The 64,767-nt window shown below is 38.2% G+C and overlaps 1 protein-coding gene across 1 annotated transcript; it reads left to right on the top strand.

Annotated features, from left to right (window-relative positions):
* Positions 1–9,843: 9,843 nt before the first annotated feature.
* mocos (molybdenum cofactor sulfurase) lies at positions 9,844–55,735 on the top strand. The gene is made up of 15 exons (XM_033980262.2): positions 9,844–10,348; positions 10,520–10,609; positions 12,975–13,041; positions 15,454–16,080; positions 21,747–21,823; positions 22,303–22,502; positions 24,619–24,735; positions 26,627–26,998; positions 29,129–29,291; positions 29,757–29,832; positions 30,766–30,908; positions 50,193–50,286; positions 51,248–51,392; positions 53,070–53,177; positions 55,414–55,735. Exons 1-15 carry the CDS (start codon positions 10,237–10,239, stop codon positions 55,516–55,518), a joined length of 2,496 nt encoding a protein of 831 aa, XP_033836153.1. The 5' UTR covers positions 9,844–10,236; the 3' UTR covers positions 55,519–55,735.
* Positions 55,736–64,767: the final 9,032 nt, after the last annotated feature.

Below are 64,767 nucleotides of genomic sequence, written 5' to 3'. Positions count from 1 at the left end.
CAGTGTTTGTCAGGACTTACTGGGAAATTGAATTGTTTTTTTAATTGTAATATCTTGAAGTATATTGCAAGTATTTGTGATTTTTGCCAGTATCTCTTGCCTTTTTATGATTGGCCACACAGGAGGTACTGTTTGTGGCCTTGTGGGTCATGACAGATGTTTTTGAACAGAGTCAAATGGAGCGTTTCTCTGCTGTGACCCTGAAGCCACCTGTGTCTGAGTGGGTGGGACCTCTGCTGCTCTCGTCCAATCAGGAATCTCTGTTTCACCCTGGACTTTAGACAGAAAACAGAGGAGAGGCCACTAGAACATCATTTCTACTGTTTGCTTTGAGTTGTAATAACCTCTCCGGAAAACTATTCTCTAAAGTATAAGAATCTATTTCTTGGAAAGTATTATGTTAGTAGGAAGTTCTAGTGATCTAAAGTGTAGCTATTTTGATCAGTAAATATAATTTTTACTTTTACTTCACTACATTTGAGAGATATCTGTACTTTCTACTCCACTACTTTTTTAAAGTAAAAGTCTGAGACCTGTTGAAAAGACTGAGGGGTTTATTTTGAATATGTTCATAGTTTGACCAAAAAAAAAAATAAATTAAAAAAAAAAAAAAAAATATATATATATATATATATATATATATATATATATATATATATATATATATATATATATGTATATGTATATATATATATATATATATATATATACACACACATATATATATATGTATATATATATATGTATATATGTATATATATATATATATACATATATATATATATATATATATATACATACATATATATATATATATATATATATATATATATATATATATATATATATATATATATATATATATACACAAATGAAAACAAATCAGCACAAATCTATAAAAAAAAAAAACGCAACATTGTAGCTTTTAGGTCTGAAAATGTGTGTGAAATACTTTTTTATAATGTGCTTTTATGAGCTTAAACCATGTTATAACAGTGTTCGTTCATTATTATCTTACTGTGAGCTGCATGTATGGGTTCACACAGGTTTGAGTCATCCTCAATGTAATAATGATTAATATGTTTCAGGCTAAAGATTCCTTCCTGATTTGAAGGATTTGGCAACCGTGGTTAGCAATGACACGACTCAAATCCAGTGGTGGAACGTAACAAAGTAAAAGTAGTAAAGTACTGCACTTAAGTATACATTTTAAATTTCTGTACTTTACTTATGTACATTTTTAAGTGGATTCTTTTTACTTTTACTGCACTACATTTGAGAGCAGGTATCTGTACTTTCTGCTCCACTACATTTTTTAACAGGACTGAAAAGTAAAAGCATTTTTTATTATTGTTTGAGATCAGATGAAAAGTACGGAGGGTTATTTCAATACGGTCATAATTTTAGCAAACAAAAACATACAAATAAAAACAGCTAAAAAAAAATCCAAATGATTCAATTGTTTCTGTTGAACAAAATTCAGCACAAATTTTTATCAAAATAATTACATCTGAAGCCTTATAAGACCTCAAAATTAGCACGAAATACTTTTGCTTACTTACATTTTTAAACAGGTACTCTAGTACTTTTACTTAGATTTTTTTAATGTGATACTTTTACTTCAGTATATTTTAGTTCTGGTATTTTTACTTTTACTTCTTCCACCATTGTTCAAATCTAAACATTACTTCTTTTGATTGGAGAAAAGTGCTAACAAAATCCTTCAAATCAGAAGGAAATAATTAATCTGAAACCAATGAATAGACTGAATTAAAAAAAATAAAATTGGTTTAATTAAGAAGAGGATGAAGGTATTAAGCTAAAAATTGCTAGTGACAAATTTGTCCTTTCACAAAAAAAATAAAAATAAAATAAACGTTACTAAATGTTACTAAATTGGAGGCCGGTTAAATTAAAAACAACACTGCTAATGGTAATGGGCACGTCTCACATTGATGACATCATTCTAAAGGGGACCACGACAACAATAGGATTATTAAAGGTCAATCCAACACGATTTAGCATGTAGCATATTGTCGCGTATTATTTGGTCGCTACTTAACACCAAGTCTTAACCAAAATCCATTTTCATGCCTTGAGCAAACTCCACAGTGGTCCTTATTCAGACAAGTCCTCTGTCCTCTGTCCTCTGCTGGTTTCTATTGTAAAGCTACGATGGATCCACAGAACCGCGGCATCGCAGTGTAATCCTATGAGAAGGATTTGTGTAATGCCTAAGACTCTTTTGACCTATTTCTGTCACCTCTCATGTCAGTGGCCACTCAAGACAAAACACAACAAGAATAGCACATCTGACACAACAGACAATGAATAAACACAAGAAATTAACAATATGAGAGTGGACCTAATCTGTGGAGGAAACAAGTAGCACATAACGTAATCTGCTATTTGAGTTCAATGTCTATAGCCCTGCTGAACAATCTTGGTGAAATATTGTGATTCATTTGCAATTATAATTCATGTATTTATGTGAGGTTTTAGCCGTGTTAGAATGCCTTTGAAATGTGGTATTTGTCCATAGTCTATTCAGTTCTAGAGCAAAGTTAAAGGCTAAATGCTAAATTTGTAAAATGCTAAATCTAGACTATGACCTGCCACAGACTTTCACCAACCAACACTATAGGCCTATCCCACCAATGCTGTGATAAAGTTGCTAGAGACTTTTAAGTGCAGCAAAAGTATTTAAATACTTGAAATTAAATTAATACTAGTACTTTTAAATTAAAGGTCCTATACTGTATCACATTAAATGGCCTCTTATGAGCTTTAAGCCATGTTATAATGTTGTTTCCTCATCAAAAACATACTTGGAGTTGTGTTTTGTTTTGTTCACACATGTTGGAGTAACCTTTTTTTTTTTTTTTATTAATCTGTCTACATCTCCAAAGCTCAAAATGCTCTGTTCCACCTTGTGAAGTCATGAAGTGGTCGTTTTCACATTAACAGCTCCTTTTACCTTTAGTTCAGTAGAGATTGTGAATTCCAGGGCTGAAATCATCCAAATGATTGTGGTGAAGGTGTATGGAGTTTAAAAACACAGTAGAACACATCCTATATTGCCACATGGCATCACAATGTGGAACAGAGTGTTTTCTGTTTGAGAGAAGAACTCAGCCTAAATATGTAGGGTTTTGTGTGTTAAACGTCTGAATGAAACAAAACACAACTCCAGGTCTGTTTGTGATGAGGAAACAACATTATAACAACAATCAAAATTGATTGTAATTGTCTCTAGTCTATTCAACTCTAAAGCAAAGTTAGACGCTATGCTATATTTGAATGAAATGACTGTCCAACACTATAGGCCTGTCTCACCTATGACAAGGTAAATTTGTTAGATGTTTTTAAAGGGCCCATATTACGCAATTTTCTGGTCTACGTCATAATGTTTCCTCATCGAAAACATACCTGGAGTTGTGTTTTGTTTCCTGCACATTTAGGCTGAGTTCTTCTCTCAAACAGAAAACACTGTTCCACCTTGTGATGTCATGTGTTAATACAGGAAGTGCTTTACTGTGTTTTAAACTCCACACACCTTCACTGGAATAAATTGGATGACTTCAGCCTTGGAATTGACAATTTGTACTGAACTAAATGTAAAATGTAGCTGTTGACTTGAAAACTACCACTACATGACATCACAAGGTGGAACAGAGCATTTTAAGCTTGTATTATTAGTCTGCAAACATTTGTCAATAAAACAAACAAAACTCCCAAGTATGTTTTTGAGGCAGTAACAGCATTACAACATGACTTAAAGCTCACAAGAGTCAATTTTTCGTAATACAGGATCTTTTAGTGCAGCAAAAGTATTGAAAAACTCATAATTAAACAAAAATAAAAGCATAAGCAGTCAGGCATGCTTTACTTGCTCATAGCAGCATTCACAATGTACTAGAAGCATGAAGTAGCCTCCATGATTTGAGCAAGTAGCACACATTATCTTTAAACAAATTCCTAGTTTGTTTTGCCTAACGTGACTTGGTAAATGAAACGTACAGAAATAGCTCAGGCTGAAAGGGCATCTCAAATTGAGTTAAGTCGATCTAATGGAAGTCATAAGAGATGAAAACTACTGGTCTGAGGACACTTTGTGAAGTCGATTCAACCAACTGCAAATTGTGAAAGTGAACAGTAGATATAGCTCTTTATATTTATACAGTTATTTTAAAGTGGGTTTCTTACTGTAATGATCAGATATTTTGTGTTTAGTTCACAAAGTATCACATACAACCGCTTTTGTACGTGATACGTGGTTGCTATGCCGACGAGTTGATGTCAGGTCCTTTTTCGTCATTTACCGGTCAGTTTTAGAGACTAGTGAGTCGAGACTGCTGTTGTTTTGTTCTTGTTTGGGCGTGGGTTACGGCCTACAGGAGCCCTTGTGTTGAGAAAATAAACAACCAGAAGAAATTTGGCGCATTTCCTTACACCACAACGCTACATTATTATAAACTGCTAAGAAGTTGCGGACAATAGGCTATATCAAACAGACAATACTGTGTTTAAAAAAGGCCTTCAGTAGCAAAACATAGATTGCTCATTTCAGTTGTCAGTTTTGTTGCACTATACCAAATCAGACAACATCTAGCTATCATTTTGCTATATAAAATGTGAAATATTTGTGCTAAAAGTTGACATATACAAGTTGTCTGTATCACACTGTACTTTTTAGCAGAATTCAAATTAGTCCAGCGAGCTAACTATACACTTCCACTTCAGTAATGTGAATTTGTGCGGTTGTTGGTATCGTATCTATATGCTGTAATCTTCTTTTTGTCATCGCCTGTCATCAGCCAAATTGTCTCACTATTTCTCCACATGTCAACAAATGCAGGCCGAGATTACAAATTGGTTTCAAAACAGTACAAGATTTTATCCAAATCCATTACAAATTCCATATACACATTAAATATAGTGTAATTTTAAATTGTTTTGTAAAGCAATACCTGCATACATGCTCTTCTGTCCTTAACCAAACATGACTACAACATTTGAAAGTCCCCTATAATTCAAACATAATGCAAACTCTGTGTAGTTTACTCATAACATCAACCTATAGTTTCAAAAATACAACAATACATACCAAGAGATACTAACTTATACTTGTTTTTAGCATGTTTTAGGTGCAGAAAGTTCAAAACAATCTGTCAATGTGCTAAGAAAAGTTTTAAGCTTAAGTTCAAGTTTCAGTTAATTAAACCAATATTCCTGCTTGCAATTCTACTATTTTTACAGTACATAGACATTCATTTTCTGTAGTGCTCTTACCGTATATAATTACAACTTGATATTTGTTTTTCTTCTTAAAATATCTCCAGTGAAGTCGTGCTCCTCGTGTCCAGTCTTTTGTTGTCTGTGCTAAGAGCTCTTAACAGATGGCTCCGCAGTCTCTCAGCTTAGCCCAGATAAGCTCATCGACGTGGGGCAAGCGAACCTGCATCTCTGGCCCCTACGGTAAATCCAACTGACCACAACCACCAATACCATCAAAAAGAGGCGTTCCTTTTAGCTCATCCACACATTTGAAGGGGCAGGATAATGTAGCAGACTAGATTTAAGCTTTAAAAATGACTATCCGTTGTGTTTTCCGGTCTTCGAAACACTGAGTAATAACTGGATTTGACCCTAACTAACTAACTAACGAACCAACTGCAAATTGGTTTAGCGCTGCTTCTAGTCTAGAGTCAGTTAGAGTTCTGTGCTGAAAAGAAAACTCCAAGCTGACGATAGGAGTAAAACAATTAGTAGTTTTTCTAAACTTTGAAACATGAAATAGTAGCTTTGTGTGACCATACGACTACCTGACCAGTTCAGTGTTGCTTCTAATTTGCTGAAGGTTGGGTTTCTACTCTAAAACAACAACTACAAGCGGATAATAGAAGTAAGCTATAAAAAATGTAGTTTTTCAGGCTTCAAAGCACAAAATAATAGCTTTGTTTTGCCCTATACAACTAACAAACCAGTTCTAACCAGATTAATACCGCTTCTAGCTTGTATTAGGTTAGATTTTTGTGCTAAAGCTGACTGTAGAAGTAAGCTTAAAAAAATACTCAATGTGTAGTTATTTCCCCTCTTCAAAACACTGAATAATATCTCGGTTTGATCCAACAACTATTGAACCAGTTCAAATTGGTTTACCGCTGCTTCTAGTTTGCTTTAGGGTTGGTTTCCGCTCCAAAACGACAACTGGAAGGTTTGTAGTCATGACAAGTTGAACGCTCTGAAGAACAATGGGGCGTAGTGAAGTTGTTAGTGAACTTAAATACATTGTCTTCTCAGAGTTCATGACATAAGCTCCCCTCCCGTCACACGCTGCCCTTATAATGAGGCCAAAGTGGATACAATACATGCTTTTTTCTTTTTGTGCGTGTGTGTGTGTATATGTGGGTAAAAATGTATTCATTCAGGCCCCGGACTGGTGAAGGAAATGGGTCGCTCAAGCAGAAGTGGCATATTCAATTATGATTCACTGCGTTGCACCAGGACAATGATGACCGCTGTGGGCTGCTGCAGGGGGACAGCTGAAAAACAGAGACAAAACCAGTAACTTAAAGTGTGTATGACAGTATGCAGCGGTGGATGAAGTACTCAAGTGTGTTCCTTAAGTAAAAGTACAGCTACAGAGGTAAAAAGTTATTCAAGTGTCACATGAAAGAATCTGCTGAAGTAAAAGTATTTAAGTACCAGTTTAAAAATGTACTTTGAGAGTTAAAAGTAAAAGTATTTCATTCAAGTGTTGTTGATTTGTTAAAGTGTTAAATGTAGCGATATTGATTAAAAAATGATACATAATTTTGTTTGACAGTTTAAATATTAATCAATTTCTTAATTTTTCTTATTAATTTTGTGTATTTCTTTTTGTTTGATCAAAGCCAAAGCCTGAACTCTTTCAAAGAAAATAACCCCAAAATCATATGAAAAGTACCTTTTACTTTTCAGTCCAGTTCAAACATGTAGTGGAGAAGAAAGTACAGATACCTGCTCTCAAATGTACTGAAGTAAAACTAAAAAGTATCCACTGTAAAATGTACTTAAGTAAAGTACAGATACCTAAAACTGACAGCATGACATTAATATATTTTTCTAATTCTGACTTGGTTTGGTGGGGTAGTACTAAGGGTAAAATTATGTTGTTATACATCTCAAAATTATTCAAAACGTTACATAATTAGCAGGTCATTACTGTTCAAAAGTATTGAAGACTCATATTTCTCTCCAAAAAAAATTGGCCGTCCTGCCGTTTTCTGATCCATCAATTCAAGTTGCATAGAAACTCCATTAGCCCAATAGTACTGTATTTTCTCACTCAGGCATGACATTTGGAGCTAATGTAATTCCTTAATAAGTTTGATAAAGTTGTTTGTGTGTGGGGGCATTCGAGGGCGTGATGCGTGTGAGAGCTGACAGCCATTTTGTCCCTGATCATGTGACCTGGAGGGGGATTTCACGGCCAATCAGATGCGCCCCCTCTGCGGTGAAGGGATTACAACGCTTCATAATGGGATTACTCTGATCACAGTAACAGGTCTGATTAAATACAGAGAAAGAAATAAAAAAATGTTGCTCTTTTCCATTTTCTCCTTTAATTACACTGACACCCCCATCTGGTCACAAATGTTTTAAGTCTAGTATTTGTGAAAGACAGATCACAAATAGAGAACAAAAGAGAACAAAAATCACATCGGAGGGAGCTGTGCAAAAAACAAATGCTCAAATCATTTCATACTGTCAACATAAAGCTTTTGTCACTTTTAGATTTACTCACAGTGGAAAGAGTAACCACAATTTTTACTCAAGTAAGAGTACTGTTACATGGTACAAGGGTGAAAGTATGGTGTCCAAAAAACAGCAGTGGAATGTAATTTAAGTACATTTTAAAGTGTATTTTTTACTTTCACTTCACTACATTTGAGAGTATCTGTACTTTCTACTCCACTATATTTTTGAACAGGACTGAAAAGTTAAAGTATTTTTTATTATTGTCTGAGACCTGATGAAAATACTAAGGGTTTTCTTTTTAACACATTCATGATTTGAGCAACAACAAATGAACAAATAAAAATGTGATACTTGAGTATTTTTTGCTCCAGTATCTGTACTTTTACTTAAGTAACAAAATTGAGTTCTTCCACCACTGCAGAAAACTAGTAAATATAACTGAGTACCCAACTCTTTGTTTCCCAAAACACACAATATTTAGCTCCACCACCTTTACCTTAATGCCATTACAAAATACAGGATAGGACAAAGGAACAAATATGTTTTTTTTTACTTACACAGAAGTATACATTGTTGAATCAACATATCTTAAAATTAATTATATATTGTATTATTATAATTTTAGTTATGATTGAGTTAAAGGTTATTTCATATTGTGCAGAAAATCCTAAATAATGTAAATTGTTGCTTGTTGTGCCTGATAATTGTTATAATAATTATAATTACTAACTGGGATCAAAATTGGTAATGAGCATTCTACATTTTCCTTAGTGTTGAAATCAAGTTTAAAATTGTAATATCACTACAAATCATAGTATAGTACAGTAGTATAGTATTGTTTGTTTAATGTTTAGTAAAATAATCACAGATTTATATTTTTGTATTTTGGTGGCTACTTTAGAGTGAGACTATAGTTATTTTAATAGATCCATCTCTCTATAGCACATATGTCAAAATCAAGGCCCGGGGGCCAAATGTGGCCCTCCACATCATTTCTTGTGGCCCTTGACAAGATAAACTAAAAGGTATGATGGTCTTAAAATGTAATTTTATCAGGAGATAAGCAGTTACACAGCCACATTTTTACATCTAGGCAAATGCATATGTAATATTTGTAACTTGAACAAGTAATAAATATAGAAACAGTTAATTAACAAGTTAAAAAAGTAGTTAGATTTATTATATCCGGCCCTTTGAAGGCAGCTATTTTGCTAATGTGGCCCCCACGGTGAAAATATGTTTGACACCCCTGCTCTATAGCCTGCCATGTCATTATTATTCAATACACAGAAATAATGATCTGCAGTCAATACTAGTTAGATTTACATGGCACCCTCATGACTAACTGCCTCACAAGGGACAATTATTTGACACATTATAGATTTCAGATGCAGGAAGCATTTTCAGCAGCCAGTTCTTCTATCTACCGGTAGATCTGTATGCCTATAAGATTATAAGGGAGTTAACGCTTTAGGCTCACAGTTTACTCTGGGTGTGGTCCTGTTACAATGCCTCTTTTGTTTATTTGAAAGGGCGACATCCAGTGGTGGGGTAAGATATTTGTCTTTTCCTTCTTTAATATTCTGTAGACCAGCAATTACTACATTATATACATCAATTCATATGCCCTTTTATATTTTATACGCAGCATTTCTATCTAACACTAAGGCTATTGTTTCAATGCATTTTTATTTTTATTATTTCATATTTATTTATTTTTATTTTACCAGTTAGTTTATTTGACTAGGCTATTATTATTCATTATTTTGTGTTACTAGTTTGCGAATTTTGTTCACTGAAAGGACAATAGAGGTATAACTTATTCGGATGAAAATGCAATGTAATTAATATTCTGCAATCTGAAATTACCAATATAATTTTCATCACTTAAAATTAAGGCCAATACTTACATAATAGACCCATTCATGTCTAATTTTAATTATTTTATTATTTTGTATTTTAATGATAAATTCTTTATTCAAATTAAATTACCAAATAAGATTATCTTTATTACTTTATATAATTATATAATATACAACGTAAGGTCACTCCCCCCTCCCTCTCTTTTAAGTTAGCTTAGCTGCAGCCCAAATGCTAGCTACAAAAAAGTTTGGTTAGCACTTCTCACAGTCTGCAAAAGTGTCATACGCAATGGCTGCTGTTTCTACAAAGTTAAAAAGTCCGTTATTATGCGTTAGCTATTATTTTTATCTATTTCTGCTTAGTTTTTTTCTTATTTCGCTTCAAACTTACCCGTGTTTTGAGGTGAGCTGTGATGCTAGCGCCGCAGTGTTGTGGTAGTTACAGATTAGCCACAGTGTGACGGATCCACTATAGACAAACCAGCTGCCTGTCACCGGACTTAGACCTGGGAGATGTAAATGGAAGCATTCAGAGCACACAACCAGTCAGACAGAGGCAGTGTGTGCGCAAAAACCCGCAAAAACCACCCTACAACCCGCTTTTTCTCAGCGCGTCTTCCCACTCCAATCCATGGATTTTCACCAACTTTGTACTTTGGACTTTTTTGCACAAGTCTCGGATCATTATGGCTACGGGGGGGACTTCGAGGAGGTCGTGAAGAGAGAGTTCAGGCGCTCTAAAGGTAATGATTTGGGTCAGCCGTGAGAGGACCGGTCTCACGGGGGCTGCTCGGGTCGCGGTGCCCGGTGGAGTGCGCTCTTGACGCGGCGTGGATGTGTCCGTACTCTGGCTGTCTTTCCTCTCTCATTCACGGCTCTGTGCTCTCTATCTCACCTCTCTGTGTTGTAAACAGGAGTCACGTATTTGGATCACGCTGCTACCACGCTGTACCCGGAGTCTGCGGTCCAAAACTACTGCCAGGACATCAGCACTAATCTGTATGGTGAGGTTAAAACACTGTTATTATGACTGAACATGACACTAAACCTGGACAAGAATAGAAGAAAACCAAGTCTATTGTTGGTTTTCAGACTCTAGACTGTGAGGATGTCATGCGCCCAGGTGGGGACAAGAGCCAGGTTCATTCTGTATTAAGTGTATTTATTTTTTACCTTTGTTTAACCAGGAAAGTCCCATTAAAATGACTCATTTCTTTTTCAAGGGAGTCCTGGACAAGACACAGTTCACCAACATACATGTAGACAAAGTATTTTGTCAGCTAAAGATCACAAACCATATACGTAATTTCCAAAACTTTCATCATTCAGATAAACTGACTTATTGGAACCAGTTCTTTTAGTATCCAGTCATTTTGTAAATGACTCAGTTTCAGAATACTGAGATGCAGAAAGTTTGATTTCATAAAATTATTCACACATTGTTGAGAAATATTTGTCATTCACAAAGTGAATGACAGAAAATTAAGGATTTGCCTGTTGTTCAGGTTATCATTGTGAATTATTAGAGTGTGGTGTTTATTTTCTCAAAAAAACGTAACACTAAAATTTGGTATTAAGTTTATACGTTTTCTTTAACAAACTAAATGAACTCCAGTATGGTTACTCAAGCACATCCAAGTCGCCGATAGCCTCTTTCAAAAGTATAACTGTGTCACACACAAGCATGTGAATGATAAGTTACTTTTCTTGTGTCTGTGCTAGGCAGGAATGGATAACAGTATTTGGGCTGGGCAACATAGTAAAAAATCGTGTTTTTACCTCAAATTGATTCAGTACAGTTTTTTTCAACGCAATTTTTTTTATTTTTGTAAAACATAAATGTTTTTCAATATTGATTTAATCAAGATAAACCAGCTTTTACTGACAGAGGACCTCTCCATTAAAAAGACCCAAGCTGAGCATTGGCCATTAGAAATGAGTTTTGTTTTGATTGAAAGGCAATTAGTTGCACAGCCCTACGTCAAATAGTCTACACTGAAAACGGTGATGTCAGAAAGTTGCAGATGAAACACACATTAACCAATATAAATCTAACTTATTACAACAACAACAAAAAAAAACATTTTGACAAATAGTTAATTTACAAAGTAAATGCTTCATAATTTAGAAGATTAATACCGGACATTCATCTTCACGTTAATAAATTAAAGTATTTACAGCAAAGATAGAATTTGTTTTGGAACTAAACAAAAAAATCTATTAAGGATGCTGGTGTAACCAATACACACTATACCAGATCTAATAAAGCTACAACCGGCATTAAATAATGGCCAAAGTAGTCTTATCAAGCACCTGTCCAAAAGAAGCAGTAAAACATACAAAACTATATTATATATAGGGTCACTTAAATTAAAAAAATTATGCGGGCGCTACGAGAATAAAGTCGTAGCATTTCGACATTAAAGTCATAATTTTACGAGAAGAAAGTCGAAGCCTGAAAAAGTCGTAATATTACAAGACAAAAGTCGGAATATTACGAGAAAAAAGTCATATTTTTATGAGAGTATAGGCTGCTGTGCGTGAATGAGTGACCAATGCGTTATGGAGAATTTGGAGCATTTTGTTCAGATAAACTTTCAACTGGGGTTTACGCATGATGAAATACTGTGTCTTTTAGCCCACCATCACCACACTATCATCACTATAAGTACTTTGAAGGGACACTTCAAGTATTTGAGTTTGTTTAGTTGGAGGAACCATACAGATTTGGAAGAAATTGCTATATCTGAACAAAATGCTCCAAATTCTTCATAACGCACTGGTCACTCATTCATGCACAGCAGCCTATATTCTCATAAAAATACGACTTTATTCTCGTAATATTACGGCTTTATTTCTCGTAATATTACGACTTTTTTTTTCATAATATTACGACTTTTTTCTCGTAATATTGCAACTTTTTTCTCGTAAATTACGACTTTAATGTTGAAATGCTATGACTTTATTCTCGTAGCGCCTGCATAATTTATTTTATTTAAGTGACCGTTATACTCCGTCGTAATGGTAGAAGTTTACCCTGTAAGTAACATATTTTAACAAAACTCAGTAAGTAAGCACACAAAAGGCACTAGTAGTGAATACATTATTGTTCTATGTTGACAATATAGGAGCGTAGTTTAGCCCATAGCTTAGCCCTTGTCTTTACACAGTGACAGCTATACTCTCTAATATCTTCTCATAGGACCACTTGGCCTTTGAATACACATCGTTTACCGCAGTCTTTTTGGCGTTTTATCTATAATTGAACCAAATGCTCTTTCCACAGTTGAGGGAGCGACATAAAAACAGACATTACTTTGATTTGGGATCCATTGCTGCCATTTAAAATGTGTTGTATTTGTCCCATAGGAAACCCACACAGCCACAGCCTCAGCAGCAAACTGACACATGACACCATGGAGAGGGTCAGATACAGGTAACGCACTTTTAGACCATCACAAGCACTTTAACAGAGCCTCATAACTTCCTTTGGACCTTTGCAGTGAATGTGACAACTGAACCAGGATGTAAACTGGTCTAAAGTAAACAAGGACTAAACTAGGGATTAACTGGGTAAGGTGCAAACAACTACAACCAATTTAGGTCATTTTCACATATGTTAGTGTACTTTGTAGACCAACCTCAGTTCTGTTGACTTTACTTTTGGGGTGGCCTTGTTCTCATACGCCACGCATCGTTCACTCCAAACACGCACCATGAGCCACGTGAGAGTCCATCAGCTGATCAAGGAACTTATTTCTATGACCATGTACTTTAAGGGTGCTTTCCCTATACGCATGCGTGATCTTTTCTTTCACCTGTGGCTAAATGCACATGCATGGTGGCGTAAGAGAAAAAGCTTTTGGAACGACACACAGACAGACCCAGGGTTACCTGCACAGACAGAGGCAGGAGGAGACTAATCTCCTTCTGGAGACTGATATTAAGTTGATCCAAATTGCCTTGTCAGACAAACGTGTCAAACAGCAGCTCTGCAGCACCCATTCATGGGTGACCCAAAAAATGTATGTGATCCAAGCGCTTTTTTTGCCCAATTCCAAGTGCTTTTATTGTCATATCAGACTGCTTAGATCAGCCTGAGGTCAGCTGCATTCACACCGCATTCGCTGCGCTCTAGAGTGTGAGTGGAGCTGCTCAGAAAACTTGTGTTTCAAGTGTTTACTGTGGTCCAGAGTGTGACTGTCGCGTTCACACCAGCCCAAGCGCACCGCTCTCGGAGCAAATGCCCTTTTATGTCGACCTAACTAGTGGCAGTGTGAAAAGGACCCAAAACAGATCTAAACAAAGAATAAAGTAAAACCAAGTTGGGAGTCTACTCAAATTAAACCATGTCTAAACCAGGACTAAACTAAAACTAAGCTAGACCTTACTAGAAAGTCGAGTCCAGGACTAATCCCAGTCTAAACCAGGACTAAGCTGAAATAAAAAAAAAAAATGCAAGCAGTGATACAGGGCCCTTGAAACCTCTGCAACCTCAGAAGGATGCACTTCAGTGGGAGGGCTTGACATATGATTAAAAATTGCCATTGTCACATTGGAGATAAATGTTTCGGCCCAATTTTAATTTTGCAAGGGGTGCTGGAGAGAAGTTTAAATTACGTCTCTTTATGTCCAGGTCATCAAAATGCGCAAATGCCACATTGGGCCTGTTTAAATAAATCTGACAGTGTTTGCAAAAGTTACAAGGATTTTTATTCTTTCAGAATAGCCACTTTGTTAAAAGCTCGATATGATCACACCCTCAGACTTACGAAAATTATTTTAACAACTTTTGTTGACAGATATGCCCTGATGATGCCAGTTCAGTTTGGAGTCTGTTTGATCAAAACCCTAGAAATACTAATAACCTTTTTTTCCTTCAATTTTGTATGCTCAGTTGATAAAAGCTACAATGATGTGACTGTGTCACATTGTTCCCCTTCATGAACAGCCTCTCTATAAACTCTTTAACAAGTCTGCAGCAAACAGATTGACTTTTATAACTAAGTAAAATTTGAAGGGGACGCTAGAGAGACATCTCACGTTATGCCACTGAAAAAGAAAAAGTCTCTTTGGATATCATCCATTGATGTAGAAGAAGAGTTAAAGTGCTTAAGTCCTGTACGTAGACTATGACATCATCATACAGCGCCATGGACTGAATGAACAGTACTTATGTCTGTGCCAAGCAGCACTTAAAAACCCACGCCACATACAAATTTGCATCATAGCATTTTTGTTTTCAAATCATAGCTTGAGTGTAATGCAGTGTGATTCAACAATGTGCACTCAATCCAAGCATAACCTGCATGAGCTCAATGTGTTTACGTACATTCTTATTTTATAAATCCATGTGCACTGATATAAAAGAATATGTGCTGTATCCATTTCTTAATTTTCCCCCTCTCTCTCCTGGCTGCTCGCTTGGCTCACAGCCGGATTCTCAACTCTTGATTGGTCAAAGAGTTGTCTTCTTATCTTATTCAGGAACCTACCTGGTTCAGAACAGGTTCTGAGATCAGGGCATATTGTCGAGATCCACCCCGATAGAAAGTGATCCAGCTTCATAGCACCGCTAAACCAGGGTTAATCCCAATGTTGCCTCGCTAACCCCCTAATCCAGCTTCATAGTACAGGCTTCAAACTAGACTAAACTAGGACATTGTATTTCAATGTTTGGTCTATTTCACTTTGTAGAGGTCTAAACTACAGAGGTTGTTTGCAAACTAGAAAATATCCTCATTATCTAAAAAATGCAAAGGATTTAAATAATTGCAGCCTTTGCGATTTGATAATTGGTTTCATTGCCATTAAACTTGCAAATCTATAACAACATTTTTTCTTCCAGGATCCTACAGCATTTCAACACCGACCCCGAGGAATATTCCGTCATCTTCACTTCTGGAAGCACAGCCGCTCTCAAACTGGTTGCTGAGAGTTTCCCATGGAGCCCCGGGAGTGTTTTTAGTTATCTGACCGACAACCACACCTCCGTCGTGGGCATAAGAGGGCTCACTTCTGGCCTAGGGGTTACAACTTTACCCATAGCACCTGAAGATATCGAAAACACCTTTGAAAATACAACTGGGAAAGGAGATAGCTCATGCCAAACGTCACATCTATTCTGTTATCCTGCTCAGAGCAACTTTTCTGGGAAGAAATACGCCCTTAGCTACGTGAGGGGCATCCAAGCACGAAGTCTGTACCCTGCTAGTGGCTATAACGGAAAGTGGTTTGTCCTCCTAGACGCAGCCTCCTATGTCAGCTCTTCACCACTAAATTTAAAGCAATACAAGGCCGATTTTATCCCCATTTCCTTCTACAAGCTGTTCGGATTCCCCACGGGGCTTGGGGCGCTCCTTGTTCACAGGGACGTGGCGGCCATGTTGAAAAAGCGTTATTTTGGGGGAGGCACAGCCAATGCTTACCTCTCTGGAGAAGATTATTATGTCCCGGTGAAGAGCACGTCTGACAGGTAAAGTAAAGAACAAGCTAAAACCACTGGCTTCTTTCTGAATGCACAAGTACACAGAGCTCCAGACCAGGGCAAGTCCAAGGAGGAGTGGGAAGTACAGAATATCATGGTTTCTTAGTAGAAGTGTAAGAACTGAAAAGACAGTTGTATTTTAAAGGTAAACTATGTAACTTTTTACCTGCTTGTCTTCATGGATTTATCTCGCATTTGTAACAGATGTTTTTATTGCCTGTACATCCCTTACATGTTTGCTGTGTACAGGTTGCCTGGAAAATGCAGACTCTAAAACAAAACTTTTTTTTTTTTTTTTTATAACAAAAACAGTAGAGCTGGTCTATTTTACCTAAAAATAAAATGTATGATTTTTTTCTCAAAAATTCCAATTTTCTGTTAGACTTTTAAATTTTTTTCTCCTCTCCACTAAAATGTTCTGCAAAGTGCAGAAAATTGTTAAAACAAAAAGTTTTATAATTGTTTCAGTTAAACTTGTAGTGCAGTAAATAGTAAGCTCCTTTTGGCTAAAATTATCGTTTTTGTTGTGGGCTGTAAATAGAAAAGGCTGAAACTCAGTATAACAGCTGAACGTCACTGTGAACGTCACTGATTTCAGAGCAGTCAGTTCTGTCCTGGTGTTAAACTCCTTTGCTTTTCTATTCTCTGTGGTCCCTCACACAAAGGAAGAGCACATCACTTTTAAAACACTGGTGATGTGCTCAGTGAGCAGCATCAGTGAGCAGCTTTTTTGCATTTCCAGTGCAATTTCCAATGCAAGAAAGTGGGGAAAATAAAATAAATTTTCTTCCATACAGTTTCATCTGAACTTAAAATGTTATTTATTGATTAAATCGATGCGTTTCCCAGCCCTAAAAGAAAGTGGCATTATTAAATTATAAATCAAATTTTCATTAGTAACACTCTTTAGTTGTAAGGGATCATATTGTGCTATTGTCTGATCTGTTATAATGTTGTTTCCTCATCAAAACATGTTTAACACATGCATATTTAGGAGTGCTTCTCTCGAACTGAAAACACTTTGTTCCACCTTGTGATGTCATGTGGTAATACAGGAAGTGCTCCACTGTGTATTTAAACTCCACACACTTTCACTAGAATCATTTGGATAATTGCAGCCCTGGAATTTCCGATCTCTGCTAAACGAAACTACCGCTTTGTGATTTCACTAAGTGGATTTTGAGATTTGGAGTCACACTTATAAACCAAGATTACTCAAACATGTGTGAATGAAACAAAACACAACACCAGGTACATTTTTGATGAGGTAGCAACATGAGCTTGAAGCTCACAAGAGTTTTGGAGTTTTGCGAAATATAGGACATTTAATATGTTTGATTATGTATTTTAAAAGAAAAAATAAACACTGACTAGTCAGCTGTTAAAATAATCTTTAGTTGCTCACCTAGTCACCTGCTTGCCATGGAGATATACAAGTATAATGCTATATGTGGAACATTCCAGGAAAAGCAATACCATCATTTTATCTATGGTATCAAAATAGTTTGTACAATTTACTTCTATGAAAGTTTTGTAAAAGAGAGCACCCCAGAAGCTACTTTAGCTTATAAAAGCAGTCCCAGACTCAGTAAAAATACATCGGAACAATTTACAATTTCTCAAATTATTATCCCATGCCTAACATCACTCTATGCGCACTTTCTTCCAAAAGCATAATATAACAACACTTATGGCTTTTTCCCCAGGTTTTAGAGGGATAGAAACGGACAACAAAGGCTGCAATTTTTGAAGTACCTTCATTTCCTCCACAGACAACCAAATCTCCTGTGTTATTCTGCTAACTCTGTAGTTTAGATCTGTGCACATGTTCTGAAAAGTGATTCTTAGTTTGTCAGTTCATATTTCTTTTTTAAATTAATTCTTCTTGTTTAAAGTATGAACTTTGAATCGAATCCTTTTATTAAAACATAAATCGTAAATATAATCACAATTGTTCAGCCCCAACAGGCCCTTTTTATTTTATTTTAGTTAGAGCCAGGCACTGGTAATGTTTGATTGACACAAACAAACAAGGTGTAATAAAGATACGACAACCAAGTAATTCAATAACCCAAAATTATTTCAATTGCACCTGTTTACAGATAAGAATCAGAGTACTACTACTAAGTTTGATTGCACTTCATTGGGAAAAGCAACTCCTAAAACTAATCACAAGATAATAGGGTTGTCAAAATATTGTAAATCAAATACTAATTGATAATAAAACCGGTATCAAAACTAAATACTCATTTGAGCAGGTATCGATACTTTAAAAAGTCACATTCACAGGACAGAATGGCCCTTTCCTGAATAGCTGTAGATCAGGGGTCGGCAACCTTTAACACCCAAGAGCCATTTGGACCCCATTTCCATAGAAACAAAAAAAAAAACTGGGCGCCACAAATTGTTTTAGACATCTAAAATGAAGATAACACTGTATGTATTGTTTTGTTGTTTTTTTTAACCTTTACTATTTGTATAAACAACTATAGTGTGTTGCTTATGAAATCCATGAAGTGCTACAGAGACTTCTGCTCCTGAACCTCTGCACACAGTGTCTGCAAATCGGGGCTGTACCTTTACACAGGACTGTGAGCTGTCGTCTGTGAGGCATGAGCGGTGTTTGTTTTTAACATATTTCTGTGAGTGTGACACTTATTTTGAGTGACTAAAAATATTTAAATATAATTTTATTTTAATATTTCAAGATCACAATAATCTTCCAATTTAAACTACAATTTAAAGAAATAACTAACACAAATAAAATACACTTCAATTAAATACACTTCAATAATATAATTTTTTTTTTTTCCCAAGCCCGACCCCTGTTTCAGTGATAGTTTAAGACACAGAGACTAGTATACGGCCATGGACCACTATGGGACCTACCTAGATCACTGAGGGATTACACAGATATAAGGCCACATGGTAATGTAAAAGAAAGTACTATGATTTAATGGTGAAAGTAACATTCTTTTATCTAAAGAAAGACTGTTTTTCATTATCATTGTGGTAACAAGTATTGAGTATTGAGACTGTTCCTTAGTATAAAAATTTTGGTATCGTGGCAACACTACAAGATACAAACCAAAAATGAGGTTCAGGTAGTTTTGAAAGATGCACAAACTTTATAATGAATCCTTTTAAGTTATTAAGTTTAATTATTTGTTAAATCAGAAATTACCATATGTTGAGGCAGTGATGGGATTCAGCCATTTAAAAAATCATATAACAAATGACATTAAGCAAAAGAGTAAGGAAGGAACAGTCATAAATAAATGAAACAGCAGCAGAGGGACAATTCATCTGAGCTCCAAACCAAACTGCGCCACATAAATTCTGATTTATGAGCAAGATTCTTGGTTGGGAAAAAGTTTTATATTGTACTCCGTGTTTGTAAAGTCTTGGCCCAAGATTAAACTCTCTTTGTAAGAATATATGAATGTGTTACAGCAAGCAGGAAGGGCCAAAAAGGTGTAATCAATTGGTGGTTTTCAGATTTTAGAATATAATGACCTCATAAACTCAGATGGGGGCCAAGAGCCAGTTTTCCCTGTTGATTACACTGTAGTTTGCCCTGAAATATCTAAAAGGTAAATTCACAAATGTTGGCCCTCATCAGTTGCATTGGTGACTAGTGTTGTCATGATACTTAGAACTGTATTTCTGTACTAAGGAATAGACTCGATACTCCAATACCAACACTCCTTATTTAGATAATAGAATGTAATTTTATTTTACCATGTCGTCTTATAGCTATGTAATCCCTCAGTTGTTCAGATAAAAGACCACGTAGACTATTATACGCCATACTAATATATACAGTCTTATACTTGTTCTGATGCAGCTCAAGATCATTCTAAAGAGGTTAATTTCTGTCCTGTGAATGTGACATTTTTACTATCGATACTTGCTCAAATGAGTATCTAGTTTTGATAATAATGTTAGTATCAATAAGTATCCGATTTTCAATACTTTGCTTTTGACAACCCTATTGAGACTAGACCCAATGTTGGTATGCACCTGATTTTTACTATATTAAAAAAAAGCATATAACATATAAACAGTAACCTCTCAGTCATCCAGGTATGATCCATAGTAAAAGAAAAATTCAAATCTGTCAACTGGGCAAAAAGTTGTAAGACTGAAGACGTTTCGCTGCTCATCCAAGCCGCTTCTTCAGTTCTGTTGTTGTGATACTAAGATTTCAAACTGTATTTCAATACTTAATTGCTCTCAACCACCAGAACTGATGAAGCAACTTGCTTTGAATTTTTCGTTTACTATTCCTCACTTATGTTATTCATTCAGAGCATCCTAATTGTTCACCACAAGGAATGTATCTTTCAGAGGCCAGATTGGAGTTTGCCAGCATGATAATGCTAACAACTAGGAGGCTAATAGTGTACTTCCTGATTATCAGGCAATAAAAGGCTTTACAATTAGATGCAGACAGCATGCACTGGACTTGCATGTTTTTATCTCAATACAATATAGCTGTACTGGGGCAAGACAAATTGTGCTGGAATACATGGGGAGAAAATGGGGTACAGGCCCTTTAATAAAAAAAATAATAATAATTTTATATATATATATATATATATATATATATATATATATATATATATATATATATATATATATGGAGAGAGAGAGAGAGAGAGAGAGAGGCTCTGACTCAGTCTCAATAGGCTTTGTAACAGTAATATTTCTGTACTTATGTGATTATTGTACAATACTTGAAACTCACTTTTGAGATTTACCGACACGCTTTAGCACATTTCTGATGGATATAGCCAGAATAAATTGTACAAAACCTGTCACTGGGATAAAAATATATTGTACATTCAATGATCGGAATGGCACAGTTATCTAGGCCACTATCTTTTTCTTTTCTGCTTTTCAAAGCTTTGTCACATCACACATAAAATAATGTTTCACTGTTTTCTTCACACCAGAATCTGCTAACAACATGTCCACAGCGCTCTGAGTGAGAATGCTCGAGACTGGAGCAGGTTTTCCCTTGATAATTAACTGTTAACACATTTATCTAAAGGCACTATATTGTGAAAAACATCAAAGTTTGACAAGTTATCAAAAAAATTATGTTAAAGGCCCTGTAGCATTTTTTTTCTATTCGAGTAAAATGTGTCTTGCCGCAGTAGAGATATATTGTATAAACAGCTCTTGAGGTCAGAGTAAGTCAGCTGTGTACTATCTCCATCTAATTATGAAGTCTTTAATTGTCCAATAATCAGAAAGTGCTCACTTAGTATGCTAGTTGTTGTTAGCTTTACCATCATGCCACCATAATGTGCGCTATTCAACATTTCTGGTGGTTTATTTTCTGTTCTTGTTTTGCTTGAAATGTTCTACAGTTTGGCGTTAAACCAATCAGTCCAAGTTACAGGTCAAATCTATAAAGAAGCAAGCCCACTAAGAATGCAAGATGATAGTGGTGACCAAACTCATAACCCTCTGTATAAAAAAATACCAAGAAAAATAATCTGGATTTAACAATGCTTTTCAGACTGAATACCCCATGTGTCTTCTGTCCATTTGGATCATTGACAGTCCCTTCACTTTGGTCACTTGTGAGAGCAGCAGAAGCTTTTCCTCCACTTTCAGAGTCACTTCACTCTTTGGTGTTTCAGGTTTGAAGATGGTACAATCTCGTTCTTGGACATCGTCGCTCTCAACCACAGCTTTGACGCACTCTACAAACTCACAGGTACTGCACAAGGAGTGGGTTTGATTCACTGAAGAAAAAAAATAACACACAGTGCTAACATTTCAAACTCAATTTTTGATACTAAGGAAAAGTAGTGATACAGATGTTAATACCAAAATTATAATTAAAAGACAAAACAGAATGTGCTTATTAACACAAAATAGAAGTACTTTACATCTACTCCCATTGGGCAACGCAGTTTTCCAATGCAACAGTCAATGGACTTTTTTTCTTTTATTAAGTTATTTACATCAATATTGAGATTTAAAATGTCCAAATCATAACATAATGATCCATAGATTATAACTATGCAGATACAAGCACAATACATATATTATTATTATTATTACACATATTATTATGTCTCAGAGTTATCCACATTCTTTATGACTTTGAGGGTCCATAAAAAGTCAGGTCTATATTCTATTTTTCTTGTATATTTCCTTCAACTCTTCCATGTTTTGTTGTTGTGTTTTCAGGGGGGATGCAGTCTGTCCAGGAGCACACATTTGGCCTGGCGCGCTACACTTACATCGTCCTCTCAAGCCTTCGCCACAGCAACGGGCAACCGCTGGCGCAAATCTACGTCCACGGCCAGTTTGACAGTCCCAGCACCCAAGGGCCTATTCTCAACTTCAGCCTCCTGAACGCGCAGGGAGAGATCATTGGGTATTCACAGGTATAATTAATGTTATTTGAATGCAACAAGACATCTTAAAGACTGCCCTTTAAAAGTTAGTAAACAAAAACAGTCAAAATAACCAGAAAGGAGACAAAAGTGAAGTGGAACATAATGCAATTTTAATGAAGCAACTGGTATTGACCACAAGAGTATCACAAAATATGACGGATGAAAACCACTCACATACCTACAAGTGATGCCTGAGCCTTTTTAAAGAAATTTAAGATTGGATAAGAGAACCCAAAACATGCAAACAGCTCAAATCCTCCAGCTAAGGTCATCCTGACCAGCTCGAGACCTAGAGATGGGTCCCACTGCGCTAGAGCCCCAGCTTTAAAAGATGAGACATTGAAGAATACGTTAAATACAGGGGACAGATTTCCCATAATAAAGTCCTGAAATTTATACTTTGAATTAACATATAGATGGTTAATAAATATAAAGAGATAAAATCCTGACAGTCTCCTGACAGGTTGCCTCAGTAGCATTAAAAGATGGGTCAAATGCAGATGACAAATTTTGCTACAATAACCGTAATTATTTAGGTAATAGCTAATGTAAAAGTCCTCTTTAGAGAAACGTGAAAACTCCCTAAAATAATGTATGAAACTGCTGACAGTTTAAACCTGACCGTAGTTTAAACCTCCTATACATGTTCTGAAGTGCATGTGATTTATATATTAGTTGGATCTCCGTTTTCTCTCAAATGGTAATGCCCTTGGACTCTTTTGTGCACTGAAATGAGTTTTTATGGCTATTAATCCAAGCTCTTTCTATTGATTTAGAATACACGGTATGTTACCTCTATCTAGACCTTATTAGACCAAAATTATAGCTAATGAAACACATTTTTAGTGTTCATTAGCTTCTTTTGTGCAGGCTAAATGGAGGTAAACTCAATTAGAAGATTCTAATTAGCAAACAACAAAGTAAAGTTTATTGTATAGCTACTTTTACTAATAAGTCTCAATGGGATTCTCAGCTATAAGCAATACTAAAATAACACAAAATAGAGCTAAGTATGTTAGACAAAGCAGACAGTATGTTGGTAACACTTCATTTTGCTGTTCCAAATCCATTACAAATAAGTAGCAAAGTACCAAAATTAAAAATACATGAATTGCTTGAAGGTTAAGGTTTAGATTAGAGCTGCAAGAGTAATCACTATCGAATCAAAAGTGAATGGACACAATTAGCAAATCACAAAGGCTGCAGCTTTTCGAGCACCAGAATTCTCCACAAACAACAAAATACACAAACAAAGTCTTATTCTACCTAAAAACTTCTAACCCTGTAGTTTAGATCTGCACAAACATCTCCTGGAGGCGTTTAAAATGTGAACTTTGAAAAGAATCCTATTACTAAAACATAAAACAGATCCCAACGCTTGTTAAAAAAAAATCACAATTGGATATTTTCCTCAAATCATGCAGCCCTACTTCAGATGAAGTGCCAGTTTAGTATCGTCATTCCCAGTGCACAAAATTGTAGTATTTCTGAGTTAAAGTACTTGTGAGGTATTATTTGTAGATCAAATGGATTCAAGAACTGTCAGTGCATAGATCTCATCTCAAGCACTGTTTTTTTTTGTTTTGTCCTTGGGGTAGTTACGGAGATGTTGTAATGTCATTTAATATCTATAAAGTAAAGTGATCACACAATCAGCAATCACATTTTAAACAGCCGTGATTATGAATTGCATCAGAACAATTTTGGAAAATACCTCATTGTGATGTTTCTATTAAGTATGCCAGTTGTGATTAGATTTTGTATTTATTCATTAACGTCTATTTAACCAAGAAAGCCCCCCTGAGATTAAGAATCTAAACAACAGGGTTAGCAGATTTTATGCATAATAAGACATAATATTTTGATGTTTGTGGAGAAAATTATGGTGATTCAAAAATTGCAGCCTTTGTGAATTGGTAATTTCATCTATTCAAATTGCGATTACAATTCAATTGCAGTTAATCTTGCAGAGTGTTGGGAACCACAGGTCTAGACAACCCACTGCTCTGGTTTATATTCAGCTAGTGGTTAAACTGAACAGCTCCTAACACATTTAATAGACTGCCTTGGGAGAAACGTGCTATTACCTCCTCTGTGTGTACAGGTGGATCGGATGGCCAGTCTCTATAACATCCACGTGCGCACCGGCTGCTTCTGTAACACAGGGGCGTGCCAGGCTTTTCTGGGTATCAGCAACCAGCAAATGAAGAGAAATCTGAAGGTAACGCACTGGATTGGAGCTCTGTATGACAATCACCCACTGCTCAGGACTGGTTTTAGAATGGGTCAAATGCAGAGAAATAATTTACTTCAGGGGGGATCAGTAAATAACACCCTATCATTATGTTAGGAATTGGCTCTACAAACTTGTCATATTATTTTAAAAGCCCTTTCAGATGAAAACAACCACAAAAAAAGTTTCACTTTTTTGAGTTACTTTGTGCCAGTTTTTGTTTCATGTGGATAGGCCCAGTAACTACAGAGATATTAACCATAAACCAGGTCAACAAATCTGCAATCTGACAGTTAAATAGCAAATTCCACCATATAATTCTGATCTTATGTTCAGCTCAGTTTCAAATAATCTATAGGCACTCTGCAAACACAACCTATTGAAGCCTGTTCTTTCCCAGTTCGGGGTGGGCGATATGACAAAAAGAAACATATTTTCAAATGCTCTCGATAAACATAATCATATCATATTTTAGTAAACCATGAGTAATGTGCTAAAACATTCTTGTAAATGTCTTGGTTGAGATTCAAGTACTGCACAAACCATGAATGGACCATAAAATTAATCACACAAGTGCAGAAATATCACCTTAGCCTATACTGTTTTTTAAAGATTAAACTGCAAGCTTTTGTTGCACACTAGCACAAGCATTTTTATTTATTTTTTAATACTTTTTTTAAAATTATACTTTTAATTTAAATTAATCTCCAAAACAACAGCTTTTCCCAGTTTATTTGAAAGTTTTAATGTAGTGTGCTATGAGAAAATCCCTGGGTTTTAGCTCCAAACCTTTTGAATTTTTATGTCATCCAGTCCTGCATAAAGATCGGTCCTTGTGTGTATTTTTCATGGCCGATGCCAATCCAATCCAGAGAAATTGATGGCCAATAAGTGCTGCTGATATTTTTGGGCTGATATGTTTACATACGTTCCACAAATTAACTAATTTCAGATTAGTACAAACCCACGATCTTTTTCTACAAACTGGATAAGAGAGCAGTATTGTCATTTTTGCAGAACCTTGTTTGCGTGTTCAAATAAAGCTTTATGTGTATTCTTTAGGCAGCTGGTTGGCCCAAGCCCCTACTGGAGATTTAAGGCTGATAGCAATATGTTAAAAAAAGCAAATATCCTAGTCCTATATGAAACCTTTATAAAGCCGGTCTCAGCACACACAGTCTAAGCCGTTTGGAAAAATTAAATGCAAATGCTTCATTCTCTGCTAATCAGAAAGATTTTTACTAGAGAAGGACCATACTTGCACTTTTTATCATATCGGCTATCAGCTTTCAATCTCCAGCAGAGGATGATACTCGACCTCCTGCCTAAAGAATATGCAAAAGCTTTATTTTTTATTTTATTTATTTGAACACTTCAGTATGGAAAGGTCACTGCACAAAATGTGACTACACAGCTCTCTTATCCATTCTGTAGTGATACATGGTTATGGATGAGTTTGTAGTAAATTAAAATTGTGTACTTTGGGGAAAATAGTCAAAATTGGCCTTACATATTGACAAAGAATATCGGTGTATCGACCATTGGTCCTGTGGATTCTAAACAATCGGCATCGGCCTTGAAAAAAACAAAAACATAATGATCTCTTTTTATAGACAGATAAACATAAATCCATATTAACATAGGCAGTTTATTTTAGCATTTATGTGAAAACCTTGAAAAATAATAACAATTACACTATGAGGGTTTTCTCTTTAACATTTTTTTTTTTTTTTTTGCAAACCAGGTCAGCATTGTGACAGTTGTCACAATGCGACTCTTACACTGTTACAAAATACCATAACTTTATCTAACTCCCCAAACTCTCTCTCTCTTTTTTTCTGTTTCTCTCCTTTTGTATTTGTTCCTGTGTTGTTTTCAGGCAGGTCACGTTTGCGGAGACGATGTGGACCTGGTTTTGGGGCAGCCGACTGGATCCGTGCGCGTGTCCTTCGGATACATGTCCACTTTTCCTGACTGTCAAAACTTCCTGAGGTTTGTGGTGGAGTGTTTCGTGGAGGGGCCGGTGACAGTGGACCAAGAGAGGATAGACTCGCTCACAAACGCAACACCGCTGCGAGATACGAGCCTGCAGCCAATCACATGCCAGAATGGGGAGGTACAGGAAGCGGAGGAGACAGAGAGAGCAGAGGAGAGGAGATTCGGACAGACTCAATCTAAAAACCACAGGGAGGAGGGCTGTACTCTCACCAATATCTACATTTACCCCATCAAGTCCTGTGGGGCATTTGAGGTTTGAGTTGCATTCAGTTAGTTTGATTTCTTTCCTTTCCTTTTGGTCCTGTTTAAAGGTGCAATATGTAACTTTTATGGTGGAAGGTCCACCACCTGCTTGTCTCCATGGAGATGTTACTGCTCTACCAAGGATCAATCAATCAAAATCACTTTATTTGCACTCCAGAGGCAATTTAAGCACTTAGAGCAGTAAAAACAATAATAATAGAAAGCTCAAACAAAAGTGTCAATGCAGATCAACAGAGCAACAGCCCTCAGGACAAAAGTGTCCCTCTTCTCTCCTCTGCGTTCTAGAGCATCACAGCAGTGTCCTTCAGGGGGAGCCAGGTGAGCTGTAGACACACAACAGGAAAGCCTCTTCTAAGTCTCTCTCTCTCTCTCTCTCTCTCTCTCTCTCTCTCTCTCTCTCTCTCTCTCTCTCTCTCTCTACTGTTGTTTCAGTGATGAGACAGGACATTCCCTCAAAGTGTTCCCTCTGGAACCTCTTCTGTCATATTTGGTACATAAAGTGTGTAGCATTTTGGAGCTAGCTGGCTAGCATGTATCCATCTCCAAGCAGGGTTGCCATGGAGATAGGAACAAACTGCTCAAATCACACCGTCCAATAGTCCTTAACCTTCGGGAACTGGACAAGGAAACCAGACAATATATATGACAATAAACTTATCTATCTCCTTGGAGACAAGCACATGATGCCACCAGGCCAAGTTACAGGTCAGATCTGTGGCGAGGCGAGCCTGCACACAGTAAATGCATATTTTCAAGGTTTTTTTGAGCAATAAAAACAACAAATTGACTAAATTGAACATATATGTTTAATGCTGTAATGTGAAACATTCTAGGCAATATATATTTATATAAAATGGGTATATTTGCCTTGACTACATTAATAGTACTGCAAAATATATTACACCACTGTTAAAAAGTTTAGATCTATACTGACAGAGAAGTCACAAGTTACTGACACAGAATTCTGACCTGTCCATAATGTGGTGATGTCACTGTTGCATAGCCCAATTTGACCCATTTGTTTTGTCTTCAGCTAAAAATGTTATTAAACCTATATTAATCCAAAATATAAGTGGACTGGACATAATTCTGGTCCTGCAGTTGTTCATTTGTCTGGAGTGGTGCAACACATCAAATGCATATTTGAAAATGTCAAATCTCTCGGGGTCTTGTTACAGTCTGGGTCTGTCTCTAATTAAAAACAGTCCAAATATCGAGAGGATACAGATCGGGTGGCGATGGTCTGATGTGGCACTATGAAAGCTCAGAGGGGCTTTCTGCTGTCCACTGCTCATCTGAAGAATGGGCATGTTCACAAAATGTTAGAAATGCCATAGAAACCAAACCAAATATATGTATTGCCATTGTTTTTTCTAGTTTTGATTTCATTTTGATATAGTATATAGAATTAATACTGGGGATGCATTTACATAACTTTGTATTGTAGTTTGGGAGATTTTCTGACCCTAAAATCCAACTAACACAGGTAGTGATTCATAGACTAAACCATTCTAAAAGAAAATAGCATTAAATCATAACTGAGCCAGGACTATTTTTTTTGATATATTAATCTTTGGGCCACTGCAACTCTCCTCTTGCTAGGAATGCTAAAGAGGGGAATAACTTTTGACCGCTGCAAACAGTTTAAAATGAATTAGTTCTGTTTTTTCCACACACACTAAGTGAGGGTACAGAGGGAGGCTCTAATTTAAAACTAGTCCCTTGATTAAAATACTTCCAAATAATTTGTGGCACAACGAAGATGTATTATAAAATATGCGAATAATTAAATTTACAATAATTAAAAAAAATTGAAGTTGCCAAATTTATAGTTATAGAGAGGATATTTGTTCAGTGGTAGATGGCAAGTTCATTAATGTGCAATGACCCAACCAAATAAACAAATAATTTGAGTTAACAGTGCACTTTGTAACTTTTCTTATGTATGGTACATGAGCTGCTTATAATTGAATAAATACACAACAGATAGTATAATACAGTGGAACATTCTGGGCAAAGAAAAATAACATTTCCACAGACACAAGAACGTGGAAAACCCTTCAACAGTTGCCGATATATGGTGGACAATATACTTTCCCTTACCCCTGTGCTGATGCAGGTGCAGCAGTGGCCTCTGGGATCTCAGGGTTTACTGTTCGACCGCGGCTGGATGGTGGTGAACGTGAACAGAGTCTGTCTGAGCCAAAAGAGGGAAGCTCGACTCTGCCTCATCAAACCAAAAATCCACCTGTCCTCCAACAAACTGGAGCTCCAAGCCACAGGTCAGAAGACAGTACTGCGTAACACTAGAACACCTTAGATTTTGAAGTGAAATTGATCTGCTTACTTAGACTTTTGGTGTTCCCAACACCTTTAACTACCATGCTTTGAATACTTTTCTTTATCTGTATGCATTTTATTGCAATGTTATGATTTTGAGGAAATGATAATAAAAGTTTTAGTGAGATTTGAGAAATTCTACCTTTAACTCCCACAGTCATTTTGACAGATTGGATGTAGTAGCTCAGTTTGAGTGCACACAAGATGCGATATCTCAAACATGCAATATTTTAAATATGTACATTTTCTGGTGGGTAGTACAACACCTACTGATATCTATTGAAATGTTATTGCTTTGCCTGCTTTGTTTAACAGCTTGGATTAAATTAATCTATCTTCAATTTATTCCATTACAGGTGTTTTATTGCTCAAAAATGTCTCATGGTTGTTGACTGTTTGTCCCACAGGGATGGAGAGTATTTCTGTTCCGCTGGAAACTAAAGCTCAGAGTACCGTGTGTCAGAGCAGAGTATGTGGAGACAGGTGAGCAGCTGTTTATCGTGAATCCTTTGTTTATACAGGTTAACCTCTTGAGACAAATACCTGTTCAAAAACTGTTACATACACATTACCACATTACCACGATTAAAAAGTAACATTTCACTCACAATACAATGCATATTAAAGGAATACCAGTACAATTTAGTCATTCCATGGAAGAGAGAGCATGTCTATATTCATGGGTTTCAGTTTTCTGTTCTCTGTGCCTTTTTTTTAATTGATCACTATGGCAACAGTCCCATTTTTTTATCACTCTGAAAGACATGGATAGATGTCCTTTCTTATCCTTATTCTAAAACTTTGAAGGGTGATCAGGCAGGACACTATCAGGTCCTCCTAAAAAATGTAAACAATCAGACACCCACTCTTAAAACTAGTATCGAAACTAGATACTGATTTGAGAAAATCACATTTAAGTGGAACTAAACACTAAACACTAAACTTCTGGTTTCTGCCATTTCAAGTGGTACATGACATCATATAGAACTGGCCCTCTTCCTCCTTCACTCGCCTCTTTAGTTTTGCAGATATTGCCCAGTTTAGCAGCTCTATTTGCGATGTGGTGGCTTAGGTTTTTAGGTGTTTAGCTCCACTTTAACAAGACTAAACAGATTTTGATTGATCTTGAGCTTTGTCAGAACTAGTATAAGACCATATGGTATCAGAATAACTTTATTTGTCCATTAGGAACTTCAATTGTATCATGAAGAAAGTACTATTATTTTGTGTGCTTGTGTGTGACTTGAATCCAGTGGGTGAACGTCCTTTACTGTCTTCACATATGACTTGTACGATTCACCATTTCAGACAGATATTGCTATTGTTGGACATGTGCCTGGTCCAGCCTGAGACACAGTGGTAGTAGCAGATTTCCCTTGGGTCTTCCTGAATATAATAATATCTTTTGTGTTTCAGAGTGGAGACTCTGGACTGTGGGGAGGCAGTAGCAGAGTGGCTGTCAGATTTCCTTGGACAGAAGTGTCGCTTGATAAGGCTCAGTCCTGATTTCACACGAGATGCCAAGAAAAAGAAGCAACAGGAGCCCAGCCAAGGAGAAGGTACATTCAAGTGACCAGAATAGGTTTTATTTAGATCATTGGCCGGGTTTCAGATGACGTCACAACATTCAGTAGGCCAGTAATATTTAAAGGAACTGTATGTGGCCTGTGCTCTTACAGTTAAAAGGTATTAGAATCTCATCTGAACCTGTGTGGCCAGTGCCTTAAGCTGCAGATAGAGGACACATGCAGCGTTTTCTCATTCTCAGTATATAGTATGGACAGCATATAGCAACAGAATCTACAGCACTGATTAATGATTGGTTGCAGGTTCTTTGGTTTAAGTAGCAAAGATTCAGATCAGAGAGTGTCCCTTTAAACCAACTGGATTTTACCATTAAAACTGGTAACCCAAATGGGCGTCTGCTGTGAGGCTCATTCTGTTTTCTGACTGGATAATCATCTTGAGAACCAAAAAAACAAATAAAACATATTTGACCATCATGTCCAGTATTTTTGTGATCAAGAATACATCTGAATTACAGTTGTTATCGGTAAAAGATATAAGATATAAGATATAAGGTATTTGATTTGAACATGTATACCTTGTATTACCTTGTATACCTCTTTTTTCTGGGACATAGGTTCAATCTTACATACATTTCCTTTAATGCAGATGAGGCAATAAAATTTGTTTTGTTAAAAGGCATATTTTTTGTAATACAGCAAGTTGTAGGGTATCGTCTCTGAAAGTAATTATCAACATTAAACATTTGTGCATTTACCTTTCAGATATTTCATGGCAAAGTACAATATTATCAATAGGAAAAAGTAGCTCTTGTCCTTCATCTGGGTGTATGACATCATCACATTCATACACCCAGATGGAGGGCACGAGCCCCCCATTTAGCATCTGAAATCCACCTGTACTGATGCACAAAACGTCTGTCAGGTCTGAAGGTAGTGTATGATATACACTCATCTCAAACAAACAGTAAATTGCAGGAAATATACTTTTAAACCCACCCAAGTACAAGGTGCATTAATATTACCTGCAGAGTCTGTAGTGGGCCTTTCCCAAGCAATAATGAGTGTACACTCAACCTAGGATGGTATTTGCTTGTAGCTGCAATATTTATCAAAATGCTGTAGTCGTTTTATCCAATCCAGTCACAAATGGGCACAGATTATCCCCAAACTGAGGTAATAATGTGGGCATTTCAAATGTAGCAAACAGTGTCATAGTCGTTAACCATTGTCCATTGTTGACAAACATCCACACTTAGGTGCTCCTGACCAAGATCCTGGCTCAGATCTGGTTCACTGCTCCTCACAATTTTACCCCAAGTGGCACTAAAAAATCAAATGCAAAAGGCACAATTTCCTACACAGACAAAAAAAAAATGTATTGTTATTCATGGAAGATGAAATTATTGTTAAAAGTGAACTATGTAACTTGACACTTGATTGTCTCCATTTATTGAAGTAGAAGTGTTTTTGTTGCCTTGAAAAACTCAGGCTACATAGATTTGACATGTAACTTGGTCTGGTTAACCTGGCTTTCACCAGATTGATAAATATGGCCCAACAACAGTGGAATGAGACGAAAAATCGAACTTTTGTCAAATCCAGCTGAGAGAAAAGTGTCTTACTCCTCCACAAATGCACAAAGTGCTTCCCTCTGCATGTTTTTTTTAAACAAAATAGTCTGTATTTCTACTAAAACAGGGTGATGTACTATGTCAGGTGGAGAAAGTTACATAATACACCATTAAATACATAAAGAATAATAATAGCGTAACATTTGCAGACGATTGTTCTGCCAACTGAAAAAGGAAAAGCAAACAATTGCCAAATTAGATACTCAAAATAAAGCATTTGACAGTTTTGGCAAAATAAAAAATATCTGGTTTCATTTGTGTGTTATAAAATGTGTAGAGACAAAATCTCTTTCCAAAATTGCTTTTAAGAATACTATTTATTATTATCAGTTGTATTTAGGGCACCTATGGGAAATCTGTTTAGTATAGAGTGCTCAGAGCTGACTCAATGCTAAACTGGGACCTATTTTCTGCTCTACACATTTAGTTTGAATGGATATAGATGGTTTTGTCCTTGTGTGTACTATACAGGATTGGACCACTGTATAGGTACTAGGAGACTATAATACACTCTGCCTGCATTATAGTGACATGCTCTTGGTATGGGACTCATCAATCTTTATAAATACCCACAAGTCATTACATTTTCTCAATTAGGGCTAAAAAAATATATAAAACTGAAGTAGTAATTTGAATGGTCAATATTAACATTTCACTAACATAGCTGTTATTTAAAGGGGCCCTACGTAACTTTTAAGGAGGCATCTTATTGTCTCAATGATTATTGCTAGCTTAGATGTATTCCACAGCATAGCATTTATCTCCATGGAAACAGGAAGGTCACCCTGCCAGATCAAGTTACTGATCAGATCTGTGGAATGGTGACACTGCTCACAGTAAAAATGTTTTTCAAGGTATTTTCTTAACAATAAAAACATGTGTAATTGAGTAAATGGAAGATCGATATGTTTAATGTCATACTGTTCAATTCATTTTCAATTCAATTCATTTATTTTTGTAACGCCCAAAATCACAACAACAGTTGTCTCGAAGGGCGTTCATGTTTTGGTTGATGGGGGAAACCGGAGTACCCGGAGGAAACCCATCCAGACACGGGGAGAAACATGCGAAACTCCACACAGAAAGGTCTGGGCGACCCGGGGATCGAACCAAACCTTCTTGCTGTGAGGCATGAGTGTTGCCACTCAGCCACCGAGCTGCCTACACACAAAAACAAACAGGAAAATCAAACAACAGGAAAAATCAAACAAAACAAGAAAAATCGGCCAGGCGAGGAGGAGGGAGGGGGGCGGAGGAAGGCCAGGCGAGGAGGAGGAAGACCAGGCGAGGAGGAGAGGGAGGGGGTGGAGGAGGGCCAGGCGGGGAGGAGGAGAGGGTCCAGCTGTTATCGGGACATCTGAAAGAGTTACACTCCACAGGGGGAGTGGGACAGGGGACAACATGTGAATAGCATTGCTGATGAGAAAATAGGAGGAAGTAGAGGATAGTGCTCAGGTTGCCATACTTCCCCCAGCTAGTTACTCCTACTGCAGCCTCTTATCCCGGGTTTTAATGTCACTCCCTAACTCCCTCACTATGTAACCTGGTCATACGCTATACCGAAGAGGAAGGTTTTAAGCCTGGTCTTAAATACAGAGACTGTGGGGGCCTGTTTAACATCAGCAGGGAGTTGATTCCATAGCACAGGAGCTTGGTAACTGAATGCTCTCCCTCCCACTGTACTTTTGGATACTCTAGGAACCACTAATAGTCCTGCATTCTGAGAGCGGAGTGCTCTGTTTGGCTGGTACGGGACAATAGCATCTTGCAGATAGGATGGGGTCATACCATTTAGGACTTTGTATGTCAGGAGGAGGACTTTGAATTTGATTCTAAGCTCGACAGGAAGCCAGTGCAGATATTTTAGTACAGGACTGATGTGGTCTCTTCTTTTAGTCCCTGTTAGGACTCTGGCCGCTGCATTTTGGACCAACTGGAGGCTCCTTATAGTACTTTTGGGGCAGGCAGCGAGCATAGAATTACAGTAATCAAGTCTGGAAGTAACAAATGCATGGATGAGTTTTTCAGAATCGTTTTTAGATCAAATATTTCAAATTTTAGTTGTATTTTGCAGGTGAAAGTATGCGGTTTTACAAGCTAGGTTTATATGGGCTGTGAATGAGAGATTTTGACCAAATAGGACTCCAAGATTTTTTACAGTAGGGCTAGAAGCTATACTCACATTGTCGAGTGAGATTATCTGGTCCGACAGAGAATCTCTTTGACCTTTGGGACCAACGACAATGACCTCTGGATCAACGACAATGACCTCATTCCAAAGCAATAATATTTCCCTGGAGATAAGCAGTTTGGAGATCCCCAACCAGAAAAGTTACATAGTGCAATTTAAGTCATTTTGTCTAGAGCCCAATGTCCCTGTGTCTCCTTGGGATCTTATTCTGTGTGAAAGTTAACCCTGTAGTTTAGACTTCTACAAATGTGTTCTGAAATGCATTACATTAGTTTAGCAGCTCATATATCCATCTTCTCTATTTATTTATTTGCCATATGCACCCAGCCCTTTGGTCGACCACTAAAATAATGGTTAGTTACAACTCTCCTGTAGATTAGATGAACCCCATAAACAGGTTAATTTGGACTTAAATGCTGTTGCTCTCTCTCCTGGAAACGGAGTGGAGGTCGTTAAATATCCGTAATGCCTCTGACCCAAAGCCTGGAGCTTTTCAAATGAAAGGTCAACTGCGCTTAACACGAGCAGCACATTTCATAACACGCTGTGGGCGGAGACTCAAGACAGATACACATACATGCACTTTTCATACAGACTTCTTTATGGTGAATCCAGTATTATACTGGAATGAATATTTTTTGGCACATGCAGCAATAATGCAAAGTTGTCGTAATGTCTGGGGAATCAACAATACAGGTTCAGGGTAAAACGTTGAACAGTTTATTTACAAACACAGAAATGTAAATGTTGTTTGACGAAACAGGTAGTAGAGATATACAATCATAGGTCATAGGCTGACGTCTTCGAGCCGGTCATAGGTAGTGGGGACAGAGGCTGGGTTGTTTGTACCGGTCATGGAAAGCTGAGGCAGAGGTGCAGAGTAGTTCCAAGGAGTGGGATATGGGGAAAAACGAGAACAAACAACTGAGTATGGACATCATACGCACAAAAACTAGATTGAGCCAAGTGGAACTGTACCACGGGGGATACATGGACAATCTAGCGGAGTTTGTAGGATCCTCAGTCCCTTTGTGCTCCCAATGTGCAGCCTTGATTGGTCATGGCCTGCAGGTGTAGTGGGTGGTGCCAGAGTCTCCTTCCAGACACAGGGGCCATGTCCCAATTCGCCAAACGCACCTTTTGAAGGTTCAATACGAAGTACTCTTCAAAGTGTAGTTTGAAGGTTCCGGACAAGAATCTGCCCTCCTCAGTGTAGCCGCCATCTTGCTGAAGTGGGACAGGCCTACACCACGGACCGCACTTCCACCACTGTCTTTGAGCGTACGATACGTACATTACGTACGTTATTTTTAATGATTTATTATTTAATACAAGAAAAGTCAAGATGTCGTCGTCACAGCCGTTTCTTTCTGTTTAGATTGAATATCAATAGGCAAATATAAGTTTCAAGGTGATTTTTTTCTCAATTGTAGCTACTTCATAACTTTAACAAAATATACCTTGTGAAAACGTAATAACAGAGACAGAGGTAACAATATAATTTTTACATTCATAGTCTATAAACCAGAGAACACTGAACACTTGTACATATAGTGGGATATTGCAGTTTAACATTCGGTATTTTGGCCAGTGGCTACACCACTTTAATAACAGTAGAGGGCGCTGTTTCCCTTCTATGCCGTGCCAGTTCTTTTCATCTTATTATTGTAAAGTATTTTCTAGCAGTGCAGCGCTACATCAAACTAGTATCTTGATTTACTAACACTAAGGTAAATGACACGTGCCCACGAGGGGGCGCAGACCTATGGAATGTACCGGAACTCATGAAGATTTTGTGCACGTCTCAGGACTCTCTTCTGTCCTTTCTGGAGAGTCCGTTGCTTCATTGTTCACATTACCTGTGTGCAACTCATTAAACCTTCTGATTTTATGTTTCAGTCTCTTGGTCTTTGACGCTTACAATAGAAACGAACATTCTTACATTATTCTTATTGCAATAATAATTTCTAATGATAATAATGTCTTCTTATTGTGTAGCAATAACTGCACATTCCTTTATTCCATGTAACTCCCCTCATTTTTAATCATCAAACACACGGCCTGTACATATCTTTATTCAGATTTAACAGTTTCATGTCGCACTGTTGTAGATGAGGTAAAACAGTATGAACATTTGAATGTGTAATGCGCAGCGAACTCCATTTTCTTCTCTTTTTTGCGTAGTCGCGGTGCATGATGGGATATAGAAGTGCGTGAAGTGTGCATGGATGCATGCTTCAGTTACGTCCGATATCCATGGAAACGGTGGAAAGGGAAGGGCAGGTTTGTCGGGTGCATTCAGTAGGGTGCGTTGAAATGGGACAGCCCTTGTCGCACCGGAAATTACATAACTGCCCTTCAATGCACACTTCGAATGGTGATTCTAAGGCCAGTTTGGCGAATTGGGACATGGCCAGGGACAGACTGGGATCTTGACAGTTGTATTTGAAGTCATATTTCATTGGGATTTTAGATAGAGATCAACCAATATGTTTTTTTTTTTTCATTGACAATGCCAATACGATTTTTTAGAATCTGCTGATATTTTTTGGCCAATGTGTGGGAACAATTTAGATAATTTTTCCTGAATTATGCCATTTAAATTTATTACAAACTCACCCACAGCGCTTTCTTTACCATCAACCAAATGCTCCTCAGCTGGAGAATTAAAGTCAATAGCCAATACACTAAAAAGTGCAAATATCAGTCCAAAAAAATTGTACAATATCAGTCTGTTTGAATCTGAATATCTCATATTCTTTTATTCAAATATGTGAAACTGTGAGTTAGTATGAACATTTGTTTTTAAACCTGTAACTTTATTATTCTAAAGCTCCCCTTTCACTAATTGATTATTGAAATAATTAACCACAAATTTAACAACTATTAATTATTTTCAAGATGTTTAATAACAGTCCCATTTTCACTAGCCCTACTCAACTCTCTTGTTTTATCTGCTGAACAGAATTAAGGCCACGTTATTCTGGTTAAAATGTCATTAATAATCATATACATAGTTGTTTGTGTTTCTGTAGATGCTGCAGATCGCTTATATTTTGCTGATATGACTTTTAACCATTTTTGTTACCTCAAGATTTTACCTCATGAACACTAGTGCTGTCTAACTATGAATCACATTAATCACACTTTTGAAATATGATGTGTACAGATTTTAATATTGTCAATTATACTTTCTAATTTGAAGCATATTTGAACATTTTCTAAGAAAATGACCTTATTTAATTATTTCACAAATCCAAATAAATTATTTAAAAGCTATAAATAACTGGCTGTCATTTAAGTTTAGAAATAGTATTTCATAATGAAATTGTGTAACCAGGTTCCAGGCTAATGTACGTGACCAGACAGATTTAGCTTGGTTAAAAGTGCTGCATTGTCGCTAGCGGCTGTAACAAAATCAGTATATTCTTTAAATTGTGTTAACAGGGAGGACATATTATATAAAACTGACTTTTATGAGCTTTGAACGATGTTCTGTTATAATGTTCCCTTAGCATTGGGGTAGTATTTGGAGTGATTCCTGCATGTTTGAGTGATTGTGTGTTGTATACTGTATTATCCTGGTGCATTACAGAGCATTCACATTCGTCTGACACAGTTCTGCCGGTGTCTTTAGCCGGGTTTGACAGCCGCCCCACGCCGGCTTCTCAATCAAACACACCAGAAATGACCTTTTTTCCTCTAAAATATCACTCCTCATGTCCATCCTTCTCTTTCAAGGCCAGTGCTCGCTCTCCTCTCTCCCCTCTCTCCTCTCCTCTCCTCTCTTTTGCTTAGCCAGTCTCTCTCCTCTCTCCCCCCTCTCTCTCTCTGCTCTCTGTCCTCTCTTTCCTCTCTCTACTCTCTCCTCTATCTCCCCTTCTCTCTCCTCTCTTTTGCTTGGTCAGTTTCTCTCCTCTCACTCCCCTCTCCTCTCTCTCTTCTCTCTCCCCTCCCTTTACTCTTTCCTCTATCTCATGTCTCTCTCTTATCTCTTATCTCTTTTTTGCCACTCTCCCTCTATCTCTCTCCCTTCTCCCCTCTCTCTTCCCTCTTCTCTCTATCCTCTCTCTCCTCTCTCCTCTCCTCACATCCCAAATCAATCCTCTTGAACTGTACATCATCGAAAAGCCGACATAAATAAATGTCCAAACTCACTCGGTCAGAAAAAAATAGGAAATGGCCTGTCCTTGAACTACTGCTGTGAAGCCCAATGCATCCACCTCAAGTCAAGTTTATTCATTCACAAAGTTTATCACTATGAGCACATTCTTGCATACAACAGCTTTTCATGTTTGTCTAATTTTGACTTGGTTTGGTGCAGAGTGCATGTGCTCAATATTTATCATAGGTTTACATCAGTTCAGTGCACAGTTGTTAATGCCAGATCAAGAAATGTGCACTTAACCTCTCTCTATCTCTCTTCTCCTCCTCCTTCCCCCTCTCTCTGGCTCTCTTCCTCATTTTCTCTTTTACTTCCCGGTAAGGTGTATTGCAGGCAAGGGGGCTCTTTGTACAGAGATCAAGACTGAATAAATGAGAAAATGGTTTATCCAGTGTAAATATTGATGGAAACAACACTAAATTGTCGTTAGAACATGTATTTGCACAAATATCAATTCATTTAAACAGAGGAATCAAAACAAATTATCTAACACTAAAGGCTCAAAATGTTATGTCTAAAACTGTATTTGAATTATTAAGTGGGGTTCTGGGAGTCCGCCATGTTGACCTGTATACAATACACTAGGCCGGCGTCAGAGACAAGTGGGTTGACAATTCAGGGCCTTAATACAGAGCTGTGCAGAGATGCCTGTGTGCTGGGTAGGGATGGGATGATATACGATAATATCGTTAATCGTGATAAAAAAGGTCCGCAATTAATCGTTTGTGGCATTTTTTTATAATCGCGATCATCGCGCACGATTATAATCGCCTTTACGGCACCACACTGCCTCATGTTTCCAGATCCAATACAACGTTTAGATGTTAGTTTGTGGTGTTTGCCCACTCTGACATAGCAATGACACTTGTAGCTTCTGTGCTTATCTCTGTCTGAACTATATTCTGTCAGATATCAACAATAAACAAAGTCTGGTCCGTAACGCTCCACAGGAACGTACCAGTGCGCGCCTCACCCGTGCGCACAGATGAGACGCTAATGTGTGTACATCTTAGATTTTTACCCACAATAATGCAAACTGCAGAATAAAACAACACCTTTTAAACAATAGACAAAATAAGTCTAATTCATACAGCTGAACACAAATGTGCCAGAGCGCATGGTCCGACTGCACACTATGTGCACAGAAGCAATGATAACGATTATACACGGTATGTTTTACCTACAATTAAGTCAATAGCAGAATAAATCACACTTACCGATCGAGAACAGCATCCAATCCATCAAAAAATAAGGTCCTTTACTCCTGAGTCCACTGTGGGATCTTTACACTTTGCCATGAACCGCTCCAGGTCAGAGATGCCTCTAGTTTAACTGGTACAAACATCCACAGTGTCCTCGATCTTGTCCTCCCTTTGGTTTGTCCGTTTCGTTGTGTTTAAAACGCAAAACAACAGTGCGTAAAATGCGCCATTATGCACACATTTCTGCATCCACTCGTTTCCCAATTCACCAAAGTGCCTTAATTTTAAAAAATTAAGTGTTCGTCGACGGGCACTTGCGTCACTTCCGGCGCAACAAGGACCGGTCCATTTCGACAGCATGGCATTGAGGAGTACACATTTTCTTCAAATGAGTTTGTTTAAATGAGTTTATTGTTGTTTTGTTTTGTTTTTGTTTTTGTTTGTTGTATACACGTCTGGACTATTGGACTATTGTATTTTTGTTAATGGTGTCTTATAAGCCCATTTGGGCTCGGCATTCTTTGTATGCAAGACACAATAATAAACTATTCATTCATTCATTCATTCTTCCAGGTACGTCTGTTTACGAAAAACCATGGCATGTGATACATCATCCTGTCCCGCTGCTCATTGGCTGTAAGGGGAAAAAGTCACTAAATGTGTGTGATGTAATTGGTTGATTCTACAAGGGGAAGAGTGGGGCGTAAACTTTCAGTCATCTGTAGCACTGATTCGCTGTCTGCGGCCTCAGTAACCCACAACCCCCACCGTATTGGCCAACACTGGTGTCAATCACAAGCTAACACGTGTGTTTAGCACTGGGGAATAAAGTTGGCGCTGTCAGAAGTTTATTATGCCTGAAATCGACAAAAGAAAGGCAAAGAAGTGACGGAGCAGATTTCATATTTGGAGTACTTTCGTGCAGCAGATTGGACATGGAGGATCTAACTTCCTTTGTGGACATAATTTCTTGACTAGATTATATTCTCTGGACCTTTACGGAACAAAAGAGACCAACCTTGTGTGAATATGTTGATGTTTGACAGCGCTCAATGGTAAGTGAAGTCCAGATTCACACTTTGTGACTTTTCTGTAAAAACGTCTTTCCTGTCAGCACTGTGGTGATTGCAGGTGAAAATGGTTTGCATATCCAGAAAGACGAGCGCCGCAGCTTTCATTTGATGTGTTTGTGTGGGTGACGCAGAAGTGTATGTACATTGCTGTAAAGTTGAAAATAGGCCCGGGCCGTCGGAACGTTAACAGGTTAATAATTATCGCGATAATATCGTTAATCGCGATTATTTTGGCCACGATAATCGTGAGTCTAAAATTTAATATCGAATGGGCCGACTATACTCCTGAAGAGGACAAACTCCTCTACACAGAGGAGTTCGACCTCATGAAGGAGCTGGCAAAAACATCACAAATGCCAGAAAATGTGGACCAGACCACAGTCGAAACAGAGGTCAAAACCGTTATGACTGTGGAGGAGTTGGGAAAGGAGGAGTTTGAGCATTTGGCCTTCACGCAAAACCTGCCGCAAAAAACATCAACTGGTGAAACTATGCAGCAGGAGATAGAGCGGCTAAAACAACAGGTCGTCCAGGAACAACAGAGAAGACAAAAAGCAGAGGACGAGATGGGAATGATTCTGCTTATGTCTAAACTGGAGATGGCCCCAAAAGTCGCAGAAGCCAAAGCCAGAGAAGAGCATCTGGTGAAGGAGCTCGAACAACTTCAAAAACTCCACAACAAATGCTCTGTTGGATCTGACAGCCAACAGAGGCAGAAAGAAGCAGACGAGATGGGGATGACTCTAGTTTTGTTGAAACTGGAGATGGCGTCGAAAGCTGAAAAAGCCAAAACTAGAGAGGAAAGTCTAGCGAAAGAGCTGGATGAGCTTAAGACGCTAAGAGAAAGAGAGAGGGAAGAGTCTGCGAAAATGATCAAACTCGCAAAAGAGAATGATCAGCTAAAACACACCGTCGACAAAAGAAAGCTGTCACTGTGGAAGCAAGCTGAGGGTTACAAGTCGATCCTGCAACAAAAAGAGACAACAAATGCAGCTCTTATTGAGAAAAATACTCAATTGGAGACTGCACTGGCAGACATTAAACAAGAGATGTCTGCATTTGTAAAACTGTCTCAAGAACAGGACCTAAAGCTGGAAGAGTGCGCTCAACAAAAGGTCCTGATGGTGCAACAACTGCAGGACAAGGAAAAACAGGTTCATGATTTGGAGGAGGCCCTAGAGAATTCCAGGAACCGGGAAACCAAAATGAACCTGCAGTTCCAACATATTCAGACCAAACTTGAAGATGTGGAAACCCTAAGGCAGAAGGTGCAGCAGGAGAATTTCAAAAGTCCCAAACTACAGTGCGAGAACTCGACCATTTTAACCCAGCGTGAGAAAGAGAAGGAGGAGTCGAGGGAGGCAGCGGAACAGCACACCCGGCTGGTGAAAAAGAATACTGTGCTTGAGCTGAAGATGAAAATGGCTCAAAAACAGTGCTCCCTGCAGGAAGAAAAGTGTAATGCCCTTGAACAAAACCTGAAGAAGGAAAAGGAACAGCGCTGCCTGCAGGAGGAGACGTGTAGTGCACTTGAGCTCGAGCTGAAACAGGCCAGAAGACAGTGCACCCTGCAGGAGGAAAGGACTCTTACACTTGAACACGACCTGAAGAAGGACAAGGAACAGCGCTCCCTGATGGTGGAAAAGAGTACTGTGCTTGAGCTGAAGATGAAAATGGCCCAAAAACAGTGCTCCCTGCAGGAAGAAAAGTGTAGTGCACTTGAACGAGACCTAAAGAAGGAAAATGAACAGCGCTGCCTGCAGGAGGAGAAGTGTAGTGCGCTTGAACAGGACCTGAAGAAGGAAAATGAACAGCGCTGCCTGCAGGAAGAGAAGTGTAGTGCACTTGAACACGACCTGAAGGACAAAAATGTACAACACTCCCTGGAGGCAGCGAAGTGTAGTGCGCTTGAGCTCGAGCTGAAAAAGGCCAAAGAACAGTGCGCCCGGCAGGAGGAAAGGAGTAATGAGCTTGAACAGGACCTGAAGAAAGCAGAGGAACAGCGCACCCTGCTGGAGGAGTTGAGCAGTGTTCTTGAGGAGGAGCTGGAAAAGAAACGGAGGAAAAAGTGGTACAGAAGGCTGCTCTGCCAGTAGACCCTTTGTCGCTCACCTGACCTCATCACAAAAGCATAAATAAATAAGCATAATAAAAACTGAATGTAGTATTCTTTATTATGTTTTAAACCTCTGAGACATTTGCATTTTATTTATTTTTTAACAAATATGAATTCTTGACATTTACTGATAATAGAGCAGGTCACATTTTTGTGATTAGTTAATTGATAAAATGAGCACTCACATTGGCATTTGCCATATAAATAAATCATAAAAGAACTAGTCTCTTGAACGGCTCTTTGAAGATAACAGATCCAAAAGAATTGGATCCCACAAAGGAGCCGCAAGTCCCATCACTAGTTGCAGTCAGAAAGTACCTGTCGGCTATTTATACTGTCACAGATACAGTAGTCATGTTGTTGGCATATGTCGGTAAAAAGTGTAGGTTTATCATCAGTACTGAAATCTAAAAAAAACATAAACATAATTCAAAAATTAAAGACGTTACCACTACCCAGTAACACATTTTTAATATCTCACAAAATGGTTTAAATCTTAAGAACAGCAGCTTGTACCAGCCTCTACTATGTAACTTCTATGTTAAGTTTACTCAAAAAAATAAAAGGTTTATGTAGTATTGTATTGTATCAGGAAATAGACTGTACATTTGGGAACACTGAACCATGGCTTTAATAAAAGACATTTATTTTACTCACACCATTTACAGCTACGAAAACACTAAGTTTATCTTTAATTACATTCCAAACTCCCTCTCCCAAACCAGCTGTATTTTTTTTAAACCTTTGAGAGAAATGAAAGTTAATCGCAGAGTTTTATATGACAGCTCAAAATTCTTGGACTCCTCCACTTGGGGCAGAGACTCTTCACCTTTTTCTGATCGAGAAACATGGCCTCAGATTTGGAGGAGCTGATTCTCATCCCAGCCGCTTCACACTCGGCTGTAAACCACCCCAGTGCCTGCTGCAGGTCCTGCCTCGATGAAGCCATCAGGACAACATCATCTGCAAACAGCAGAGATGGGATCCTGTGGTTCCCAAACTGGACCCCCTCCAGGCCCTGACTGCACCAAAGAGCAGCCCTGGCAAAGTCCAACATGCACCGAGAACAGGTCTGACTGTCTGCCTGCAATGTGAACACAGCTCCTGCTCTGGTCATACAGGGAACAGACAGCCCTTAGCAAAGAGCACCGGACCCCATACCCCCCAAAGGACACCACGAGGGACACGGTCGAATGCCTTCTCCAGATCCACAAAACACATGTGGACTGGTTGGGCAAACTCCCATGAGCCCTCGAGGACCCGATGGAGAGTATAGAGCTGGTTCTCTGTTCCACGACTGGGACGAAAACTGCACTTGTTCACGAGTGAGGAAGGATGGAGCATGAGATTGACAGGTGGATCGATGCAGCGTCTGCAGTGATGTGGTCACTGTATCAGTCTGTTGTAGTAAAGATGGAGCTGAGTCGAAAGGCAAAGCTCTTAAAGGTCAATCTATGTTCCTACCCTCACCTATGGTCATGAGCTCTGGGTAATGACCGAAAGGACAAGATCTAACAAGCGGCCGAAATGGGTTTCCTCCGCAGGGTGGCTGGGCGCTCCCTTAGGGATAGGGTGAGGAGCTCGGTCACATGGGAGAAGCTCAGAATAGAGTCGCTGCTCCTACACGTCAAGAGGAACCAGTTCAGGTGGCTCGGGCATCTACTCCTCCCTAGGCATGTCCCACCGGGAGGAGGCCCCGGGGCAGACCCAGGACACGCTGGAGGGACTATGTCTCTCGGCTGGCCTGGGAACGCCTTAGGGCCCCACCGGAGGAGCTGGAGGATGTGTCCAGGGTGAGGGAAGTCTGGGAGTCCCTGCTTAGACTGCTGCCCCCGCGACCCGGCCCTGGATAAGCTGAAAAAAAATGGATGGATGGATGGACTCCCTCTCTTTTTCTCTCTTGCTCTTCTTCATTTCTCTTTTATTCCTCTCCCTCTTTATCTTTTCCTCTCTTTCTCTTCCTTATTTACTCTTTTACTTTCTCCCCTCTCACTCTTTTCCTCTCTCTTTCTCTCTTTCTCATTTTTTCTTGTACTCCCTCCCCTCTCATTTCCTTTCTCTCTCTTTCTCTTTTACTTCCTCCCTTTCACTCTCTTTTCCTCTCTCTCTTTCTCATTTTCTCTTTTACTTCCTCCCCTTTTCTCTCTTTTCTTCTCTCTTCCTTATTTTCTCTTACTTCCTCTACTCTCTCTTTTCCTCTTTCTCATCTTCTTTCACTCCCTCCCCCTCTCATTTCCTCTCTCTCCTTTTCTCACATTATCTTTTACTTTCCCCCCTCTCTCTCTTCTTCTTATTTTCTCTTATACTCCCTCCCTCTCTTTCTCTTTTCCTTTCTCTCCCCATTTTTTCTCTTTTTCTCACTTCCTCTTTCTTTGTCCCTGCTCTCTTGTCCCCCCCCCCCCCCCCCCCCCCCCCCCCCCCCACACACACACACACCTTCTCTCTTCTCTCCCTCCATCTCTCCTCTGTCTCTCTGTTTTTCATTAACTGTCCCTGTGGTTTAAGCAGGTGTTGTCTGGCATGACTTGACCTTGTTTAAAGGGACACCCCCTGAGCTTCATCTGTCTCTCCTCACATCAGCGAGGGGCACAATATGTCACTGCAAAGTACTAACACTCACGTCCAGGACGTAATTTGCACTAGCTGTTTAAAGGTGCACTATGTAACTTTTCTGGTTAGGGGTTTGTTATCTGTCTCCATGGAGATGTTTTTACTTTTCCTTGAATTAGACTTTATTGATCCACTCAGGAAATTACTTGGATACAATAATAGTAGTATTATAACTGAACCTGAGCTGCCAGTGTCATAACCTGCACACAGGTTTATCTCATTATATGCACAGGCCATGCCTCATGTGAGGATCCACTCTCTGAGCTGCAGAGGCTGCACTATCACTGCACCTGCTGGGGTTTAAGTCTTGAACCAGCTGGATTTTAGATAGGCTCATTCTGCTTTCTGATTGGATAATCAAAACACCAATTTATAACAAAAACAACTGGTCCATCATGTCCAATGTTTTGTAATTAAGAAAAATCATCATTACAATTATTATCAGTAATATTAAATTTGATATCTGGGGACATAATTAAGTCATGTTTATGGAATTTAAAATCAAATCCTACATACAGTTCCTTTAAGACTTGTGTCAAATACAAGTAGAATAAAATAAAATGTATAAAATACATCTAGGCTAAGAATGAGACATGGTGTAAGGAGATAAATAATGATAATAAATAAGGTGCACAGATGAAAATGGAATAATGTGGAACATTTCAGGCAAAGCAATAACATCTCTATGGAGACTCCTGGTGCCCAAAGTGGAGCCCGCAGGCCAAACTTTGTCCTCCAGGGGGTCGAATTTGGCCTGCAAGAAGGCTCTGAGATTTAAGAAGAATCTATTTTGATTGATTGTTGTATCAAAAATATTATCAGCAGATGGATGGAGGCCAGTCTATTTCCTAATATTAAAAGTCAATTCAATCAACATTGAGCAGAAGAAGAAGAACATTTTTATGAGCAAACTGTCATCAGGTTTGGCCCTCGACCCGGTAATGTGCCTGCCAAGAAAAAAACCCCTGCTACCTATGAAAAGTTACATAGTGTGCCTTTAAACACATATTACATAGTGTGCCTTTAAACACATATTTGTTATACTGTACATACTAAACAATAAGACAATATAGTCTTGACTCAGATTACCTGGGGCTGCTTGTGAATTTGTGAACTGTGAATTTAAAATGATAACAGTTAGGGGTGCACAGTGGATACTAAGCTGGCACCTAGTATCAATCCCATATTTAGGTGCCAGCACTCGTACTTGTACTCATCAACGGGCTGTCGATAGCAAGAGCCGATACCACTATAACTGTTAATTTTATGCTCACAGCTCCTCTCAGCTGAGTAGTGCGCTCTGAGCAGAGAGGACGTGATCATAAAGAAGCACATTCACTGTTCTGCACATTAAGCTCAGCTTTAATCATATGTGACACATGGACTATGGAAATACATAGGACTCTTAAAGGGTTTTATAGTTCACAAAGGATATGAGTGCAGTGCAGTGGTGCTGGTGATTCTTTGCTTGAGCATGTTTTGTGACTTGTCGTAATTGACAATCACATTTCAGAGCTTTTAAAAAAAGTATAGTATCTCCATGGTCAAAGTGTGGCTGTGGTAAAAGTAAGACAACACTCACTGTTATGCTAAAAGTATCTAAATGTCTAGTGCATTCTGAAAAGATGAATTAGTAAATATTAAAGCCATGTACATATCTAAATAAATGATACTGGAACTATACCAAACTACAATGATTTTATAGAATTTTTAAAAAGCCCCTCAAATAAGTATTTGAAGGTGAAAAAGTGGGCTATACTATAAAAATCATATGAAATGAATTACATTTACCATTGTAATAGAAGCCCTAGAAAAATAATGTCTGGCATTGATATTGGTACCCGGTACCGGCAAGTACTCAAAATGAAGTACTTGTACTTGTACTCCTTTTGGAAAAAGTGGTATCCCTAGTAACAGTGAATATAGGCATGTACAATGGATCTTTTGTCATTTAAAAGCTTTTGAATAACTATGATTAAGAATCCCCTCTCACTCATGTGCTGTTCTTCATATATCACATTGAACCTGAGTATGAAACAATGATAGTTATCCATCCACACAAGCATAAGTCATTTTGTATTGACACTGCCTCATTCATTTGTATTCCTCATTTGTGACAGAGAGAAAAAGAACAGCAGGCGTTTACTGAGGCTACCAATCAGTCAGACCACACAGAGCAGTTTTATGTTATAAAACACTAAATGATACCACAGTATGAGTTATGATCATTGATTTTAGAGGAAACATGGTACTGAAAAATGTTGAAAGGAAACTTTGTTGAGATTTCTAGATCTCTTGAAATGGCTTTGGGATGGCTAGGAATGTCACTATCTCCATAAAAATAAAAATAAAAAAAATAGGGATGGCTATAAACCACAAGATTATGTTATGCAAGAGAAAAAACAAACATAAAATTGTGTAGATTTTATAAGTTTGCTTCTTAGAGAAGCATAAATCCAGCTTTAGTTTAAAGAGGGGATATTACACTTCTATGTGGTATTAATTGCTAACACATAACATATTTAGATTACCATGTTACTTTTTATTGTTTTGAAAATGCTAAATTTGCCAAAAAACAACATATTAACATATTTAATAAATTTCACTTTAGTTTTTGATGTTCTGAGTCGCTCTTCCCTTTGTGCGTAGAGTAGTGTATAGTGTAGTGTATTGTTGTTGTGTCCTGTTTTTGTATATTTATTGCATTGGGCAGAATCATACAGCTAACCATAGGGATGGTTCAAATAGAGAGAAAGGAGAGATTTCATTACTGAAACATACATAGATGGCATCTAAAACTTCTGCAGGCATGTTTTGATCAGGGAACAGTGTTGTAACATCCAAAAGGTAAAAATTAATACCCCCTCTTTAGCTACATACCTTTGTATTAAAAAGTTCAAAGATTGCTGCTCTCTTTCACTTTAAATGTCCTTCATTTGACACATAATTGTAGTTAAAACACTATATAAATGACACCGCAAAATTATCTGATTTCTCTGTGATCCTGGTCCCTCTGATTCCTCACCTGAGATTTTGTGGTTTACACGTGAACTTAGCCAATGTCTTATTCACAGTTACAAAATGTACATGATGTATATGTGTTGGTTTGGATCAACTTTTGTGTTTTGTTCAAGACAATTATCCAATTAGAAAACAAAAAAAAATAAAATCTTACTTAGGTTTACCAGATCTCAAAATTACACCTGTTATAGACCTGATTTGGTCCCTTTTAGTCCTGGTTTAGTCCTGGTTTAGTCCTGGTTTAGTCCTGGTTTAGTTCTGGTTTAGTTCTGGTTTAGTCCTGGTTTCGGTCTGGTTTAGTTCTGGTTTAGTCCTGGTTTAGTTCTGGTTTAGTCCTGGTTTAGTCCTGGTTTAGTTCTGGTTTAGTTCTGGTTTAGTCCTGGTTTAGTCCTGGTTTAGTTCTGGTTTAGTCCTGGTTTAGTTCTGGTTTAGTCCTGGTTTAGTCCTGGTTTAGTTCTGGTTTAGTCCTGGTTTAGTCCTGGTTTAGTTCTGGTTTAGTTCTGGTTTAGTTCTGGTTTAGTTCTGGTTTAGTCCTGGTCTAGTCCTGGTCTAGTCCTGGTTTGAGTGTGCAAATGTCACAGAGCGTAATTGACATTTTTAAACCCATAGAAACGAGTAGGAGGATGGTACATTACTTAACTCCATGTTGTTGCTTTGCTTGGAATATTCCACAGTATGGCATTACACTTACCTATCTCCATAGAGACAAGCAGGTAATGCCACTTTACAGGTCAGATATGTGGAGAGGTGAAGATAATAATACTGTAGAATATTCCAGGCAAAACAATAACATCTCCATAGAGACAAGACAGTGTTTAAACCTCCTCATAAAAAGTTACATAGTACACCTTTAAAGTGTGTATGTTGTTTCTGGAGGTTACATTTTGGAAGTGGAAAGTCAACTGCATGGGGAATAGTAAGTTAAAACCATAATTCGGAACATTTTCCATGGTGATAGATATGTTTTATGCCGTACTGTGGAATATTATAGCCAAAGGAACAACATTTCCATGGAAATGAGCAGCCTCTAGGCCAAATAAGAGTCAGATTTGTGGAGATGCAAGCCTACTCTCATTTAGGATACACGTTTTCTGTTTTTCAGTGCAACAAAAACACCCATAATGTCTGTTGTTTGGCAAAAAGTTTCAAACTATGTCTTTAAGAAGTGTTACGTAAGTTGAGCATCAAAACAGGCTAATCAGTGCATGTCAACACATTTATACCACTCCACAAACCGTCCAGGATTAGCACCAATTTAAAACTGTGAATACTCTCACTTATCCACTGTTCTCTCTTTCTTTCTAGCCTCCTCCTCTCCTCTCTCGCTGGTGAATGAGGCGCAATACTTGATGATAAATCGTGGCAGCGTGGAACTTATTCACCAGCTAATTCACAACAGGTTTGAAAAGAAAATAACGTTTTATTCAAAAAATCAATGACGCAAAAACCCTTGAAATGCACAAGCGGAAGTCTGCACGTCTCCACATAACCACAGAGTACGGCTTTATATGCTGCTCAAATAACAGCTCATTTCATCTCTCTACAATCACGCTCTCTTCCTCTCTCCCCCTCGTTTTTTTCACTTCATCTCCTCCCTCTCTTGCTCTCTCTTTCTCCCCCCTCTCCTTGCCTCCCGCTCTCTTCCTCTCTTCTCCCTCTCTTTTCCTCTTCATCTTTTACCCTTTCTCTTTCCCAACTCTTCCTCCCCTTATCTCGCGTCCTCTTGTCTCCTTTTCTCTCTCTCATCTCTCCTTCCCTCTCCCCCTCTTTTTTCCTCTCACCAATCTCTTCCTCTTGCTCTCCCTTTCCCTCCCTGTCTTTCTTTTTAGTTTCTCTTTTTTCCTCCCCCTCTCCTGCTCCTTCTTTTACTTCTTTCCATCCCTCTTCTCTGTGTCCTACCTCTCCCCCGCCACACTCACTCTCTCTTTCTTCCTTTCCCTCTCGTTCCTTCTCTCTCTTCCTCCATCTGTCTTTCATCCCTTCACTTCTCCCTCTTTCCTTTTCTTTCCCTCTTTCTACCTCTCACCCCTTGCTCTCTTTCTCTCTCTCTCTGCTTCTCCCCTCTTTCCCTTTCTCTCTCCCTCTCTACATCTCTCTCACCCTTCTCACGCTCTTCTTCCCACATTTCCCTTCTCTTTCTTTCTCCTCTCCCCTCCTTTCTCTCACCACCCTCTATCCGTCTTCCTACCCCCCCTTTCCCTCTTGCTCCCTTCATTTATTTCTCTCTTTCTAACTTCATTTCTCCCCATTTCAGCTTCTCCTCTCTTTCCGTCCCTCTCCCGCTCTCTGCCTTGCTGTTTTCCCGCCACACTCTCTTTCTCCTCTCCCTCCCTCTCCCTAACTCTCTTTTCTTTTCACAGGGAGGAGTTGAATGCAGACGAGCAGCTTGTTCTTGACGTGGAAAATGTCATTAGGCGCTTCCGAGCCAATCTGCTGGTGTCGGGAGCTCAGGCATTTCAGGAGGATAATTGGTCTCAATTGATTATCGCCGACACTGGTTTTGCGGTGAGCTCAAACCAACAGAAAAAGAGCAACGTGGCACAAATGTCTTCAGTAGATTTACGCAGTACATTTTATGTTTGTTTGTTTTGGAGTGTCCTGGTTGACACATATTTTAAAGTGCCCGTATTACAGTGTTTTCTGGTCTTTGTTAAAATGTTGTTTCCTCATCAAAACTATTCCCGGAGTTGTGTTTTGTTGTTGGTGTAATCCCTCAGTCGTCTAGGTCCGTTCCATAGTCAAAGCAAAAGCAAATCTGTTAAGTGGACAAAAAGTTGTAAGAGTGAAGACGTTTCTCTGCTCATCTATTGCTGGTGGACACTGTCTTATATCTGTCTGCAGGGAGGAGTTAACTACACTGAAACTGTAAACAGCTATTCTTTACAGTTCCAGCCTTAACCTACCCTTGACCTACGTTCAACCTTTAATGGCCCTTCTGGCTCGCTCTATTGTTCTTTGTTTCCATTGTTTGCTTTGGGTCTGAGGATGGAGTTGTATATGGGGGATAATTGGTGTCTAAGGCCCCCATTCCTGTTCAAAAATAGCTTCTTTAGCTCCCCTCTCAAACCATTGTACCTCACTATTTTCAAAGGAGTGGTTATTGGTTTTGAGATGGAGATGTACTCTGAACTGGGGTCCAGAGAAGCTCTTGCGGCGGTGTTGATACATTCTCTTATATTATCTATTCTCTTACATAAGTAAACTGTAAACAAAAGCTGTTTACAGTTTCCATGTAGTTAGCTCCTTGGACGAGCAGCGAAACGTCTTCGCTCCTATAACTTTGTCCAGTTGACAGATTTAACTTCGGCTTTTGCTATTCATTCACACACATTGATTTAAAACACAAATCCTGCTCAGTTTTTCATGATTTAATACAGGAAATGCTCCACTGTGTTTTAAACACTTAGGATTATTCCAGTCCTAATGTATATTTTTGGTCACCTGTAATTTTCAACCCAGTGTTATCTTTTTTTTACAATCCTGATCTCAAGCAGTGCTTTGGAATCAGCCTAACTTTGATTAGAGTTATGTATGTGTATTTAGCACGTGCTCCTAGTAATTTAAAAAGTAGATTCGCACTCAACTTTAGTACTCTTAAACATGTTAGGTTAAGCCTGGGCATGTCCAATCTGTGGCCCTCAGATCAACTTTTCTAGGCCATCAGTCCATCCATCCATCCAGCAGTCTAAGCAGGGACTCCCAAACTTCCCGTAGATTGACCGGTAAATCGAGAGCTTCGCCTTTGGGCTCAGCTCCTTCTTTACCACAATGGACCGATACAGCGACCGCATCACTGCAGACGCTGCACCGATCCGCCTGTCAATGCCATCAGTCCATGCAGGTGAATTGGCCCAGTACAGTGAGTGTATTTGGTGTGTTCTATTGAGGATCTAAGCATGAAAAAAGATCCCTTGGCTCATTCTAACCTGTTATAAAGGCACATATTTGAACCATTTAAATAATTAATCATACAATCTGGCAACTGAAAGTGAAGAGCTAATTCTGCTTTGTGATAATCTTGAATTTTGCGATCCAAAACAAAAATATAAACAACAAATTTTACATTTATAATTTATATAATATCACCAATCAACAAATCAAATCATATTTTGGTCTCAGTAAATTGTGATGTATCTCCTTTACAAAGTTATAATCGTGCATGTCTTTCCGTTGGTGTCACAGGTGTCGGGACAGTGTGGCCGTTGTCACATGGTTGGGATAGACCAGGAGACCGGAGACAAGACCAAAGAGCCTCTAATGTCTCTGTCAGCGTACAGGAACAAAGGGAAAGTAAGGACTAACAGCATACTACTACTACTACTGTTGCTCCTACTACTTTGATTACTATTTGCTATAGGTTGCCTGCACGTTCTAGCATTTAATGATGTTATAATTTGAGAGGGATCTGGCTGCAGACCTCCATCCAAAGGACCCGAACCTCACGTGACTTACCTCCATCCACAGGTCCATAAAAGTAAACAACGGTCATGGAAAAAGTCCGCTGTTTCCTGTCTGCTATTTTCAATGTAACGTTGCAAATGTTGACATTGTTTTACACCAAATCCTTTCCCTAACCTTAAACATTACAAATTTGTGTCTAATCTTAACACAGGGCCTATGGCAACATGTTCACGGACAAACAACATCTAATATGTCTATACTAAGTACGCCTTTGTAGACCTATGTTTACAGTTAAATATCTGTTTTTTGTTTGTGACATGTTTTAAACTGTATCCTGGTCAAGATTTGAAGGGCAGGGTCTTTTGTGTGAAGGTCTAGACTCTCTCACATAATTTCAGATAGAAGGCAGGGACCTAACTCTTAACTGTATTGGACATTCTGTGTTTTTTAAAGAAATATCCAAATTTACGATCCCTTACCATTATTTGATTGGGACTGGCTCCACAAACTTGTCATATTAATCTTATGGCTGAAAGTGCTTTCAGCTGACAACAATCACATTATTGGGGTTGAATAATGGCACCACTTCCTGAAGCTATTGTGAACGCATAATTTCATCTATAGTTCATTTATAGTGACAGAAAAGACGTTGAACTTTGTGCCAGTTTTTGTTTCACGTGGATAGGCCCAGTAATTACAGGGATATTAACCATAAACCAGGTCAGCTAATCTGCAATCTGTTCCTTTGGTCATTCTTAACTGTATAAATTGATCTTCTGTCATAAATTGTTCTGTGTAGCTTAAATTCATGGCTGAAGATATATTGTGTTGGAATGGTCAGTCCTATCCATTCAATAATGTTACATAATTTAAAGCATTGATTAAACATCCTTTGCCAGCTATTGATCGGGTGTAACTGCCAAAACAATGGTGAGATGGTTTAAATATAGTGTCAAATAAAGTGACAGCCAGAGCTTTTTCTTTCCACTCAAATGAAACGAGTCTGGACCTCTTCCATCAAAGGACCGTATTTTTACTCTTAAAAGCATGAAAAACAGAACTCGTTCATTTTAGACTGTTTGCAGTGGTCCAAAGTTATTCTTCACTTTCATAACGCGTTCCTAGCTAATTATTGATGAGTTTATAAGCTCTTTTTACAAATTTCTGAGTTTTGCCGTCATGGTAATGCAGCAACTAGCATGCTAACAGAGCACCAACGCTACTTGCTGATTGGCAGACAATAAAAAACGCTATTTTTTTTATCAGATCTCCAGTACACAACATAATTTAAGATGTGATTTAACCTTTTTACATACATATACTGATGATTGTGAGTGGTGCAGATCAGAGTTTGGGTAGAGTAGCCAAAAAGTGCACTCAAGTAAGAGAAACGTTGCAAAGTAGTAGTCCAAGAAATTAGTAAGAGCAAAAAACTATTTGGGAAAAGTACCACTAATGTAAAGAGTAACAGGACCTAACATCTGTTTTATAATTTAAAGTTAATGTAATTGGAAAGACACAACATTAAATACACAATAATGAGAAATAATAAATCTTATCAGTGCAGGAAACACAGCTGTTCACATAATTAAATACTGTCAACATAAAGCTTTTGTCACTTGTAGACTTGCTCACAGTGGGAAGAGGAACCAAAACCTTTACTAGTGTAAGAGTACTGTTACTTCATGTATGTACAATATATTTACAGGTCTTTCACTCATCTACACCAAACTGTTTCTTACACATCAGCCTGTCCAGGGACGACAGGTGGAATTTAGTACTTTTGCTATAACCTGGCACCGAACATCTTTCCTATATTTTTTTTTAAAGTCAGTGTAAAGTTGTGCACTGTACCATATCATAACATGCTGCTAGAAAAATGCTCTGAAAAGTAGAAATTCTTTAAAAGTTACTCAAGTAAATGTAACTGAGTACTGCCCGCCTCTGCTGCAGATGCTACTGTGGATGTAAATGAACAGAAAACATATTGTATAAGTTAACCTACATGCCATACCAGAACTGAGGTGTACATAAGTAGTAGTAACAGCCTGAATAATGCATAAAATAAGACCTTTAACATAATATCGCTTGTTCATCTCTTACATATTGTATTTCTGATTTGCAGGTGACGTTCGGAGTGTACCTCATGCACCGACTCCCAAAGGATTCAAATGTGACCACCGTCCTCAGAGTCGGCTCCCGCGTCCTGCCTCAGTCTCAACATTCATAAAATGCTGTTTATTTTACACAACCACAGATTTTAATATTATTTTAGCATTGTGCCGTTTGTGCCTTAAACTGTGAAGACTAAGATATGATGTTTTTACACTTTTAACGGGTGATTTTAATCCTGTATTTCCAACCAAAGATTATTTTGATTCTAAATAAATCATGTTGTGTCATGTTTAAGGAGTGGCAAGCTTGTAAATATCAATGTGTCAATTATATGGGCCAAATGTATATAAAGAGAGGGGTGGTATTGCTACTAGTACTACGGCTGCTGCTGCTACTACTACTACTTTCAACGTCTAGCAGCAATACAAATAACTACTACTACTACTACTCTCAACTTCTGCCAGCAATACAAATAACTACTACTACTACTACTACTACTACTACTACTACTACTACTACTACTCTCAACTTCTGCCAGCAATACAAATAACTACTACTACTACTACTACTACTACTACTACTACTACTACTACTACTCTCAACTTCTACCAGCAATACAAATAACTACTACTACTACTACTACTACCGCTACTACTACTCTCAACTTCTACCAGCAATACAAATAACTACTACTACTACTACTACTACCGCTACTACTACTCTCAACTTCTACCAGCAATACAAATAACTACTACTACTACTACTACTACTACTCTCAACTTCTACCAGCAATACAAATAACTACTACTACTACTACTACTACTCTCAACTTCTGCCAGCAATACAAATAACTACTACTACTACTACTACTCTCAACTTCTACCAGCAATACAAATAACTACTACTACTACTACTACTAATAATAATAATATTAATTTCAACTTCTACCAGCAATACAAAAAACTGCTACTACAACTACTACTACTGCTCCTACTACTACGAGATGCACCAGTCCAGCCTTTTCATTTTTAATATTGATACTTTGGTATTAAGTATTAATCTGTCATAACATCCAGTACCGTAGCATCCCCATAACTGTAACCTGTAACTTTTCTGGTGTAGAAATTCCCCAATTTGAGTCATTTGCTGAATTTGCATCAGTCATGTTAGTTATTAGCGTGACTTTATTTTCATTATTTTACTCACCAATAACAGTAAAAAATGTTATTTGTCAGTTGAAACCTTATTTCGTTTAGCTCATTTTAGGTAAATATACTACGCAAGGACGTTTTATTACATCTATTTTTATAAAAACACTCGTACCTGCTGTAGTCACAAAACACATCAAATATTATGCTCACATCAGTTGGCCTTGACATTTCTCTGCACGGATCTGTTTGCCCGAGCGTTTTAGCAGTTAAATGTGGTGTTAACATGAACGATGGGTGTATATTTAACTTAAAATAAACATATTTAAAGAATAATAAAAAATAGATAGCGTATCATGTGTAGTTTGTCCATGTATGAGTTGCCGTAGTAAGTGACAAGTGTTGATTGGTGAATTGGGGAAATGACAGGGGCTTGTCTCGTGGCGTTAAAGTGATACTATATCTTGCATTTTTATGGATGTGTCTCCTCCTTCCATAAATGTGACTTGTAATTTGGCCTGCCACAGCTTTTCTCCATGGAGATAGAAAGTTTTATGCCATACTGTGATTTCAGACAAAGCAATAACATCTCCATGGAAACGAGCAGAAATAACGAGACATGTTACAAAGTGCACCTTTAAGTGTGATTTATCCTTCAAGTTTATGTATAAATAATCCATCTTTATGTGACATGTGAATAGTCTAGTGTTGCATCAGTGTTGACACAATTCTAATATCTCAGTGCTGATTTTGTTATTAAGGGGGGTATTAGGGGGGTATTAGGGGGGTATTAGGAGGGTATTACGCTTCTACGGGGTATTAACTGCTGACACGTAACATATGTAGATCACTATGTTACCTTCTATTCTTTGGAAAATGCTATATTCACCCAAAACAACAACAATTAACATATTTTATTTATTTGGTTGGGACATTGCATGTTAATGAACAGACATGATTCAATACGAGAGTAAACACACCGGATTACAACCAAAGGCTAATTTCCATCCATTGTCCCAGGGGCTGGGGTCACAAAAGGGTCAAAATAAAAATTGCACACTACACTCATTGCATAGTTCCCATAGTTGCACATTTCCACATACACAGAGCACCTCTGACATATACACAGATAAACACCAAACATCATAGTCACATAAACACATTACAAAACAGACATTATGCCTCAGCGGGCCTGTTGTTTAAGAAAGTAATGGCTGCTGGGAACAGGCTTCTACCAAACCGTTCCCTCCTGCACCTGATCGCCCTGTACCTCCGCCCTGAAGGCAGAGGGATTAGGTGGTCCTGGAGGGGGTGAGTGGAGTCCTGTATTATGGAGAGTGTGAAGCGTCTAATAGCCCGATTATTTAGATCTGTGTGATTGGGTGTGGGGAGTTCTGTGATTTTAGCAGCTATGTGTGTTACTTTTATGAGTTTGGTCCGGTTTTTAACAGTAAGCGTGTTATAGAAGCAGGTGGAACAGTACAGTAGGATGGGCTGAATGATAGATTTATACAGCAGTAATAACAGGTATGGAAAAACATACTTTTGAGTTTTCTTATTACTGATAGTCTTTGTTGACTTCTTTTATGAATGTCCATGATGTGATGTTCAAATGTAAGTGAGTTGTCAATTGTAACCCCAAGGTACTTAAAACTGTCCACTGTCTCTACTGTTTGGTTGTTAATGATAATGGATTGCTGTGATTGGGGGGGTTGAAGATCAGTTTCTTTGTTTTACTGACATTGAGGTGCAGATGGTTATCAGCGCACCACTGGGTGAAGTGAGTGAGTGTGTCCATGTAATCCAAGACAGAGGTGTTGTCACTGAGCAGGGCCAGAACAGCAGTGTCGTCAGAGTATTTGAGATATTTGATGTTTGAGGATGGGCTTGTGTTGTTGTTTGTGTATAGTGTGATAGTGTGTAGAGAAAAGGGCTAAGCACACATCCCTGTGGTGTGCCGGTGTTTATGGTGAGGACAGAGGATGTGGTCAGGCCTAGCCGTACTACCTGCTGTCTGTTGCTCAGGAAGTTGTAGATGAGATGAATGAGTCTGATGAAAATGTTGAGTTGTTGCAGTTTTGGATCATCAGGTGCCTCTGGATGGAGTTGAAGGCTGAGCTGAAGTCCACAAAGAGTATCTGGGCGAAGTGTCCAGGAGAATCCAGGTGCTGGAGGAGGAGATGCAGCAGACAGGCTACAGCATCCTCTGTGCCTCTTCTGGCCTTATAAGCAAACTGCAGTGGGTCGAGTTGTGGGTTGACAACCGGAAGGATGGTGTTTAGCATGGGGATTATTGTTGACATTTTCCAGATGGTCGGGATGGTGGCAGTGAAGAAGACCTCTTTAAACAGAGAATGAAGAACAGGGGGCAGTTCTTGTGCACATCTCTTTAGCACCTTTGCTGAGATGCCATCAGGGCCGGGGGCCTTTCCCAGCTTGCACCTGCTTAGCTGCAACCTCACATCCTCTTCTGTGAAGGGGAGTGGTTCCTCCTGTTCCGCTGGCGGTAGTGCTCTCAGAAGCCTCTCACATTCACCTGAGTAGTCCACACTATCAAAACGAGCATAAAAATCATTGAGTTCCCCTAGAAACTGTGCTGGGCCGATCACTGTTACTGCACTTGATTTGGCGTTGCATCCTGCTAGTATATGTACTTTATGGAATGCCTGTTTTGTGTTCGTTTGCCCATAAGCAGTTTTTCTTCTGAGCTTTAAAAGAACTGTATGTGGGATATTCTCTCAGGGTGACAGGGAGACTATTCCACAGGTTCCCACCTTAGACAGATAATACATTCTGACCAAAGGTGGTTCGTCTGTGGGGGATCAGCAGGTCACGTCTGGTGGTGGCTCGCGTGGTCCTTGCTAAATTGTCTTTATATTTAATGTACTCCTTTAAAGATGGTGGTGCGAGGGAGTGAAGGACGTTATAAATTAGACAAGCTCTTTTAAGGTTGACCATAGTGTATGCTTTTTCAGAATGTGACAGTGGTGGTGGGAAATGGGTTCTATAAAGTATTTTTAAGCCTCTTTTATAGAGGTTTTAAGTGTTGTGGGGCAAGAGACCAGGTCGTTAAACAAGTCTGTGTGGCAGATGATCATAGAGTAGAAATAAGTTTTAGAAGCACCCATGTTTAAGTTTTAACTTTCACTTCAGTTTTTGATGCTGTGAGTCCCATATTTTCTCTCTGTGTCAAGTCACTCCTTCAGAGCACTATCACAACACAATCAGTGTGCATCCCCCTAATGAAACTGCTGTACATTACATCAGGTTTGTGAAGTTGTAGTGTATTGTTGCATTGATAACATCTAAAACCTCTTCTGGCTTGTTTTTGATGAGAGAACAACGCTATAACATGGTAAAAAGCTCCCAAAAGTGGATTCTGCATAATACCCCCTCTTTAAAACATCCAAACTTAAGTGTTGACATTTTGGTCCATACTCGTCCCTCCTGGTGCAGTCGTCCCTGTGCTCTGCTCCTATAGAGACAGTCCCTCCTTTAATATTCCCACAGAGGTTTGTTTGTCTGTTTATACCAACAGCACACAGCTCTTTGCGCCGTCAGAATCCAAAACACTCCCGAGTTTGGCCAAAGAAATAACCTTCGCTCGCAACATGGACTCAGAATGACTGTGAATAACAAATGATGGAAAAGGGACCTCTGCTGTGCTGTGTAATAAAGTGAGGACTTGTGAAGCTTTAAAGACACTGTACCTGGTTTTTAGTCTTAAAAAACTGAAGCACAGAACTGTTTTTTAAAGGGTTTACCATGGTCCAAAGTTATTACCGGTACTCACTTATCTCATGTATTCAGAGCATCCAAATTATTCACAGCAATGAGTTCATACAAGGGTTGTCAGAAGTATCAAAAATCAGATACTAAAACTAGGGTCTGAGCAGGTATCGATACTACAAAATTCACAGGACAGAAATGAAAAGCTTTAGAATGATCGTTAGCTGTATCAGAACAAGTATAAGACACATAGACTAGTGTACGCCCATGGACCACTATGAACCTACTGGACGACTGAGGGAGTACACAGTGTAGTGGACCAAACAGAGAGGCAGAGACAAAGGTGTAAAAATAAGTTTCAATTCAAAAAGGTAACTTGACAAAGGCTCAAATTAATACAAATAATATTACCAAAAGCTGAGGCCAACTGGGGTCAGCTTAACCCAAAAACAACCAAATCAAAACTGCCCCAACCAGAGACAAGAACAGGTGTGTTAAAATATAAAAGGACTAACACAACATGAACACAAGAGGGAGGTACTACACTAAAAGGCAAAGCAAGTGTATTTGTGTAGCACAATTCGTACACAAAGTGATTCAAAGTAGAAAAACATAAATAATCATAAATAATCCTCATCAAATTAACATTGAAACAGAATTGTGCAGAATAAAAACCTTTCAGTCATATGCACAGCTAAACAGAACTGTTTTGAGCCTGGATTTAAACATTGTCAAAAAGAGGCTTGAAAACTTAAACACTGTTTAGTCCTGACTCTGGGCAGCAGCAGGAGGCCGGTCCCTGAAGTCCTCAGAGTGTGAGATGGTTTATATGACACTAACATGTCAGAGATATACTTTGGTCCTAGGCCATGGAGAGACTTGTTCACAAGCAGAGCTGCTTTGAGGTCTATTCTCTGAGCCACAAGAGCCAGTGCAGAGACCTGAGCACAAGACGTATGTGCTCGTACTTCCTGGTCGTAGTCAGGACCCAAGCAGCAGCATTCTGGATGTACTGCAGCGTCTTAACGCTCGTTTGTAGAGGCCAGTGAGCAGGCCGTTACAGTAGTCTAACCTACTGGAGACAAATGCATGGATAAGTCTCTCTAAGTCTGGCTTTGACAGTATATCTTTCACTTTTGCAATGTTTTTAGGTGGTAAAAAGCTGCAGATGTTATTGATTTGATGTGGCTGTTAAAGTTCAAGTCTGAGTCCCACATGGGTCTAGTTCATTTTGACCAGTTTGCAAGTTTCGTGAATGAACATCCATGGCGTAAAAAATTCAAACGTGAGAGTTAAAATTTTGATAAAAATTTGTTCCGCCCACAATGGCCGACTTCCTGTAGGGTTTAGGGTGGGGTCATAATATAATTTTTTACTTGTCTTGACATGTTCTGTGTTTGTATCAAATTTCATTTGTCTATGATGAAAAAGGTCTCTCATTGTCATAATGTATTTTGATTTTTGATGTGGCGCTAGTGAGTCATTTTGCAACATTAATTTTGTTTCACATGAAAATAAAAAAATTTGTCACCAATCTTGAATTTTAGGCCATAGTTGAGTTAGTGTAGAACATCTATTTAGTCTACAACAAAGACCAGTACTCTGAACCACATGTATTTCAATGACACATATTACATTATTATGTTACCACGGAAACATGGTTGCAGATAGAGGTATGTTCTCATTGGCTTTTGTGTTCAGTTTGTCAAGCCAGATGTCCATGACGAATTTCAAATGATTTTGACAAAGTAATTTTTTTGGTTCTATTCAAAAGTTCAAGACGTATATTAATGCCGGGAAATAGGACACTGCATGTTTGAGTTACGGGCCATTTAAAACTTCAAAAAACATATTTTTTCTTTATTGGCTGGCCACACCCACATTTTATGACTTAGAAAAATTGAAAGGAGTAGCCTATATTCCCACATGGATCTAGTTCATTTTGACCAATTTGCAAGTCTCTTGAATGAAAATCCACGGCGTAAAAAATTCAATTCAATGTGACAGTGAAAATTGTGAAAAAATGGGGTTCCGCCCACAATGGCCGGCTTCCTGTAGGGTTTAGGGTGGGGTCATAATATACATTTTTACTTGTCTTGACATGTTTTGTGTTTGTACCAAATTCTATTTGTCTACAGTGAAAAAGGTCTCTCATTGCCGTAATGTATTTTTATTTTTGAGGTGGCGCTATTGAGTCATTTTGAAAGAATAATTTTTGTGAACATCAAAATAATTAATTTTTCGCCAAACTTGAATTTTGGGTATAGTAAAATTGACTTTTTGTTAACATTTAGGGGGTCAAAAATGGCCTCAAATCGGTAATAATGGGTTTTTTTTTCTCCTAAGCAATAAAAGCTACAGTCATGTAACTTTCTCAGGTTGTGCTCCATCACAAATAAGATATGATATGATTTGCATATCATTATGTTGAGTTTTCAAATGTGCATAAACGCTGCATTAGCTTTTTCCAAACAAAAATATGTGAAAGTAAAATATTTTTTTGAAATTTTCCAGAAATTGCAATTTTGTTGAAAATTCACCATGACCACACCCAAAGTCATATTTAAAAGACAATTGATAATCTTTCATTACACATTAGTTTAGTGGGTTTTAGCCAAATTTGAAATGTTTGTGATTAAAACAGTGTGAGGAGATGTCCTAAATGCAAGGGTGTGTGCTTTAGTCAATTCCGAGTTTGATCCAATATGGCCGACTTCCTGTACATTTGAGGGTGGGGCCATTATATAATTTTTGTCATGTCCTGACATGTTCTATTTTTTTTTATACAAGTTTCAGATTTTTACGTTGACTTTTTCCGAGTCGGGCTCCCATTGGCCACATGAAAATCAAAGTGTGAGGTGGTGCTACCGAGTCGTACCGTGTCTTTGGTGACAATTAGACACCACTCTGGCATGTTGGGGAGTGTTAACAACTTCTTTTTGCCATTTTCCGGGTTTCGGACGCGGTTTTAATGAGTCCCTCGTTGGGACAATGTCCCAGGCTCGGGCCTAACAAGCTAACTGCTGTCATGGTAACGAGATACATTCCATGGTTGCTAATAGTTGCATATATAAGCCCTCACATTCCGATTTTCTGCCATTTTCTCTCTGCACTCGGAGAGAGAAGCTAAGCTAAGCTAACTACCTAATAGCATCAAGCTAATCGGCTAATTCTTCATGTGTTTTTCAGCAGAACTTGAACTCAGCGGGCCTCAAATTCAACCACTTCAGCTCTCAGCATGTCCCAGGTCAGATGACTTTACTTTTTTACTATACTTTACCTACATTTAAGCATTTAATTTATATACAAAATATGAAATATAATCTGTTTAATGCAAGTAGTTATTAGCTAACTGTGAGTCAAATGTTGCTGTCACTTGATGTCCGTGCAAATTGGGTAGAGTTAGCCACAAGATGTACTGATAAGATTAAGAATAACCCAAGAAATTTGTCAAGTACCAAAGAGTATTTATTCTAATAAGTGTTTGGGGAAACTACTACTAAAGAGCAGTGCAAGAAACACAAATGCTCAGATCATTTCATATTGTCAACATGAAGGTTTTGTCACTTGTTGACTGTTACTTCAAACTAAATATTAAGTTGGAGTAAAGATAGTAAAATGTAACTGAGTACTACACATCTCTGCTTATAGACTTCCTCACAGTGGGAAAAGTCATAGGTGCAGGGCTGGTGAGGCTTCCATTTATTCAACATAAGTGAATTGACAGTGTTTACCTCTCTTTTCACCATGTAAAACCATAACAACAAACCTAAAATTAAATCAAAACAAGCTAATGGCTGTCATGGTAACCAGATACATTCCATGGTTGCTAATAGTTGCATATATAAGCCCTTACATTCCGATTTTCTGCCATTTTCTCTCTGCACTCGGAGAGAGAAGCTAAGCTAAGCTAACTAGCTAATAGCATCAAGCTAATCGGCTAATTCTTCATTTGTTTTTCAGCGGATCTTGAACTCAACGTGCTTCAAGTTCAACCACTTCAGCTCTCAGCATGTCCCAGGTCAGAAGACTTTACTTTTTTACTATACTTTACCTACATTTAGACATTTAATTTATGTACAAAAATATTCAATATATTTTGTTTAACGTTAGTAGTTTTTAGCTAACTGTGAGAGTCAAATGTTGCTCCCTTGATGTAAGTGGAAATTGGTTAGAGTTGGCCACAAATTGTACTAACAAATTTCTTGGGTTATTCCTTATCTTATTAAGTAGTAAAGAGTATTTATACTAATAAGTATTTGGGGAAACTTCTACTGAAGTAGCGGTGCAAGAAACACAAATGCTCAGATCATTTAATATTGTCAACATGAAAGTTTTGTCACTTGTTGACTGTTACTTCAAACTAAATATTAAGTTGGAGTAAAGATAGTAAAATGTAACTGAGTACTACACATCTCTGCTTATAGACTTCCTCACAGTGGGAAAAGTCATAGGTACAGGGCTGGAGAGGCTTCTATTTATTCAAC

This window comes from Periophthalmus magnuspinnatus, chromosome 15, assembly GCF_009829125.3.
Source record: "Periophthalmus magnuspinnatus isolate fPerMag1 chromosome 15, fPerMag1.2.pri, whole genome shotgun sequence".
NCBI lineage: Eukaryota > Metazoa > Chordata > Actinopteri > Gobiiformes > Gobiidae > Periophthalmus > Periophthalmus magnuspinnatus.
This window is presented reverse-complemented; position numbering and strand designations above follow the sequence as displayed.

What these genes read in the sequence shown, in the direction of transcription:
- mocos (XM_033980262.2), top strand. Translation starts at nt 10,237, where the DNA reads ATGGATTTTCACCAACTTTGTACTTTGGACTTTTTTGCACAAGTCTCG. An exon ending in CATCAGCACTAATCTGTATG is followed by an intron (nt 10,610 to 12,974) that starts GTGAGGTTAAAA and finishes TTTGTCCCATAG; the next exon opens with GAAACCCACACAGCCACAGC. An exon ending in GTGAAGAGCACGTCTGACAG is followed by an intron (nt 16,081 to 21,746) that starts GTAAAGTAAAGA and finishes TTGGTGTTTCAG; the next exon opens with GTTTGAAGATGGTACAATCT.